General features: G+C 34.1%; 2 protein-coding genes across 4 annotated transcripts; one reads left to right on the top strand and one right to left on the bottom strand.

The window, feature by feature from the left end:
• Window positions 1–18,979: 18,979 nt before the first annotated feature.
• On the top strand, window positions 18,980–20,475 carry LOC129316432 (phosphopantothenoylcysteine decarboxylase subunit VHS3-like). The gene is made up of 4 exons (XM_054960862.1): window positions 18,980–19,046; window positions 19,332–19,498; window positions 19,822–19,986; window positions 20,080–20,475. The coding sequence occupies exons 1-4, from the start codon at window positions 18,980–18,982 to the stop codon at window positions 20,473–20,475; spliced, it is 795 nt and encodes a 264-aa protein (XP_054816837.1).
• An 11,762-nt stretch (window positions 20,476–32,237) lies between these two features.
• On the bottom strand, window positions 32,238–62,710 carry LOC129315485 (O-fucosyltransferase 1-like). Of its 3 annotated transcripts, none has more exons than XM_054959199.1 (10): window positions 62,249–62,710; window positions 61,970–62,178; window positions 61,714–61,876; window positions 60,468–60,546; window positions 59,882–59,952; window positions 59,368–59,456; window positions 45,111–45,234; window positions 44,740–45,023; window positions 33,949–34,078; window positions 32,238–33,528 (listed from the first exon to the last, which is right to left on the bottom strand). In XM_054959199.1, exons 2-10 carry the CDS (start codon window positions 61,975–61,977, stop codon window positions 32,926–32,928), a joined length of 1,551 nt encoding a protein of 516 aa, XP_054815174.1. In that variant the 5' UTR covers window positions 61,978–62,178; window positions 62,249–62,710; the 3' UTR covers window positions 32,238–32,925. The 3 variants fall into 3 exon arrangements, with proteins under 3 accessions (XP_054815174.1, XP_054815173.1, XP_054815175.1); XM_054959198.1 differs by having other exon boundaries at window positions 61,970–62,086; XM_054959200.1 differs by having other exon boundaries at window positions 62,267–62,710.
• Window positions 62,711–72,089: the final 9,379 nt, after the last annotated feature.

Here is a 72,089-nt window from a genome sequence, read left to right as displayed (position 1 = left end):
ATATCCATTTTAGTCAATAGGTTCGGACCCATAGCTCATATGGACTAAAAATCAATCTTCCAACTCAAACTCTAACTCAAATCATCATAAATATGGGAGTAGAAGGAAGAAACGAAGTTCATTATACTTACCTTAAGCATTTAGAGGCCTCTAAATGTTTTCAATGGAATCCAATGTTGTGCCTTAGTAGAACCTTAGATGTGCCTTTCATTTTCTCCCTTCCTCTTCTTTTAATTTCACATATAGATTTGAACCAGTTAAATCATATTTTTCACTACGGCACAGGCATAGAGAGGCCCAACAAACAATGATTTTGCCTTTATGTTACACGGTGGATCATGCACACACTGTTGCATGCAACACAGAGAACAATTCATCACTTTTTCCTCTTCTTTCCTTTCTCAAATGGCCCAACTTCACTCCGGACCCAAATCTAAGGATGAAATCACAATTAAATGCACAATTTATACCCTTTTGGCCGCACATCTCAATTCATCAATCATACTCCTTAAGATAATTAATCATGCTTAATTTTCTCAGAAGTTATAGTATGAGTCATAAACCAAAGAATTCAGCCAAGAGTAAGACAAACAACACAACACGAGACTCAAAAGAAGGACAAAATGCACCTTAAGTAGGCTCTAGACACAAGAAACAAAAATCAACTAAACTAAACCACAAAAGCAAAGGAATTTTTTTTTTAAACTCAACAAACAATCGAATAATCAGACATAAAAATCACTGGAAAGAAAATAGGTAGAGTTAGACATGCTCATTTGAAGAAACTTGGTTTATTCTAGAAACTTTGCAGCTTGCTCTCTAGAGACAGTGACCTTTTGGATTTTGTAGTAGAAAATCCACAAGAGAAATTACCCTGAAAATTTTATGAGGGACAAAAGAGATGCACAGGATAATTATATAAAAATTTCATACTAAAATTCCTTCCCAATTGTTCCCTTAATTTTTCACAAGTTGGTCTATAGTTTTGGAGAAACAGGGTTTCATTTAGAAGACCTTGTGAGCTTCCAACAACTTTTCCAACAAGATAAAGGAAGAATTAAGAAAAATGGTAAACACAAGAAATAAATCCAAGATAATAAGGAGAAATTAAAGACTATAATAAAACAATTTGGACACACAGAGTGAGAGATATGCTAACTCAATTTTGCTATAGGGTTTTAGGAATCCTCTGTAAAGGCTCCCTGAACCTTGTTAGCTTGTAAAAATTGCATAGAACAATCCTCATGTCAAAATTGACCAAATCACTTTTAAATTGAAGCTAAGAAATGAAGATTTCAAATGAAATAAACTTCAAGTCAAAACTCATCTAGACTGATTCCTAATTAATTTTTGAATTTAATAGAGATACAAAAAATAGAGTATTGTCAAGCTTTAAACTAGACTCATGAAAATTGCACTAATTTTTTTTTCCAAACTAAACAAAAAACATAAAAAACACACAAACACACTTAGAAAAACAAAAATTACAAATTTTTATAATTTTTGAAAAATTTTCTAAAAAATATGCAAATTAAGCACTAATAAAACTCTCTTAAAAGTTAAACCTAGCCTCCCCAGCAATGATGCCAAATTTTGATGTTGTGTGTCACTCTACCCTTAAAATTGACTAAAACTAACCTAAATGTAATACTTAGGTCAACCCTAGGTCTTCTCTTAAGGAAGAGATTCTAACTCTAAGTCAAGAAAACAAAGTGAATAGATTAACCATTGATTGAAATTTATTAACTAATCACCTAATGAAATTAAGTACAAACTAAATCTAAGAGTGTGTTATTAGCTTCCCTTATCAAGTAGGAACCCTAGGATATTGCTAATGAAAGAATCCTAGCCACTAATTGATGATGGCAGCTCACTCAACTTCTTTCCCTTGGCTAAAAAAGTATTTACTCAAGACAACTATCTCAAGCAACCTAGCTTTACTAATTCAATTCCCTAAGTTCTCATTACAAGCTCTTAAGTTGTCTTCTAGCTTAGCTTAGAAATTAACCAAGTGTTTAATTGAATTTCACTCCCTAAATAGCCATGGTTCATAAGTAACTAAAGCATAAAACTATGCAACTCAAGCATTTAATCAAACATTTACCAAATGTAACAAATGTAAGGTGAATGCAAGACCAAAATCATTTGAAAAATCACATTAACATGTAAATTAATCAAAGTGGCCAAAAATTCCATAGACTAAAGGAGAGGAAAATTAATTCAAGAATCATGTTCTAATATAACCATTCATCACAAACTATGAAACTAGAGTCAAGATGAACTACAAATCAATCATAGTCATAGTTTACAAGTTAAATGTAACAAGATGAGAATTAAGTTGAGCTTAGCTAAATGAAGACTTTAAAGCTCCTCTTCCATCAGCTCCTCCCTAGGATTCCATGGAGAATTTGGCTAGAAAACATCAAGAACACCTTGCTTATCCAAGAACCCAACAAGATCAAATTGTGCTCCACGAATCTTGATAAATTGAGCTTCAAATCTCCTTCTAAATGCATGGGGTAGGGTTGGCCATGAGAGGAGAAGAGAATGGTGAAAGAAATGGGAGAATTTTTTGGTGGAAAGTGGAAAAAACTGAGGCTGGATGTGAGTTTTGTGTAGAGAGAAGGGGGAAAAAATGAAGAATAAGATGAATTAGAGAGAGAAAATAGAGGAGATGAGTGAATTGTTAGATCTGAAATGAGAGGTGTGTGGTGTGAATAATTTGGTTTGGCATCAGCTGAACCTAATTAAAATAAAAGAAAGCAAAATAAAAAGAAATTTTGGGCCTTTATCATACTTGCAAGGTGGCACCCTCTTACTGGCTTGTAGATGATTTCAATTTGTCAAATTAATCCCATGTATCATCTACATTTTAAGCTGATGTAAGACACCAAATAGCAGCCCAAGCACGTCCCAAACATCAGAATATGACCCCATGGACTTTTGAGTTCATTTTCTCAATTGATGCACAAACCACATGTCACCTATGTAACAAAAATCACATGATTCAATTAAATAACATGTGACATCATAAAATTTAATTTAAGTCTAGAATTAAATTAAATTAATATTTAGAAGGGATAATTTATTAAAATAACCAAGTTCTTGGGTGTACAAAATTATATAAAAATTTTGACATAAAAGTAAATCCAAAACTAGATCAAACTAGCACACTTGAGAAAGTTTTGAATTTTTATTTAACTACTTCCAAACTAAAAGGAATTTATAGAATATAACTTAACCACTCTTCTTCTAGGCTTAAAATAAATTTTGTTAATTTTTCTTGTACATTTTTTCAAAAGTTTAGTTTTTGAACCAAAATTTTCCTAGTGTACAAAACCGAGACACTTAGACAAATTTTCAATTTTAATGGAATGTATGTGCACTTTGGCTAATAATACCTTAATAAATGGTCCCAATTGATATAAAAAAGTGTATAAAAAATATGTTCTATCACATTTCTTCTACTAATTTCCTAAACTTGATGGTCAGATTCAAAATACAAATTTTGAAAACCACCACGAAATAAGGCAAAGTCGAATCTGGACAATGATGAACTTGTGTTTAAATCTCAGATTAATTAGGGTTTGAATCTCATACATGCTCTTAGACAATTATATCCTTAAATACACACATGCAAGCTTGGAAACTAAGAGGAAATGGAAAAGAAATTGAAGAAATCATGTAGTTTACCTTAGAGTTTTGGCTTGGAACTTCAAGATCTCCCCCTTTCTCCTCTCCTTCTCTTTGAAATTCCCTCTTCCCTCTCTCTAAAGGAGTTGGATGAAATTATAAATGGATGGGGAAGGAGTTGTCTTCACTTTAAGACAAAGAGGCTTCCTTCATAAGACTCATTAATGGCATGCTTGAAATTAGGGGCTTTTAAGGTGTCTTCTTTTAATCTTTTTTCCCACTTGCTTTTATTTAATTCAAATATAAATTTTGAATCATATTTACTCATTTAATGACAAGTGATTTGATTTTATTCAAAGTATGGGGCCTATTTTAACTTCTTGTACACTTAGAGCCAGTAATTTGAGCAGGCTGGGTTTATTCGATTCAGGCTTAATTCGGGCTGGGCTTATTTGGATTGGGTTTGAGGTATCCTTTACCAACTCTATGGACATATAGAGCTAAAAATTCTAGAGGTTAGGCATAATTCCAACCAAGTTTATTCAAATCAGGCTTAAAGTATCTTACCCTTTTAAAAAAACCTATACAAACAAGCCAACCCCAACTTTTTTTGGGAGAGTTTGGGTTGGCCCAAATTACCAGCACTATGCACACTTCTCAAGTATGGTTGATTCATTAGGAATCATGCTTACTAGATATGTGCTTTTGCATATGCACTCATAAATTTTAATTTGGATAATTTTTCCTGAACCTTCTACTCAAGCTGGACATTGCCTCGTTTTGCATGCTAAAACACTATACTCATGTAAGTCCTCATTAAAATATTTGGCCGCCTTGTAAAATGTGTCCTTAACTTATGTGAAATAAAATAATATTTATTTCTCCTTATCCACATTAATTATATATTTACACCATAAAATGTGTATTAAATTTTCTTTTCTCATTCCTTGTTAATTTCTTGCCTCATAAAGCATGTACTACTAATTCTATTCATCTTTATGTGCAATAGAGGCTTCTCATGAAAAGTGCAATCACCTATAACTTATTTTATGGTATACATTACTATACTTAGGCACCTTTATGCCTTACTCTAATGTATGAAATGTAAGATGTTACACTATAGAAGAGGCATCAAGATTTTTGTTGAGAAGGATATTTGTAAGCCTCTTGCTTTGTTGTTGCATATCTTGACTAGAGGTGATTTGGTGTGAAAATAAAAAAACACATAACAAAAGACATGTTGTTCTTCCTTAAAGAACAAGTAATGTTGATTGGTAATCTTTCAGGTATTTTTTTTTAAATTTTTTTACCCTAAAACACATTCTAAATCTCATCACATCAAAAAAAAGCTTTCTTTTTAATATATTAAACAATAATTAATTATTTAATCTCACATCATCTTTTATTCAGTCAATTAAGATATAGGAAATAACTGATGGTTACAGGGTTGTAGATTGGGCCTTCACCTATTGGGTTTACTTATGTGGTTCAGCTATTATGTTTCACACAAGATCATAAAAATCAAGCTGTTTAGGCTTAATTAACCAATGCAAATCCATAATATATATATATATATATATTTGATAAATATTCCAAAAATCTCTTAGATTGCATTAATTAAGTAAGTTGTATAAACAAAGCCACAAACAAAATTTAAAAAATGAAACTTCACAAAATCAGTGGATCCTATGAGGAAACAAGTGATATAATGTCTCATAATCTGAATTTAAGAAAATATAAAATTTTTATTCCAAACATAGTTTAGTAAAATAATAACATAGGATCACTAATTCCTATAGAGAAACAAGTGACATGTGTAGCGTACCACAATAAAATCATTAAATCCTATGGGGATACAAATGATATTAACATATCTAACTGAACTAAACATATAATGGGTCTTCTGACCACAACTCGGTAAAGAGACGATATAAAGTCACTTAATTATACAGGAAAACAAATGACATAAGGTGCTCTAACACCAATCATTAATTCCTATGGGGAGACAAATGATACAAAACACCATAACATCTCTAAACCTAAATTGAAGCTCACTAGAGAAACAATACAAGATCAGTAGTCCAAGGAGGAAATAAGTGATGAAAAATGCATAAACACAAATCATTGAATCCTATTGGAAAACAAATGATATAAAGCATCTTATTGTTTCTGAAACAAGAATTGAGCATGATAGAAAATATCTTAAACCATCAAATGTCCTTAAAAGGACACAACTCAAACTCCCATTGAACCAAGGCTATCTCAAAAGATCAATAAATCTCACATGGATAAACCTTTGGTCATACAAATGCATAAGCATGTATTCATCATGGATATGGACCAAATAAGTCTAAGTGTTTATAATCTTCTCTAACAAAATCTAAGAAAAGTTCAAGGTAGACAAAATATTGCATTGATAGTTAGAGGAAATAATAAAATATATGTCCAATAATACTATCCTCAACTATATAACCTAATGAAAGGCTTTACAACAAGTGATATATATATATATATATATTCCGCATCCTCAATTGAGGTAACTATGAGTGTCTATTAACACACTCAATTTCTACAAGATAACTCTTCTCTGTATTATGGAATTCATAGGATGTACATTCTAAATTATATAATCTAACTTTAGCAATATTGGATCTTAGATGATGTAATCTGTCTTGTCATGTGTGTTGAGAAGCAGGCTGTCACGGCTGAGAGTCTGGTGCAGCATACAGCGCCCGTGCGGCGTCTCGAGGACCCCATAATCCCCGAGAGAAGCCTTACCACATACGAATCACACTGGTTTTGCCCTGCCATGGGCTCATCAGGGAGGTAGTACTAGCCCCCGACCAGTTGTGCACTCAGTCCAAAGACTGAGGCAGAATGCACCCAATGCTAATTTCCCCCCTTTACCCATATTGTGCGAGGCTAACCAGCGGATCGTTCATTATATTGGTCTTTACACGATCACGGAGATATCATCCGTGACATTCTCCCACACCCAATCTAGCACGCCCTCGTGCTAAGGGAGAAAGACTCTGCCTAAGGATCGCACGTACAATACTGCCATAAACACATCAGCTTACCGCTAAATGGCCACCCAAGTCCTGCATTCTTTGGACCCACTTGCACCTGCGAGCCAATAGGAGTGGAGTCGACCACGGCTAACCTTCCTGCCCGAGTCACTATTTTGGACCCACCTACTCGGAGGCCTTTCTAGAGCGGTGCCGAGATCGACTAGTCCCAACGTGGGACTCCACAGGCACACGGCAATAAAGTACGTCCCGCTCTAATACTACTCTGTCACGAGCTGAGAGTCTGGTGCAGCACACGGCGCCCGTGCGGCGTCCTGGAGGATCCCATAATCCTCAAGACAAGCCTTACCAAATACGAATCACACTAGTTTTGCCCTGCCATGGGCTCATCAGGGAGGCGGCACTAGCCCCCAACCAGTTGTGCACTTAGCCCAAAGACTAAGATAGAACGCACCCAATGCCAATGTCGCCCCCTTTACCCATATTGTGTGAGGCTAACTAGCGGATTGCTTATTATATTGGTCTTTACACGATCATGAAGATATCATCCGTGACATTCTCCCATACCCAATCTAGCATGCCCTCATGCTAGGGGAGAAAGACTCTGCCCAAGAATCGTACGTACAGTACTGCCACAAACACATCAGCTTACTACTGAATGGCCACCCGAGCCTGCACTCTCCGGACCCACTCGCACCCGCGAGCCAACAAGAGTGGAGTCGACAATGGCCAACCTTCCCGCCCGAGTCACTATTTTTTAAACCCACCTACTTGGAGGCCTTTTTGGAGCGTTACCGAGATTGACTAGTCCCAACGTGGGACCCCACAGGTACACGGCAGTAAAGTACGTCCGGCTCTGATACCACTCTGTTACGGGCTGAGAGTCTAGCACAGCACATGGTGCCTGTGCGGCATCCCGAGAACCCCATACTCCCCGTGACAAGCCTTACCACATACGAATCTTACTGGTTTCGCCCTGCTATGGGCTCATCAGGGAGGCGGTACTAGCCCTTGACTAGTTGTGCACTTAGCCTGAAGACTAAGGCAGAACGCATCCAATGCCAATGTCGCCCCCTTTACCTATATTGTGCGAGGCTAACCTGCAGATTGTTCATTATATTGGTCTTTACACGGTCACGGAGATATCATCCGTGACATTCTCCCACACCCAATCTAGCATGCCCTTGTGCTAGGGGAGAAAGACTCTGCCCAAGGATCGCACGTACAGTACTGCCACAAACACATCAACATACTGCTGAATGGCCACCCGAGTCCTACACTTTTTAGACCCACTCACATCGACGAGCCAATAGGAGTGGAGTCGACCACGGCCAACCTTCCCACTCGAGTCACTATTTTGGACCCACCTACTCGGAGGCCTTTCTAGAGCAGTATCAAGATTGACCAGTCCCAACGTGGGACCCTATAGGCACACGGCAGTAAAGTACGTCTTGCTCTAATACCACTCTATCACGGGCTGAGAGTCTGGGCAGCACGCAGCGCCCGTGCGGCGTCCCGAGGACCCCATAATCCCCGAGACAAGCCTTACCACATACGAATCACACTGGTTTTGCCCTGCCATGGGCTCATCAAGGAGGCGGCCCTAGCCCCCGACCAGTTGTGCACTCAGTCCGAAGACTAGGCAGAATGCACCCAATGTTAATGTCCCCCCTTTACCCAAATTGTGTGAGGCTAACCAGCAGATCGTTCATTATATTGGTCTTTACACGGTCACGGAGATATCATCCATAACAAGGCACTCAAGAGATCATCTTCCTAGCCCTCTTCCTCTAAGGGTTATTTAGATGCCTGCAAGGTAGAGTTTCAGCAGACCAACCCCTCAAGCAAGCCACAATCTAGCTATGTGCAAACCACCACCAAATATCACTAAGGAATCTATCTCTAAAGCAATTAAATGTTTTAAATGCCAAGGATTTGGCCATATTACTATGGATTGTCCTACTTAAAGGGTTGTCACCATTAGGGAAGGGTAAGTGTATAAAGCACCGAAAGAAGATTAAGATGAGATTGAGTCTTATAAAATAGATCTAGTATATGATGAGGAGGTTACACCTGCAGATCATGGTGAAGCATTGGTGATTAGATGAAGTTTACATACAACTGTAGTTAAGGAAGAACCTTGGCTATGACGTAACATTTTTCATACTCGTTGCATGGCCTAAGGAAAATTTGTAATATCATCATTGATAATAGAATCTATGAAAATATAGTGTCTAGCTATATGGCACAGAAATTAAAGTTGCCAACACAAGACCATTTACATCCTTACAAGCTTTACTAGCTTAATAAGGGGAATGAGGTAAGAGTTTCTAAACAATACTTTCTACTTTTTCTATTAGGAACAAGTGTTGTGATGAAGTTTTATGTGATGTTATTCCCATAGATGTATGCCACCTTCTTTTGGGAAGACCATACCAATATGATCAACATACTATGCATAACAAGCGTGCAAACACCTATTATTTCATGAAGGATGGTGTCAAGTTCATATTAGGGCCTCTACCACCCAATAAAATTAGCCAATGTTTAAGGAAATCTAAGTCATTGCTATCTTTAATGACTAAGGAGGAATTCAAGGTAATGAAGTTTGAAGTCTAAATGATGAGCTTCATTCTCATGCTTGAGGTGAATGATGAGTCTACCAACCTACCAAGAGTCATTCCCTTATTATATGAATTTCCAGATGTAATATTTGATGAGATACCACTAGGGTTGCTACCCATATGAGACATACAGCATGCCATTGACTTCATTATAGGAGTAGTCATTCCTAACAAGGTTACTTACAGGATAAGTCCCAAGGAACATGTCGAAGACCAACGACAAGTTAAAGAGTTATTGAAGAAAGAGTTGGTTTGAGAATGTGTTAGCTCTTATGCTATACCTGTTCTTCTAGTACTTAAAAAGGATGGGAGTTAAAGAATGTGCATTACTGCTAAGCTGCCAACAAGATTACTATCAAGTATTGATTTTCAATACCCCAGCTTGATCATATGTTAGACCAGTTGCATTATGCCACTACCTTTTTCCAAAATTGACCTTTGTGGTAGATACCACTAAATTAGAATTCAATCAGGAGATGAGTGGAAGACAGCTTTCAAGACCAGAGATGGCTTGTATGAGTGTAATGATTTCTTTTGGGTGAAAAAAATCCCCTAGCATTTTATGCACTTGATGGATCAAGTATTGAGACCCTTCATTGGCAAATTTGTTGTTGTGTACTTTAACAATATTTTTATTCATAGCAAGAGTCAAAAAGAACACTTAGATTACTTATGACAAGTTTTGCAAGCCTTAAGAGACCATAAGCTTTATGCTAACCTTAAGAAATGCACCTTCATCACTAATGAAGTTGTGTTCTTGGGTTACATCATTACCGCATAGGGTGTTTGAGTTGATCTAGGAAAAGTTGTAGCCATTAATAGCTAGCCAATTCCAACATCTATTTAAGAATTTTGAAAATTCTATGGATTAGCTTCTTTCTATAGGAGGTTCATCACTTTAGCTTTATTGCCGCTCCACTTACAGATTGCACTAAAGGAGAAAAATTTAGTAGATAGAGCAAGCTTAGAAAAGCCTTGAGGAGCTTAAAATGAAGTTAACTGAAGCTCCCATTTTAGCTCTTTTTGATTTGACCAAGTATTTAAAGTGAATTTTGATGCTTCCAACACTAGCATTGGTACTATCCTAAGCCAAAAGGGCCATCCCATCACCTTTTTCAATGAAAAGCTCAATGATGCTAAGCTTAGGTATTCTACCTATGACAAAGAATTCTATGTCATTATTCAAGCTCTCTAACATTAGATTCACTATCTCCTAAATAAAGAGTTCATAATCTTTTCTGATTATAAGGCCCTCAAGTATTTGAATTCTTAATAGAAGATCAGCCATAAGCCTGCTTGTTGAAGTGAACTCTTACAATCTCATTCATTCCTTATTAGGCATAAGGTTGGGACTTTGAACTCAGTAGTTGATGCGCTTAGCCATCGACATGTGTTGCTCACAACAATGCAGGCTAAAGTTGTTGGGTTTGAACTTATCAAAGAATTGTACTAGGATGATCCTGATTTTTTAGGAGTGTGATAAGCAACTACAAATAAATCTTTCCACCAATTTTACAGACATGATAGGTTTCTATTTCAAGGAAAAATCCTATGCATTCCAAAAGGTTCCTTGAGAGAGGTTATAATTTGGGAAGCACATGATGGTGGATCAGCCGCACATTTTAGTAAAGACAAAATAGTTGATCTAGTCAAATAGAATTTCTATTAGCTAAGGCTTGAACAAGATGTCAATTACTATATATAGAGATGCAAGATATGTCATTTGGCTTAGGCTAAGAGTCAAAATAAGGGATTATACATACTGCTGCCAGTTCTAAAAGCACTGTAAGAAGATGTGAGCATGGATTTTGTTCTTGATTTACCATAGACTCAGAGACAAATATTCCATCATGGTAGTTGTGGATCATTTCTCGAAGATGACCCATTTCATTCCATGCCAAAAGACTAAGGATGTTGTTCAAGAAGTAGATTTGTACTTTAAAGAGATTATTTGTCTTCATGGCATTCCTAGAACTATCACTTCTGATCAAGATGTTAAGTTTCTCAATAATTTTTGGCAAACACTATAGAAGAAGATGGGAACTAAGCTCTAATTTAGCAATACTAGTCTTCCCCAAACAGATAGTCAAACTAAAGCTATAAACAAGGTTCTTGGAATCCTTCTTCGTAGTTTTATAAGAAAGAATTTAAAGCAATAGGACCTCATCCTTGCTCAAGTTGAGTTTGCCTATAATAACTCTGTCAACTAAGCAATTAGAAAGTGTTCATTTTAAGTTGTTTATGGTACTCATCCCATTAGTCCACTAGACTTGATCCCTTCACTTGATAAGCAAAAATATAGTTCTAAAGCTGACCAAAGGGCTATGGAAATTAAGAAGTTGCAGAACAAGTTTGTACATGAATATAGAAGCAAAACTTTAGATACAAGACTCAACATGACAAGCATCGAAAATATCAAAATTTTAACGTCGGACACTTGGTTTGGATATATCTACAAAAGGAACAATTTCCTAAACAATCAAACACCAAGCTATCCTTAAAAGCTTATGGTCCATTCAAGATTGTGCAAAAGATCAATAACAATGCTCATAAGGTAGAATTACCTAGTTCTTATGGAGTGTCTGCCACCTTTAATGTTGTTGATCAATCCCCCTACATTGACAATGATGTCAAATTTGACTCGAGGGTGAGTTTCATCAAACTCTAGGAGGATGAAATGAAAATAAGAGTTGTAGAAACGGAAGCATGAATGCTATGCCACATTCATATCTTAGAAATATTCTAAGTTAATAACATTCAAAATCCATTTGTAATATGTGTAATCTTTATTTTAATCCTTCTGTTTGCATTTCTATTTTTGTTTGCCCTTGCAATATAAATAGGGCCCAGGTTTTAGTGTGCTAGCAGCTAATTTTCAATGAATAAATAAGAGTCCTTTTTTTCCATTTAGTTTCTAAACCATATACTTTTCATTTATTGTATTAATCCATATTTGAGAATTAGTATCTAGCATGGCTTGATGAATGTTAATTGAATCATCATCTACCAAACATCATGTTCATGAAGAAACATAATGTAGTAAGGTGGAATTGCTTTTCTCCTTTCTCTTGCAGATCTACACAATGGAGTTGGAAGTTGAGGTTATTGAGTTTGTTCTATGGGAATGTTTACTTGATTTTTCATAGGAACAATTACTTCATCTCGAATGGGGCTTTGTTCAACATTATCCTATTGAGGTTCTTGAAGTACTTCTTGAACAACAATAGGTATAGGAACCCGTATATTGTCAAAAGCAACTATAGGAATTGGTTCAGGGATTGAAACCAATTCTTCCTTAAAGGTAATGTTTCTTTCTTTACTTCTCCCCCCAAACTCATTATCCTTAAAAAAATGCCATTCTCGTCTCAAAGATAGTCTTAAGTGTGGGATTGTAAGACTTGTAACCCCTAGAATGTTCAAGGTATCTAATAAAGTAACTACTAATTGTTTTAGAGTTCATCTTCTTTTCTTGAGGCTTATAAGGCCATACTTTAGTCAGGCATCCCCAAATATGAAGATGCTTAAGACTAGGTTAGGGGCCTATCCAAAGCTCATAAGGTGTTTTAGCAATTCCTTTAGTTGGCACTATTTAAAATATAGGATGCTGTCATAATTGCTTTTTCCTAGAGCAATTCTAGAAAGGTAAAATGACTAATCATACTCCTTATCATGTCCTAAAGTGTTCAGTTTTGCCTCTCAGCTACACCATTCATGCTAGGTGACCCTGGCATTGTATACTAAGGTACTATTCCTTATTCCTCTAAGAATGTAGCAAATTGTCCTAGACATTGCTCACTTGAACCATCATATCTACTATAGTATTCACCATTATGATCAAATATAATGCTTTTAATTCTTTTGTTAAGTTGATTCTCAACTTCAACCTTTAAAATTTTAAACATGTCCAAGACTTGTGACTTTTCATGAATTAAATATAGATACCCATACCTGAAGTAGTCATCTATGAATGATATAAAGTATTGTTGACCATTCCATGAAGGTTTAGGAAATGGTCTACAAACATCCATATGTATCAAATCTAAAACACTTGAACACCTTTAGGCACCTGGTCCCTTAGTTTTAGTTTGTTTTTCTTTGATATAGTTAATGCAAACATTTTTAAGTCTATTAAAGTCTATATCCTTTAAAATTCTAGTATGCACAAGTCGTTCAATTCTTGGTTGAGAAATGTGACCTAATTGCTTAGGCCGTAATAACTAAGAATTTTCATGGTTAATTTTATGCTTAGTACCATATGATGACATGTGTAAGGTTTCTTAATAAGATGCAACTGTGTCAAGTAAATATAAATCATCATAATATATTAGTGAAGCAGAACCAATAATATTTGAATTAATAAATATTGCTACCTTACTATTTCCAAATGAACAAAAGTATTTGAATTTGTCCAAAATAGAAACAGAAACTAAATTTTGTCTAAAAGACGATACAACAAATGCATCAATTAATTCCAAACAGTGACTAGTTCCTAATAATAATAATAATAATAATAAATGACCGACAGTTTTCATGTCCACTAACTTGCCATCTCCCACATAAATGCATTTTTCAGCATCAGTTGGCTTTCGGGAGCTCAGGAAACCTTGCATAGAAACACTTATGTGAATAGTTGTACTAGAATCTAGCCACCAAGTGTTTCTAGGTATTAAAACTAAATTAACCTCAAAACAAACCAAAGTAAGAGATGTACCTTTCTTTGCATGCCAAGTGTGATACTTGGTACAATCTTTCTTCTGATGTCTAATTTTCTTACAGAAGAAATACTTATTCTTTTCTTGAGTTGGTTTCTTCTTATTTGGACCCTTGGCAACCTCAGATCTCTTTCTCCTTTTGCCTTTCCCTTAGAGGTGGATGCAAAATTAGAATTTTCATTGCTATTATGTTTTAGTCTCTCCTCCTCTTGAACAAGGTAGGAAATGAGCTCATTTAGAGTCCATTTTTCGTTCTAACATTTATAACTAACTTTGAAATGACTATAATGCATAAGAAGAGAGATTAAAACTAGATGCACCAATAGGTCTTCAGATAGTGTAAGCTTGAGTTCCTTAAGCTTAATAGCTATATGAGACATTTCATAATATATTCTCTAATGTTTCCTTTGTCTTAAATTAAGTGTTGCAAAAGCATTTTTGTTTCTACCTTATTGCTTTTTGCAAAGCATTTCTAAATTTTAGCAAGGAAATCTTTAGCATTGGTGATCCCTTCGGACACCGCAGCTCTACAAGGCTCTGAAATGGTGTGCTTAATGATCATCAAACCCATGCAATTTGAGCAATCCCACTTCTCAAAGTACCTCCTTTCACTAGAGGAACTTTTGTCTATAAGATGGGGTTCCTCAACTCTTAATGCAAGTCTAGATCCATGCATCCCAACACAATTTGTATGTTGTCTTTCCATTCCTTAAAATTTGTTCTACTCAATACAAGAACAAAATTCAAATTAGCAGATATTGATGAAACAGTAGTTAAAAGAAAAGAATACAATATAGTAAATCATACTAATGACAAAAAAATATTAAACTAATAGAAAATAAATTCAAATAATTAACACCCATGACAAGATAATACAGCATTAATATTAAGTCTTTGGACAATAATATTAATTGTAAGTAGTAATCTTGTTGCAATAATCAAATATTGAGAATAATTATAGCCAAATTATAAATAATCTTTGGATTAAAATATTATTCACATGTAAGACTTTATAATTGTCACACATTTATCATTGTATAAGTGCATGCATACTCACAAGATATTATGCACACACAACAATAATCTATTATTAAAAAAAATTCACAAGAGAGGTCACTTTGGTGACATTAATGTGTCAATATAATCATAAAAATAATAGATAAACTTTAAGAAATTAAATTAAATTAAATGCCTTACATAATTAATTGTTGGATCTTAAATTAACATTATAAATATAAAAGTTCCAATATAATAATCATAATGATATCCAACATAAATATTTTGGTTAAGGACCTCCAGATATCTATTTAAATCACAAATGTAAACCAAAATTTAAAAAAATTCCTTATTAATTTGACTGAAAGTTTGATTGAAAAGCAAACTTGCAAATCAACTCATATGCATAATTGTCAAGCAATTTTATCATGATTTTCAATCAAAAAACTATTTATTAATTTATTTAATATGCGAATCTCACAATAAATAAATCTATATAATAATATTATAATATACTGGAAAGGTCAAACTGAATTTCCCTCCCCTTAATCTGTCTGCACATTAAACTATTGTGGGCCTTTAATATTTTAATATATCATTATCATAACTAAATCATCTTCATCATTTTAGTTCTGGAAAAGGTACACCCAGACTTGTATTTTTCAAAGAGAATGAAAAAGAATACACTGATTTGGGGAAAAAAACTCATACCCATAACCATTAACACAGTAGTTTGAGTAAAAAATTATCAGTTGGTGGTTTCTTCAATCAATTAAGATCCCCACATAGCAGTAAAAATGAAAAAAATATTATTATTTTCTTTTTAAAAATGCCCCACCCCAATATGCTTCCTCCATGGGAACCAAGCCTTAAGGGTGGTCGACCGGAGCAATTGCCGGCAGTTATCGAAAGTTACTATTGGTAACCATCATTGGCGATAGTTAACTACCTTCGTAACCGCTGACTAAAATACCCATGACTGACTAAAGAATGTTCTTATTAATCGGCCAAACTAGTAACCACAATCACTATTTATAGAGTTAATAAGTTTGTGATATTTGTAATTTGGCCCCTAAACAAATCGTAAATATCACCTTAGTCTACACATTTATCACATGACAATTATACCCCTAAATCTTTAAACTTAAATCTAAATATATCACTTTATTTAGACTTTATTAAATAATGGTCACACATTTTTAATAGGAAAAATGACAATCAAGTCCCAAAGGATCAATTTTATACCACTTAAGTCCTAAGACATTCTGAAATACCAGTTAAGTCTCCAGGTCCTTAAGTGATATTTTAATATAATAAGAAATGACTTAAACACCCTTATTTGGCTGGTGAAATTTTGAAGTTGCTCATTCTTCCCTCTACCCTAGCTATTACAGTCATCTCTTCCCTACCCCATTGCAAGCAAGTAAAGGCATCTGCCCATCATCTCTTCCCTGCCCTGAGTAAAGGTTTTCATCTGTCTTATCTTCCCTAGCCCATTACAAGCGAGTAAAGGCATTCGTCTATCATCTCTTCCCTACCCCATTAGTGAGTAACGTTGTTTGTCCATCGTCTCTATTACAGTCCTACCTGTCATCTCTTATCTGCCCTAAGTAATCACTTGCAACCAAGTAGAGGAAAGCTATTCATCTCTTCCCTACGCTACCTTCCTTGCCTAAGTAGAGCTCAAGTTCATTATCTTTCTCTTGTCATTTACTTTTTGTGTTCTTGTCTTCGATTTACTAAATACTTAATTTTTAGGAAAATGACAATCAAATATCCAGATATTTGATTGTCTCTCTATGTGCATTTCAGAGGATTCCTAGCATTTTCCTCACTAAATACCACCTGAAGGTTGAGAAAGAAGAATTGGAATCATCACTCAATAAGGAGAAAATAAAACTATTCAGCTAAAGCAAGAATTAGCACAAGCTGAGGCTTGTAACTCTGAACTTTACAAGGATTTGGCTTGCAAAGTTGAAATCCCTTTTCATGTTGGAATCTGTTGAAGTAAAATACCATGGTTTGAGTATATATTGAGCAGATTGCGTAAGTGACGCTAGTAAAGTTAAAGAAATTTACCATACCATTCCAGTTTTCTTGTTTGATTTATTACTGAGAAATATAACAAGTCATATACTTCTATATAAAGTTATAGACTGATTTTTCTAAGGGTTTTGGAGGGGATATACTGCATAGATACTGCATATATGTATTAGTAGTACTTGTTATAAATCAAAAGAGTTTCGTGTACTGGTTGAGATCTGGATTATGTTGTTTGTTCTTTAACTCAATCAAAAGTCCTCATACTTTGCACTGATAATTTAGGAGCTCCAATCAGTGCGTAGTCAGCTTGCTGTTGAGCAGTCAAGGTGTTTCAAACTTGAGGTATACATAACTGCTTCCATCTATCTTTTTTTGTGGTTTTTATGCCTAGGTTTTGACACTGCATATAATTTTTAAGAACGAAAAATGAAATAAGAAGAAATAGAACTTGGAATTGCTTTAGCATATGTTTGATTATGACAGAAAAAAATGATTATGGAGAAAATTGATTTTTTTCCAAAATAAAAAAGATTGATTAATATGATTTTTTCTTAAAAATATCCAAGCATCACATAGGAGTGTTTAAAATTCATTTTGACATGGATAATAGGTATTTGGATATTTTGAAGAAAACCATGGTTTTGAGTTCATAGTTAATTTTGGCATATAATAGGAGTGTTTGGATATATTCACACAAATTCATGGTTTTGACCTTTAAAATTGATCATCTTTGTTATCCAAACATGTATTTAGTAGTTTTTTAAAATCATTTTTAATTTCTTATCCGAGTCCAGCTTTTCACCCCTTACATTGTCTACTCCTTTTCTTGTGAAAACATTTTTGAATATTAACATTGATTGAATAGTTGGATATTGATATGATGCATGTAGAGCTAGGGTTATGATAGAACCCTTTCTCCCTTTTGTCGTGTGATTAAGAATTTGAATTTCAATATTTTATGTTCTTTACAAAAATGGGTCTCAAGTGCTTATTGTACATGGACACTATTCAGCTTAGAGATTGGTTTGGGCATATACATGATGCCCCTAAGATCTCGCCTTTTATTGAAGTCCTAGGAAGATAATTTTGTTTTCAATATAGTTTGATCTCAGCATTTTATCAGCAACTCAAATTTAGATGAAGGAATTTTTACTAAAAGTTTGAGATTGTAGGTAGAGGTTGCTAAATTAGGACAAAATCTCTAAATAATTGGAACATTGCAGAAGGAACTTGAACTCCTCCAGCAATAACAGGTAGCATCTGAACAAGCCGCCTTAAGTACAAAACAGAGGCAGAGTTCAGGTAGAGTATGGGGTTGGCTTACAAGTGTATTTCCTTTCTTTTTCACTTTGTAATTTTAATATTCAAGTCCATTACTAGATATTAATACAATACTTGAGCCCTATCACTAAAACCCAAGTCCCTTTTGTTTTTTCTTTTGTTATATACAAGTATCTTTTTATTTATTAAAAGTGATTCTATATTTGAGTATTAAATGTGCACATGTCTTTTAACAAGGATTCAAATATTAATGCACCATATTGTGAGGATATAAGAGACTAACTCTTTTCATTAGATTTAACTCCTTAGTAGCAAAGGCTTTGTTATAATAATAAATGAATTTGTGCAACTTGCCTCCTAAATATCCCATTGTACAGACAACATTCCATAACAATGTATATGTATGTGGTGTATTTTTAGGTGTAACATTTAGCTGAATCTTTTTCATTAGCTTTTGTTGCAGACCAAAAAAAAGTAATTTACAACTAAGACACTAAGAAATTATGGACAACAAGAAAGCTACAACAAAAAAGAAGTCTGGATATGACAACTTCAAGAAAGAGTTTCTAAAAAAATGAAGGAAAACTCAGTAGTCTTATAGAAGCTAATGTAAGAAAGTTGGCAAAAATTATCAAATGTTGAACGAGAAAGATATAGAAACATGGCTTCATTAGATGGACGAGGCAAGGAATTAGCATCTTGTTCCACGGCAACAGTATCACTCACTTGTATTTATTTTAAATTAATGAGTCTTTTTTGAATATGATTGTTATGCATTGTACGGTGTTAAATTATTCCTCTTAGTTTGTAGGTTCCATTTAATACACGTTGTTCTCCTAGCCAGTTGAAGGAAGTTGTGGAATACATATTCAGACATAAAAGGTTATGTACCAACGTCAAGCAAATGGGGTTCCAATCTCTCTTGGATTTTAAATTTAATAAGCTACTGAGGGAGTTATGTGAACAAGTAATTACTACTTTTGACACACCAACCTCAATACTTGGAATTACAGGGAAGAAATTAAGTATTGATGGAAAGGATATGCACACTATCTTAGTTGAGCCTTATGGTGGGAAAGCTGTCTCTTTAGACGATGATAGCGAAGCATCTAAAGCATTGAAGAAGAATTATCTTGGCAAACTCTTCACTGAGCTGAAGAGTGTGATAATATCCGGCAAGGTTGAAAAAATTTTGAAATAGTGTTTTTGTTATTCACTCTTAGAACACTTCTTTATCCCATAAAAAGTACAACTGTTAGTATAAGGAGTATTAAAATTTTGATTGGCAAGAAAAATTTTCAAGAATATGAATGGTCATCTTTTGTGTTGTTGGAGCTTGTTAAAGAAATTTTAACTTACAAGACAGCATTAAGGAGTGGACGAAGGAAGAAGAATACAAAAGGATGCTTATTTTTCTTACTGGTATAGACTATTTGTAATCCTTCTATATTTTTTTCCAATTTATTTGTTATTGGTTAGATTATAATTATCTTTCTGGTGTAGATATTTTACATGCACTATTTTTCATTGGGCCTAACACCATCAGTAGATGGTGGAACGCCCGTGATGCATTTATGGAACCAACACATGGTGCAAAAACAGGTTAAGTTGGAAAAAGAAAGCATCCACGGCATTCTTTATGGTGGTCAGACTAATGAAGTGTCTGAAGTTTTACCTCCACTTGCATATATATGTCTACAATTTATTGTGTATGTTCTAGTTTTTATTTGGTTAATAAGCTTGGTATTGAAACTTGGTTAGGGTGTAAGGAAGATATATGAATACTTTTTACAATATGCCAATACCTTTGCAAGTAAAGTGCTAAAGTTGCAACAAAGTCTTGGCCAACTTCAAATATCTAATAGTAAAGCTATTGTGAGGGTCGATGAACCAAGTGAAGAAGAAGTGGAGGAAGCGAAATGTGGAGATGAAGATGAAGCCAATGATGATGATGAAGATGGAGACAAAGGCGAAGATGAAGCTGATACATATGATAATGGAGATGGGGATGAAGATGAGGATGACAGTAGACATAAAGCTACAGCTGGAGCTAGATCTAAAGAAGATGAAGATGAAGGCTCTGATAGTAAGGAAAAAAGTGATGAAAGGCAAGATGGCAAGAAGAGGAGGAGAACAGATAAAATCCTAATGATTTGAAGGTCTGAAAGGATAAGGGTTGAGGTAAATTGGTTACCTTTTCTGAAATAACCAATACAAGAAAGACTTACCAAAGAACAATAAATATATTAATATTACACTAGGCGAACCAATGAAGCAGAGGGTGAAGAGTAAGTAATATGATATTACTTTTTGATAATTATGGTGCATTATGTTTAATATAATAACACTTTTTTTAGTAGGTATGTCATTGAGATGTATGATTACTACCTAACTAGGGCCAAATGCTAAAGTCTTGGTCCTGAAAAATGGATAAGTACAACAATATGTCTGAAAGTTTTAATTAATTGATTGTTTAATTGGATAGTACATTGAGTATTGGATGTGGTCTTTGTATGTAAAGTGATGGTTAGTGAGCTACTTTGTAAAGGGAAGGTGCAAAGGTACATATTTGATTCAGAATTTATGGCCAACCTAAGGGATAAAAATTTAAGATGGTATGTTTTTGAGGATACAAAGATGCTCATGCCTGATAAACTTGGATATAACCTTAGAAATTATGATTACCTCTTCTTGCCCATGCTTGTGTTCAATTACTAGTTTTGTTATTATGCTGATCTAAAGAATGAAAAATTTTTCATTCTTGATTCATTGGCTGGGAAGTTATTTAAAGAGAAGAAGATGATGACTGGATTTATGGTATGCTTTATTAGTGCTTTTGCATAACTACTTTAGGTTACTTAAATTTTTCAATAAGAATGGTTATCTAACATTGGAACTATTTGTCAAGAACTCGCATAATTAAGTTGTTACAAGAATGTGACCCAAAGAAATATGAAGAGGATTTTCAGTTGGAGATGATATTTGAATAACTTCCTAAACAGAATAACGTGTAAGTAGCTATTTATGGAAACAACTACCTTTATCCTAATTCATTTCAAGTAGACATTTTGCCTTACCTTAATTGCTCATATTTGCAGAGATGATTGTGGGGTATATGTGATAAAGTACTATGCAAAATGGGATCGTAGAAGAAGAAAAGGAGGACTGACCATAGAGGACTTTTCTAATGTATGTATATGTGATCCATAATCTTTCTAATTTTTTTCCTTCCAATTATCAATGTCAAACTTAAACTTTCTTTATGTTTTTTTTTAGGAATAACTGAGACAATTTAGGGTAGATGTGGTATGGTGGCTGGTAAATCACACGAGAAATGAAGTGAGAAATGAAGTTTTTGCCTCCGTCTCAATAGCTAACTAACCAAAGAGGGTAGGAAAGAAGTCTAGATGAATTTTTAATATGTGACCTATTTTGATCATTAATCTTTGATGGATGTGATGCATTTGCCTCGTTGAAGATCCTGCTCCTCATCAACATTTACCATTTTAATTATGCAGAAATTGTCTCTTTTTCAATTTTTTTCCTTAAGTATCTTAGCTGAAGGTGGACTATGTAATTTGTACAAGTAAGGATATGCTCAATTAAATTTAAAGCTGTAACCAAATTTTAGGGCTTATTAGAATATTTTTACCAACAAATCACAGGGGGCTTATAAAATAGGATTTTTGACTGCAAAATTGAGCTAGCCTTTGTGAGATATGGTTGATTAATTTTGTATCCAAAACATGTGATTTGATCAAAACTTGGTCAGATGCATGCATTTTAGGTAACTAAATTATGATTTTGTGTGAGCAAGATTGCCAACACCTCCGTTCGGATTTTATATAGCAGATACTAATTAATACTTATTGTTTTCAACAAATTAAAATAACATGTATTTCCTGCCAATTGATATAGTTGAGCCACTACTTATATTACTTTAATCATATGGTGATCCAATTCAATGTAACAAATGAATCATGGAATTTTCTAATTTCATTATTATTTTAGGACAAGTGAAGTGATATAAAACACTCTTTGTGACTATCAAACAAGCTGAACAAGCAACCAAATCAATTATATATAACCAATGTCGCAACTGTTTGTCAAAATTTTAGGTGGGGTAACTATTGAATTCTTAAGAAAGTTATTGTTCTAGGATAAAGCACCAGTTATTTGTAACTGAGACACCAAATTTTACAACTTTCTTAGCAAGAATTTGCAACTAGTATTCGAAATTTTAGATCGAAGAACTTTTAAATTTGTAAAAGAGTTAAATTTTTTAGGACAACGTTTCAGTATTTTACAATTGAGACACTAAATTTTGCAACTTCTTTAGGAAAAATTTGCAACTGGCACTCGAAATTTTGGATTGAAGAACTATTAAATTTGTAGAAAAGTTAAATCTTTTTAGGACAACATTCCAATATTTTGCAACTGAGACACCAAATTTTGTAACTTCATTAGGAATAATTTGTAACTGGCACTTAAAATTTTAGATTGAAGAACTATTAAATTCCTATAAGAGTAAAATATTTTAGGACATGGCTCCAGTAATTTGCAGCTGAGACACCAAAAATTTGCAACTTCCTTAGGAATAATTTGCAACTCATACACGAAATTTTGGATCGAAGAACTATTAAATTCTTACAAGAGTTATTCTTTTAGGACAACATTCCAGTATTTTACAACTAAGACACCAAATTTTGCAACTTTTTTAAGAGAAATTTGCAAGTGGTACTCAAAATTTTGGATCAAAGAACTATTAAATTCATAGAAGAGTTAAATCTTTTAGGACAACGTTCTAGTATTTTGTAACTTCCTTAGTAATAATTTGCAACTGGTACTCAAAATTTTGGATCGAAGAACTATTAAATTCTTACAAGAGTTAAATCTTTTAGGACATATCTTCAGGAATATACAACTAAGATACTAAATTTTGTAATTTCCTTAAGAATAATTTGCAACTCATACACAAAATTTTGAATCAAAGAACTATTAAATTCTCACAAGAGTTATTCTTTTAGGACAACGTTCTAATATTTTGCAACTGAGACACCAAATTTTGCAACTTTCTTAGAAAAAATTTGCAACTAGAACTCAAAATTTTGGATCAAAGAACTATTAAATTCATAGAAGAGTTAAATCTTTTAGAGCAATGTTCCAGTATTGTGTAACTAAGACACCAAATTGTGTAACTTCCTTAGGAATAATTTGCAACTGATACTTGAAATTTTGAATCGAAGAACTATTAAATTCCTATAAGAGTTAAATATTTTAGGACATGGCTCCAGTAATTTGCATCTGAGACACCAAATTTTACAACTTCCTTAGGAATAATTTGCAACTTGTACATGAAATTTTGGATCGAAAAACTATTAAATTCTTACAAGAGTTATTCTTTTAGGACAACGTTCTAGTATTTTGCAACTGAGACACTAAATTTTTCAACTTCCTTAAGAAAAATTTGCAACTGGTACTCAAAATTTTGGATCGACGAACTATTTAATTCTTCAATTTGCAAACTTACCAAATTAATTTTTGACATGGCTCCAGTAATTTACAACTTACATACCAAATTTTGCAACTTCTTTATGAATAATTTTGTACCTCTATTCGAAATTTTAAGACAACACACTTTTAGTGATCACAGAAATATGAACTGTACATGTAAGAAATATGTATTAATTCATCTAATGCATCTGCACATATCAGCTGTCCACATACACAAAAGCATGAAGTTGGATTTACAAACGAAGGGTTGCTATGTACCAAAAAAATCCCCTAATACTACCAATATATATCTACATAAACCTATCTATGTCAACCAAATCCAAGTTGATCTAATCTCATGTTATAGAAACATCAACTTGGATTTACAAAAAAAAAAGGATTGCTATATGCCAAAAGAACCCCTAAAACAACCCATAAGTGTATGTCACCTAAATTCAAGTTCATGTGGTAACCTATTTACAATAACATCAACTTGGATTTGGATTTCTATACCTCTTTCGCATATGACTTGCTTCATGGCAATGAGAACAATGATAAACCTTCTTTTGTTGATGTTGAAACTCGATCCTCACACGACGAGGTCTGCCAGCTAGTCAAGTTGTTTTAGGAGGCAACAAAAAGGTTTGGTTCATGAGCTCAGACATTGTCAATGCATTTGGCTTTGACATGTTATGGGTCTCAACAGAATGCATAGTGCCACTATATATGTTTTCCTGTGAGCTAAGAAGATAACATTCCTTAAAATAGTTATACACATTACCATGTACTTCTTTAATGGCTCCACAAGTATATAGACAAAGAATGCCAGACATTTGCCAAACTTTGCATGTGTATTCCCTTAGTATCAAATTCACACATACATCTCCACATGGTGTCCAAACTAATGCAATATATGAGCCATGCAGCTGAACTATGATAACTTCTACCCTAAAAATATTTTCCTTCAACTTTGCTTTAACATTTAGACCAACTATGCTTTTTCACTTACCCATGGCTGCCTTACTTGCAAAAAATTTCTTGCTCAACTTGTCTCTATGCTTATTTATAAAAACACATATATTATGCCTCCTCTCCTCAAGAATCCATGCATTGAATGATTCAGCCAAGTTAGCTATTATCTTATCCCATCTTCAAAATGGGAACAATGATAGTGCCCGCCAATCAACATCACCTTGATTTTCAACCCATCTTACTAATTGTGGAGAGAACATCCTCAAATTTCCCATGGCCATATGAAATTCATGCTCATGCCTTGCATAGGCAATGTGATCAAGCAACTTTAGTGCCTCTTCTTATCCCTTCCCATTCCCCTACAAACTTTGTTAAACTTAAAGCTAAAATTCTCCTTGACATGTTGATAGCAAAATGCATGTCTATCGTCACTACGTATAGCTCTAACAGCACCAATAATAACATTATTTCTATCAGAAACAATAGTTACCTATAGTGAACTAAGGATATCTTTAATATTTTGCAGAAACCAGGTCCAATCATTATGAGTTTCACTATCAACTATTGTAAAAGCTACTGGAAACAACTCATTATCGACATCGTATATTGAAGTTGCCAGTAAGGTACCCCGATAAGGACCATTAAAGAAATATCCATCCACATATAAAATAGGCCTAGCCCCAAGCAAGAATTCTTTGATGAAACAACCATATGAAATAAATAATCGTTTAAATCTATTGTTCTCAAAAGCCACCCATTTTGCTAGAGTATCAGCATCAGTCTCTATTAATATATTACACAACCAAGGAACAAGCCTATATGATTGGTCAGGAAGCCCATTTATTTCCACCAATGCCCTATCTTTCACTCTTAAAGCTTGACGATAAGTTAGACTTATGTCATAGTCTCTATATATGTCAGCTTTGATTTTATTGGGTCTTTTCTCCACATTAGACCTTTTTACGTCATTAATTATGGACGAAGTCAATGTGCACTTTGTATTGTAAGAAACTTCAAGGTCTTCTTAGGTAGAATGTAAGTGCTCATTCTTGCAAGTTGTTACACGAAGCAAGGGCATTGACTTCCTTAATGAATATGCTGTTATCTTCCATTGACATCCTTTTGCCTTGCAAACTGTAATTATTTCATTTGTGTCATTCTTCATAAATTTATATTCAAACCTGTGTGCAATACTATACTTGTAGATTGCTTTTCTACAATCATCAACCCTCACAAAAATCTGCCCAGGTCCTACTAGCAAATCCTTTCACTTTGTTGCATTTAGCTCAGGCATTGGTATTGGGATACTTTGTATTGCATATGGTAGAACTTCAAGATTTTGTGTAGCATGTGGATTCCCAACTGAACATCTTGCTTTGCATTTCCATTCAAATCATATTTATTACTACCATTCATATTCATATTAGTATAATATTAATCATGCAACTATTAAAAAAACTTACCCATCAATTGAATCTCTTGTTGCCTCTGTACTTTGCTGTATCTTCCCAATGATGTACACATAAGCAAAATTATCATCCAATTTCATTAATTGATTTATCCTTCATCATCTTTAAGATCTAAAAGAGCATTACAATCAAACTTTACTGTCTACTTCCACTCTATTCCATTTAAATCACAATTCAAGCATGATGAAATCAATCTAACAAGTCCTTCAAGAGACATTCTTTCTCTAATCATTCTTCCATTACAACTCCCCCCATCATAATGCATTGTCCCATGCATATTTTTTACAATATCTCCACCAAAATGAAAATAACAAAAAATTTCCTTTAAACAACTACTTTCCATCATAGCCAATAATATCAAACTACAATAAACAAAATAAAATGTAATAATATATCACTTAAAAATAAGTTACTTTTGATATAAGTGATTTTTGCACCAGTGAGACAATGACAACGTTCCATTTTAAAATATGAGCACCCGATGATAAATTCTTACAATTTTAATCACAAAATGTTGAATCTTTATGCCAAATCTTTAGAAACGTGAATAAAAAAATCTTTCATGTTGAGTTGCAAAAAAGCATTCCATCTTTTTTCTTATGAGAGCCATTTTGCAAGAAATCAGACCTTAACAGAGTCCACTTTTTTGTTTAGATGCAGGGATGTGCAAAAAAAAAAACACCTGTCTAAACGCACCAACACAACTCCTTGAGCTTCCTTGAGTCAATAATTAAGGCAACTCCACCTCTTCCAATCACAACTCTATTTTAGGAATAGGTATTCTTTAACATGTAGCTCCACCACTTACATGCAGCTCTCATTAATGGCAAGAAAGAGATAGTTTGGGAGGGAAATGCTGAAGCTGGTGAGTATACATGTTATATTTAATCATAGGGGAATTTTTGTCATTTCCTTCATAATTTTTGATTTGTGAAAAACAACATGGGACTTTATTGACCTTTTACAATTACTTGAAATTTAACTAATATAAAATTAATCCTTTGAGACTTGATTGTCATTTTTCCTTTTTAATATATACATGTGTGACACCACATGTTGGATTTTATTATCACACTTTTAACTATTAATTTAATTCTATGAATACTACTATATTTTATCTGGAATTTTTAAATGAAGTAAAAATTTAAAAGTAAAAACTTCTTTTTAATTTAGTTTTAAACTAATTCAGTAATTAATAATTAGTATTTGGTGCTAATAAATTTTTCTTTATTTTCTTCTAAAATCAACATCTAAATAGATTGTGGGAAAAAAAAAGTAAGGGAAAATGCCAATAAAATTTCTAAGAACTTTTTTGTTATTAGTAAATTTATGCAAATGATCAATTGCCTTTGTAACAATATAAGAAATTTTACATGCAAACTTGTAATTTACTGTTGTATTATTGTAAATATAAGAAACAAAGTTGTTATTATTTAAATAAAACTTGTGATCATTACTTATTATTTCCAACACTTATAACAATATTAGGAATTTTATATGTGAAGTTGTGATTTATTGTTGCATTGTTGCAAACATAAGAAAAAAATTATTTAAACAAATCTTGTAATCATTACTTATTCTTTTCAATACTTGTAGCAATATGAAGAATTTGACAAGCAAAATTGTGATTTGCTGTTATATTATTGTAAATATAAGAAAAAATTATGATTATTTAAACAAAACTTGTGATCATCACTTATTATTTACAATACTTATAGCAATATTAGGATTTTTATTTTCAATAAGGACAATTTGATCATTTATATAAAATTCTTTAATGACAGAAAAGTCCCTAAAGACTTCAATGAAATTATGACATTTTGAAAGAACAAATTTTCATTTATATAATTAAAAAAATTTCATTTTTTCAAAAAGTAAAGCATATGGAAAGTTCAAAATCAATATTCATGCCCACTGATGTTTCCGGAAAATTAATCTTTTAAAGATAAAAAATAAGATGAATATCTAAAATCCATACTTTTCGAAATTGTATCCTAAATTAAGATTTAGGAAAAAAAATAATTATTATTTTCTTATAAGTAAATAAATATAATTAATATTCTTCCATCCTAATTTATAAAAAACTTTCAGACAAAATTATGCATACTAATAACTCATATACTTTACAACCTTATTTTTTCAAGATAAGAATATTAAATTTTAAAAATTTTCTTCATTTAATACTTTGTTTGTGAAAGAATATTGAAAAGAGAGAATATAATGAAAAAAATAATATTTAAAAAGTATCATTAATGAAATTTTATTTTTGTCAAAATGTTTTATATTTTAGGATGTTGAATCTTCAATAAAAGTGTCTTAAAAATTTGGACAAAGGGAATACTATAAAACTTCTATAAATTTAGAGGTAAAATTAGTGAATTTATATATTGAGAGGATGAATCATAGATTTTATATATTTTTATCCCACATTTTCTATACATTTTAATGATAATTTTGGGCTAATTTGGTTTTATTAGATATTATTGGAATTATAAGCTAATTTTTAAAAATAATATATTTTTGGATTAATTATAAGAATTTTGAGCTTAAATTGTTAATATTTTATTTTCCTATTTAGAAAATGGTTTAATTTTGTCAATCTTTAATTGAGCTTCATTTGAATTATCATACATTAATTGAGCTTTTGGCCATTTTGTAAAAAAAATTTACTTGTTGAAAAAATTAATTTGAAAATATTTAATGTGACATGAGGTTTATTTTGGACATAATCGACATTAATAGGTTTATGTTGATTTTTTAGGTTAGGAAAGCACAATTAATAAAATTCAATGGTAAAAGTTAATTCTTGAGTTTCAAAATACATCCAATGTTCAAGACTTTAAAAGACAATTACGGAACTAGCAAGGTTCATTAAGGGTACAAAGAACATTTTTAATAAAAAAACATTAAATAACTTTTATACTTTTTTTTTCTTATTGACATTTTTTAAATTTAATAGTTGAGAATTTTTTTTTTTTTCAAAGCTCTCTATCCTCTTTTTTATTTATGGGATGATTTGCTCCAAACCCTTTCTTCCTCTCATCAATATACACTCACCGCCGAAATGAATTGGGGAAAATCTCTCTAATTTTTAAATAACTTTTACACTTTTTACACTAGCAAGGTTCGTTAATGGTACAAAGAACATTTTCAATAAAAAAATTAAATAACTTTTATACTTTTTTTTCTTATTGACATTTTTTAAATTTAATAGTTGAGATATTTTTTTTTTTTAAAGCTCTCTATCCTCTTTTTTATTTATGGGATCATTTGCCCCAAACCCTCTCTTCCTCTCATCAATATACACTCAGCCGCCGAAATGAATTGAGGAAACTCTCTCGAGTTTTTATTTTTCTTCAGCGTGCATCATCATCATCAGCTCCAGCGTCTCTTTTCTTCCACTCCATTCATTCATGCCACCTCATCTCTTCTTCCTTTCTTCCACCAATCAATCACGCACCCACCATTCATTTCTCCATCCAATTCTTCTTCTTTTTTTCATTCATTCCAACACACAACCATCGAGAATACAACACACACACACACATCACGAGAATTGTCTCTTATTTCCATCTCCATTAATCATCTTCTCATGGCCGTGACTTGCTTGAAGCTTGGAGGAAGAAGGAAATCTATGGGAGCTTGAGCTAATTTGGAACTTGGGACAAGCATGAAAGAAGTTAGAACCTAGAATTTACACTTAAAAACTATTGGGTATTGATTTTTTTTATTTATCTTTTTAATTCAAGAGCTTAGAATTATTTAATTTTAAATAGTTATAAGTTGTAATATTGGGAGATAATTTAGTTTTAAATTGTAAATATTTTAAATTTTAGATTAGATTGATATTTGAATTGATTTTGTGTTTAATGAATTTATAAAATTTATGTTTATACACCCTTGCTTTGCCAATTAAATGGGTAAGTGACTTCTCATTGTTGATTTAATTGTTATTGTGGTGTTTATTGCAAATTTGGATTATTTCTTTTACCTCTTGATTGTTCAATTGAATTGGTAATTTATCTAATTGTTTATTTAGATAATTTAAATATATTTTTTAGATTTATTTTGAATTAATCATTATTGGTTTTAATAGATTTAATTTGCTTAATTCATAATTGTAGCATTTGGTTCATAATGAGTTCTCTAGTGAATTAAGTGTTAGATTTTGTGCTTGTGAGTTTTCTTTGCTTTAATTTGATAATTGAATTTATTAATTCTACCCTCCTATCATTTCTCTATGATCTAACTAATTGATTTGGGTTAGAAAAATTAACTCTATGTTAAGTCCTAAGTTGTCCCTTTTATCACATTTGAATCAAACTTTTCTTAATTTTTAGTTAGTTAATCCTTTTTGTCATTTAATTAATTTCTTTAGTTTACATTTCATTTTTTTCTTATCACAAAACCCCCCAATCATAATTTAAAACTTAGTGGCACAAATTGCATTTTCTAATTTGCATTTTTTAGAGTAGAAATCTAGCATTTTGTTTTGAATTTTTTTAGAAATTAAATACCTAGAATCAACTTAAAATAATCCCTAAATTGCTCCTTGAAAAAAATGATCTAGGGTTAACTTATATTATATTAAGTCAATCTTAATTTAATTGAATGCCGACACGATATAGGCATCCGCCAGAGAGTTTCCAAGAATCTCTTTTAGTTTGGGCAAATAATAATATCATGAAAATTTCATGAGAAATTAAGGAGAATAATAGAGTTGTCAATATCTATTGGCCCATCTTAAATTTATTTATTTTTTATTGCCCAAAGTATTTTTTTATTAAATGCAATTCTGTTCAAAATGCCGTCAAGCACTACCCTAAATTTTGTTGTTTCGAAGCTTAGCTTTTATCAACATGGCTACGGTTGCCTCAAAAAGCCTGCGTAGTTTCATTTTTAAATTTAAATTTCTCATTATGCTAATACTTATATAAACTCTTAACAGACCTGAAATCAAATATACAATTTTTTTAAAAGAAAATTAGTCATGTTAATAAACAATTTAACAAACTATATCATTTTCATATATTAATTTAAAAAATAAAATAAACCAAATAATTTTGAAATATTAATAATTTCAACCAAACAAGTTTTAACAATTTCAATTATCATCACATGTTGACTTGAAGAAAAAGAGAGGATGATACAGGGTACAAATGCTAGCACAATCCTATTTTCGACGGGCTTATAAGCCCTAAGCTCAAAAGTTATTTTATAAAAAAAAAAAAAACACTAATTCTTCGAGCTTGATCCTAAAAAAATATACCGCCTATTTAATTAGCTCAAAAGCCCAGCTCTTATTTATAGTTCAAAGCATAGCCACATAAGTTAAGTGATAAATTAGATTGTTTCTCTTTTAGTCATCAATTCTTAGTTATTAACCCCATACAACCTTACCAATTTTAGCAAGCTAAATTCAGAAATTCCAAACTCCTTTAAAAGACTTCCTTAAAAATAAAAAGAAGTATAAATAATAATGATTTAATAATTATATCTCATTACAACTATTTATATTTATATAAACGTGAAGAGAAGTACATAACTTTGGTAAATAATTTTAAACAAATATTCATTAAAACTGTCCCAACTGGAGTTCTCTTCCTTAAATTTAGATAATAACCATCAGATTCTTGATATAATGGTGGTCTGCAAATTTTCTTCTTTTAATAATAAATAGATACCTTTACCTTAACACCATTGCATCACAATCTCAAGGTTAATATCTCTCAATTGAATGGGATTTAAATCCCTTTTAGCTCCTCTTGATAGTTCACAAAAACACAAGAACATTATTAAAATAGGAAAAAAGATAGCCTGACTCTATAAGATGTGTCCACAGTTAGTATCTAACTCTAACTAATGGAATTTAAATCCCTTTTAGCTCCTCTTGATAGTTCACAAAACCACAAGAACATTATTGAAATAGGAAAAAAGATAGCCTGACTCTACAAGATGTGTCCACACCTAGTATCCAACTCCAACTTAGGATAAAAGGCTTGTGCAATTAATACTTGAGTCAAACACTTTCCTTTCATCCAATGCGAGTCCAGGTATAATTTAGTTTTTCAAATTGAAGCTCTAGGAAGGTTATTAGGATTGCTCCAAGAACCCTATTGAAAATTTAGTTGCATATACAAACCAACAGCTTCTCAAACTTTAGTGGTTGAAATGGAACAAGGTCCCACAATAATGTTGAAGCTCTTATGCAGGCAGTGAATGAGAAATCAATACCTAAAGAAAAAGTGATAAATATTACAGAATCAGAGATATCCCCACCTTAAAGTAAAAATGAAATTCATAAATCAGCAAATTTTTTTCTTTCAGAATACCAAATTTCCAACATAAATAAATCTGACATTTTCCATCTTTTATCCTCATGTATCTAATACTTCCCTCATGCACGCAGATTACAAAGCTTCCTTTGTAAGCGTTTCCATGATTTGATTCTCCAGTCCAAACCAGTTATCCTCCTACTGTGGTCCAAACGAAACTAAAAGCTAATACACAAATCAGTACTTTCATGTATAACAAAATCACTCCTCCGATGTACAACACGGCTTCTTAAACAAATAGATCACCAAAAAATCTGAATCTAATAAATAGGAAATCAATTCTTTACATTTTGGGAGTAAAAAAAAAAAAAAATCATCAGCACAAAGCTAGCAACAACTCATATATCTGCCGAAGATAGTGTTGAATTCAAGCGGTCTGTTGCTTCTCGTTGCAACTGGCCGTTCAGAACTTCTAAAATATCATTTGGTGGGCATTTGTCCGCAGGGTTCTTTGCAGATGTTTGGCAGAAGCATTCAGGCCAAGAATTTGTGTAGAAAGACTCTGGCGGAACACGGTTGTGAGGTTCGCCGAAACTAGTTTTGAGCATGACTCTCCTTACAGCTTCCTCAAAACCTGCCGTGCGCCCAGCCTCCCTATTGATGAATATTGGAGCAAGAACTTTTCTATCAGGTCTTATCGTAGTCCGGAAGCCGTAGTAAAGGCGATGTCCAAGGAGGTTGTTTGCAAAGTTGCTAGGGCCATCATACGTTGGCATGAAAATGTCAGACAGAAGACAGACCATGTAGTCCACTGCAGAACCAGCCAATCCTCTAGTGTTCTCAGCAAGCTCGTCAGAGGGTTCCATAGAACTATGATTCTCAAGTCGCGGAAACAAACTTCGGAATGGTTTCATGAATTGATCCCCACCAAATAGTTCCCCAGCTGCTAGATATATCCTGGTAGAATTGTCAAAACCCAGAGCATGCAAAATAAGACCGACCTGCAATACAAAGTCCAATTAACAACAATATCTTCAAGTTTGATAAAAAGTACTCCATCAAGTCCTTGTTATAAGGACCACCTACATGTTTCTTAATATAACACCTTTTGTCCAAAGCATTAGTTTTTCCACCTCATATCCCTAATTAATGATAAACTTCCTAACTAATTAAACAAACTCCTCCAACTAATGATTTTCATTGACGATAATTTTGAAACTTTACAAGGAATACCTAATTTTAATTAACTTTCTTAATCTATGGAAAGTTGTTAATAGATGTTTATAAAAAGGACTGGAGGGAGTAATCACTAGCCTGTATTCAAAGGTTAATAACTTTTACCCACAGAAACAAATTATTTTTTCCTTGGCCAAACAATGACAAACAAGTTGAGAAAACAATAAGCAAAAATACATGTTTACCTCCTCAGGAGTCAATGGGCATTTCCCAATTGCCCTTCTTTCACTGTAGACAAGCTTTTTAGGAGCAAAATTTTCTTCTCGATACTTTCTCAGAATCTTTTGGTCCTCAGGAGCAAATATGTCAAAGCATCTAAAAATGAAATAAGAACACCACATGAGAATCTGAAAAAGAAGAATTCTTATCTTGTTTGCAAAACGAGTTCATTTGTCTACTCTTGGATCTGTATCACTTGCATGCATACGAGAAAATTTCACTCACCATAACAACAACAACAACAACAAGCCTTTATCCCACTAGGTGGGGTCGGCTACATGGATTGCAAGACGCCATTGTGCTCTATCATTTATTAAGCTTTTAGAAATATTATTAATTAAGAAATCACGTTCAACAACTTCCAAGAGTGTTCTCTTAGGCCTTCCTCTACCTCTCTTAGTCGGACTCAAAGTTATATGTTCCACTCTTCTCACTGGTGCCTCCCTTGGTCTTCTTTGTACATGCCCAAACCATCTCAACAGAAAATTTCACTCACCATACAAGAGGAAAATATTCTATTCACAAAACAGAGAATTCAATTATTCAATGATTCAACAAATTATTCAAATGTAACCTAGCTAGTGATAGCCGAAAGAACACTCAACTTCATGATTACATTAACTCTCCGTGCATATTCAAGTATAGCAAACACTAAACGCCTCAATGAGAAGCAATTTCATTTTACTACTTCTTACCAATATTTGCTTAGCTCATAACCTCTTAGACAACCCCTTCATCTCTTCCTCATAGAAGATGCCCCATATAATACACCAAAACAATAAAAAAGTAGAACAAATGAGGCAAAAATACTCACAAAGTAATCAATTGGGAGCATTTAGTATCCTAAAATGAGAAAAGGTGCACAAATACTCATAACATTATTTAAATTGGTGCAAAAGTCACCAAACCATGAAATTGGCCAGATGTCCATTATTTTGCACCATTAATGCTGATTCTGCTTGCCAGCGTGGAGTGTCTTGGTGCAAGAGTCACCTTGATGATATAATTATGTAGGCTTACGGCTCTAGAGGTGGCTATGGAGGCTCACCACCTTCTCATGGAATCTTATCACATGGTGGAGGTGGAAGTTATGACCCAAGTCCTTCACCACCCTCTAGGGGAAACTGTAACAGTGGATCACCCTTGTATGAACCTTCCCCGATGACTCCAACACCACCATCAACCCTGTCAACACCGTCAAACCCATCATTCAAAGGTGGTGGTTACTATAGCTCACCATCACCAATACCAACTTATGATGGTAATACCCTACTGACACCTTCATATGGGGTGCTATTACAGCAAAAATTATAGGCCCCCAACACCATCTTATGGCGGAAACATCCCTCCAACACTGCACTCTTTGAGCCCACCAACCACCCCAATCAATCTAGGAACACCACAATACTCTTGCTTTCACTCATTTTGTTTGTTGCCATGCAAGCTATTGTCACCACCACCAAACTACTCCCACCCTTGATTCTAGTTTCTAACTCCCTCTAACTCAATTCGATCAATGTCTGTGGTGGTTTCCATCTAGTTAATTAATTGATGATGGCAATGCCTAGATGTTTAGCCAGGGTTACGTTGGTGGAAGCAGACTGTGAGAGATAGAGGAGGAGAGGTCATTGAAGTTGCAGGAGAGCCACTGCGGGTTTAGGGCGACTATAGTGATGGCCGGGATTGATGAGGACTCTGTGTATGTGGGAGTGGGGAAGAGAGAGACAAGCATATAGGGATAGAAAGAGAGGAGAGAGAAGGGGAAGTGATAGGTGATTATGGAGGGAGAAAATGAGAGAAGAGACAAGGGGAAGAGAGAGACTAGCATGCGTGGAGGAAGAGAATGAGATGAGCCATGTTATCTTTTTTGTTTCCATGTCAACAAAAATAAGTCAACCATCTACTGAGGTGTCACTAAATGGTCAATGTCAGAGCTAATTTCATGGTTTAGTGACTTTGCACCAACTTAAATAACCTTATAGATTTTCACACACCTTTTCTCACTTCAGGATATTGGATGCTCCTAGCTGACAATTTTGTGGGAATTTCTACCCCTGTGCCTAAAAAAAATGCCATATTTAGGCACATCTGGAATCTACAACAAACAACAAAATAAGGAAGGCCATAATTCAAGTTTTTGAGAAGTGATCACAATTTATGAGCCATGTAGAAAAGCAATGAAATGGGAAAAGAGTAAGGATGTTGGGAGAGAAAATCTATCTATCTATATATGGTATAAGGAAGCTCTATTATTCATAAGCCATTAGCAGTGCGATTAGCCAGACTCCATGGAAACACAAGACACACATACTAGTTCTAGCTGATATAAAAGTTGATATAAGTGGCCTGAAATTCAAGTCTGTTGTGTTTAATTAGGTCCGTTTATAGGGAGCCCAATAATAACTTCAATATAGAAAGACAATAATGAGACCCAAACCAGTATCACAACAAAACAGAAACCAAAAGACGGAAACAACAATAAATGAGGGGAAAATGCTGAGCTTTTTGATATCAATAGAATGAGAGAAACCGAATCAGAGTTACAAGACTTCTTTTGATTCTAGCCAAAAACTTATCTCCCCTAAAAGATCACAAAAGTAACAGCATTACAAGTTATAAACCTCACAAAAGAGGGTTCACTCCTCCTGGCGTTCGAGAGGCTAGTCTCCTCACAAATCCCTCACAAAAGACATCTCCCCCCTCCCTCATACCAGCAAAAGACTTCTAATAGTTACAGCATGGCTTCCCCACAGCCCATACCGCCCAAAAAGATACTAATCATAACACAAGATCATAAGTCACTGTTCCTTATGACTAGGATCCAAAGGATAAACCTTTGGACTAGTCAAAGTGTTTCCACTTGAGTCATTCGCCTTCTTTGTCTTCCTCATACAAGTCTTAGGAAAATAACGGGTTCTATCATTACCCTCCCCTAAAAGTTTCACCTTATCCTCAAGGGGAAAAACTGAGAATTGTTTGCTGATCATGTCAGCACACTCCCAAGAATTTTCAAACTCAGGTAAATCATGCCATTTAACCAACACTTCGCATTGTCCACGCAAAAGCTTTCAAACCTTTCTAATATCTTCAGGTTGCACTTGCAATTCAAGCTCATTAGAAAGGCTTAGAGGGATGGTAAGATTCACAACAACCAAATGTACAGATTTTTTACGCTAGGAAACATGAAAGACAGGGTAAATGCGAGCTGTGGGAGGCAATTTGAGTTTGTATGCTACCATCCCGACCTTCTCAAAAACCTTGAAAGGGCCACAAAAATAGGGGCTTAGCTTTTCATTGACCCTCTTAGCTAAAGTTTTTAGCCTACAAGGCTTGATTTTCACATAAACCAGATCCCCAATAGCAGACTTCACATCCCTTCGGTGCTTATTGGCTTGCTCTTTCATCTTGCTTTAAGCCTTAGCCAAATTGTCTTGTAAAAGAGAAATGATCTGATTTCACCCTTGAATCTGCTCATTTACATCTTCAATAGCTTAAGGTTCGCCACTTAATTTCAAGAATGTAGGAGGATGTCGACCATAGACTACCCTAAAGGGTGTCATACCAACTGCACCATGGTAAGAAGTGTTATACCAATATTCAGCCTATGATAACTATTTAGCCCATTGAGCAGATTTTTCATTTGCAAAGCAATGCCAGTAAGTCTCTAAGCTCCTATTTAGCACTTCAGTTTGTCCGTCAGACTCCAGGTGGTAAGCTGAACTGAGGCAAAGTTGAGTATCGGCCTGTTTGAACAATTCTTGCCAAAACTGGCTTATAAAAATTCTATCTCGATCTGAGACTATGATTTTAGGAAAACCATGCAGCTTTACCATTTTTGTTGTGAACTTTTCAGCAATGTCTTTTGCGGTAAAAGGATGGGAAAGAGAGAGGAAATGAGCATACTTTGTGAGTCTGTCCACAACTACCAAGTAGGGAGCCCGATAATAAAATCCATGCTAATATCCTCTCAAACACTTGATGGAACAGGTAGGGGTTGCAACAGGCCAGTGGGAGACAAAGCTTCGTATTTATTCTTCTGACACACCTCACAATTTGCTACATATTGCTAGACATCTCTTTTCATCCCTTCCCAATACACAACACTAGACAGCCTCTTGTAAGTGCATAAATACACCGAATGCCCGCCAATTGGTGAGTCATGAAATTCCTTTAGTAACATAGGAATTCTAGTTGAGTCCTTGGGCAGAACAAGCCTTGCTTTGTAGTGTAAACAACCATGCACCAAGCTGTATCCTTCCACTCCTTTCTTTTCAATAATAATTTGCTGCAAAATCTGACTCAATTTAGGATTGGCTTGCACCTCCTTCTCCCATTCTTCAGCATCATTAAACTGCCATGCAGAAAATCCCATTAATTCCAGCGATTCTTCTTGCCTCGATAGTGCATCAGCTGCTCTATTTTCTTTGCCCGGCTTGTATACAATCTCAAACTTGAATCCCATTAATTTAGAGACCCATTTTTGCTTATTTTCATTTATCACTCATTGTTCCAGCAAGTATTTCAGGGCCTTCTAATCAGTACGGATAATGAATTTATGTCCCTAAAGGTAGTGTCTCCACTTTTTGACGGCCATAACAATGGCCATGAGCTCTCTTTTATAAATAGAACATTGTTGGGCTCTATTTGAAAGTTTTTGGCTAAAATAGGCTAGTGATCTGCCTTGTTGCATCAGAACTGCCCCTACACCTGCACCGGATGCATCTGTCTCAATCTTAAAAGGAATGGTGAAATCGAGCATAGCAAGCACCGGAAGTGTGGTCATGGCTGTTTTAAGTTGTTCAAAAGCCTCTTCTGCCTCAGGTGCCCACTTGAATGCATCTTTTTTGAGTAAATCAGTAAGCGAACTAGCAATCTTCCCATAATTCTGGACAAACTGACGATAGTATCCTGTCAGCCCAAGGAAACCCCTTAAGGACTTCACATTCTTAGGCTTAGGCCACTTCATCATGCTCTCTATCTTGGCTGGATCTGCCTGAACCCCATCCTTTGATATAAGATGTCCTAAATATTCAATCTTGGACTGTACAAAGCTGCATTTTTTTTAAATTTATTACAAGCTGATTTTCTTTCAAAGTAGCAAATACAGTCTCCAAATGTTCCAAAAGTAAGGTTAGGTCATTGCTATATATAAGAATATCATCAAAGAATACTAACACAAATTTGCATAAATATTCCCTAAATACCTCATTCATCAAGGATAGGAAAGTTCAGGGTGCGTTAGTTAAACTGAAAGGCATCACCTTGAACTCATAGTGTCCTTCATGCATTCTGAATGTTGTTTTATGCTCATCTCCAACTTTAATTCAGATTTGGTGATATCCAGATTTCAGGTCCATCTTTGAAAATATTGTCGCTCCCTTCAATTTGTCAAGCAACTCATCGATAGCTAGAATTGGGAATTTATCGGAGACTGTGATTTTATTTAAGGCTCTGTAGTCAACGCAAAATCGCTAACTTCCATCTTTCTTCTTCACCAATAATATCAGACTTAAATAGGGACTATTGCTTGGCTGAATGATCCCAGCTTTCAACATATCTTTCACCATGTTCTCTATTTCATTCTTCTATAAGTGAGGGTACCGGTAAGGCCTTATGTTGGGGGGTTGTTCTCCAAGTTTGATGACAATGGGATGATCCTTGGATCTAGGTAGAGGAAGGCCCTCACACTCTTGACAAATCATAGGAAACTTTTTTAGCAAATTCTGAATTTTAGTACTCAGAGTTGTTGTGTTCTCCTCATTACTCCATATATCATTATATTCAACTAAGAATCCTTCCCCTTTCTTTCCCATGGATCTCATCAAGGATTTGAAAGTGGCTTGTGTTTTGGAGAGTCGGATCTCCTTGTAAACATATTCTTCTCTTTTTTGCCAATCTTCATTGTTAATTGACTCCAATTTACTTCCACATCGCCAAGTGATTTCAGCCACTCCATGCCTAATACTGCATCAACCCCGCTCATAGGAAAAGGGTAGAAGGTTTGTGTGATATTGAGACCCTGTAAGCTTATATTTAAATCCTTACAACGTTTGTTCCCCTTCATAGCAAATCCATCCCTAACCGTGATGGTATAATCAAAAATTTCATCAGTTACTAACCTCAATCTATTCTGCAAATCTTTGGCTATGAAGTTATGAGTGGCACCACTATCAATCAAGATGATTAATCCCGTGTCCCCAGTGGCCCCTTTCACCTTCATTATATGATTATCACCAAACCCAGCCATAGAGTTGAGTGATAATTCCATTTGTACCCCTTCCTCCAAATTCTGGTTTTGGCCATCTTCTTCAAGTGCTACATCTGTTTCGTCTACTTCAACTCTGACCGACACCATCTCCATGAGTAACACTTGGAGATTCTTGTTTTTGAATTGATAGGTTGGGCTATATTTATCACCACACTTGAAACACAGTCCAAGTTCACATCGTCTTGTGATTCCTGCATTTGGAAGGCGTCAAGAATTTCTCCCTTCTTCACTACGTAACCCAGATTCGAAGAATTCCCCATTTTTGAATGCTCTGTTTTAGTCTCGGTCCTCTTTGTGTTACTCGTGAATGCAGGTGCTAGTGTGCTTGTGTTTCTCTTCCCTTTAGAAACGTGCGTAACATTATGGAGTAAGTTGGTGCTACAATTTGGGTTTTGGCCCAAAATAGGAACATTGGGCTCAGTTTACCCTAACTTCCTTGCACTCATTCAGCATCTGATTCCTCTGATCTATACACACAGCCATCTCCATTAATTCTCGCAATGTGGGGGTCTTTGTCAATTTTGACTTAGCTCTAATCTCTGCTTTTAACCTAGAACAAAAAGCACCGATCAAGCACTCTTTCGAAGCCTCCTTTAATGGCATAGATAAGAGCTCAAATTCTTCAACAAATTCCAGCATTGACTTTTCTTGGTTAGCTATGAAAAGCCTCTTGTATTCTCCCCCTGGTTGAGAAGAGTGAAATTTGCATAGCAGCTCTCTTTGGAACTCTACCTAGCAACTTAAGGTGGTTCTCGTGTCAAGCCATTGGTACCAATTCAACGCTTTACCCTCCAAACATACCACAGCAACTTTAAGTTTATTCTGCTTTGTTATGGAGTTTACTAGAAAATATCGTTCCACTTGAAAAAGCCATCCGAGAGGGTCCTCACTTGAGAAAACAGGTAATTCCAATTTTTGATACTTGCTCCCCTCTGTCTCGCCTCCTAGGTTACTCACAGAGGTCTCCTCATGATGATCTCCTTCTTGTTCATTTTCTCATGACCCTGTCATCTTCTATATTTGCACTAGAGCTCCATTAATAGTCTTCAAGGTTTCTTTGATGCCACTTACATCATTGGTTAGTCCCCCAACCATCTCCTTCAACTCTTGTACCTCTCGGTGAGAGTATTGTACCCTTTCTGCCATAACTCCTTATACAAATCACCCAGTAATTGTACTTCTCTGATGCCAAATAATAAGACCCAAACCAGTATCACAACAAAACAGAAACCAAAAGACAGAAACAGCAATAAATGAGGGAAAAATGCTGAGGCTTTTGATATTAATAGAATGAGAGAAACCGAATCAGAATTACAGCATTACAAGTTATAAACCTCACAAAAGAGGGTTCACTCCTCTTGGAGTTTGAGAGGCCAGTCTCTCCTCACAAATCCCTCACAAAAGACATCTCCCCCCCATACCAGCAAAAGACTTCTAATAGTTACAGCATGGCTTCCCCGCAGCCCATATCGCCCAAAAAGATACTAATCATAACACAAGATCATAAGTCACTGTTCCTTACGACTAGAATCCAAAGGATAAACATCTGGACCAATCAAAGTGTTTCCACTTGAGTCATTCACCTTCTTTGTCTTCCTTATATAAGTCTTAGGAAAATAACGGGTTCTATCAAACAATAACTTTAAAATGTGGAACATGACTTGTTGTTTTTCAAATGGGACTTCTTGTCGATCTTTGTCCATGGTTAGTTTCCTTAAGATAAAACAAAATACATTACTACTGAATACTTATCCTAATTTATTATTAAATAAAATAGGGCAAATTAATCATTTGGCCTTTCCAGTTTTGACTCAGTTGTAATTCAATTCCTAAACTTTGACTCATTGTAACTCAATTTTTATAATTTTGACTCAGTTGTAACTTAACCTTTCAAGACTCTCACAACTCAGTCCTCATAGTTTAACTATTTAATTGGTCCCCATATTTAAAAAAAAAATTATAAAGATTAAAATTGGGAGAATTACAACCATCCCCTTCTCAAGAGAATTTATCACAAACAAGGACTAATTCAGAATGGATTTTTGTTAAAATGCGGAACATGACTTGTTATTTCTTAAATGGGACTTCTTGTTGATCTTTATCCATGATTAGTTTCCTTGAGAAGGCGCTGGCTGTAATTCTCCCATTAAAATTATATTAAAATTTAGCACTAATATTTTAAATTACTAAACCCTTTTAATCTTTTTAAAAATTATAAAGATTAAAATTTTAAAATAGTGTTAATTTTTATAATTTTATTTTTTAAAATATAGGGACCAATATTTAAATGGCTAAAACTATAAGAGCTGAGTTGCAAGAGTTAAAGTAGAACGATTGAGTTATAACCAAGTTAAAATTATACGGACCAATTTAAGAGTCAAAGTTGAGAGACTGAGTTACAACTAAATTAAAACTACAAGGATCACATGATTAATTTTGCCAATAAAATACTTATAATATTACTTAAACTTTAAAGCCTTACACCCCCTATAAATATATCTTTAATTCCTAATTTTACAAACAATTAAATGTATCTTTCTTGATGCTTTGCTTTTCCTTTCTCCATAATATGTTGCGGTGTAACAGAGAGGAAAGGAGAGGGGTAGTTGGTGAGAAAACTGATAGAAAAGTTCATCTAATTAGTCCGAAATTCATGACTAAGGTCTCACACTACATTGTGCTTATAAAGGGAAAATATAATTTAAATAAAATACCAGGTATTGAAATGCTAAATTCTAATTCTAATTTATTAATTAAAATACATATCTAATTTAAAATATTTCCTATATTTATTTAAATTCCTAATCTAAAAATAATTAATTATCTTTCCTAATTTCTTTCGAATGAAGTCATACACAATGGGACAAAAACTCATCGTTTGGAGTATTTTGGGGGCCCTGCATTTCATCATGCTCCTGTTCATTTCTTGTGCCTTCTTTTGAGGAAATTGATGCACGCATGGATCACCAAATTGTTCTTTCTCATCATGCGACCCTCCAACTCTATCTTGCTCATTGGAAAAGTCACCCATATTTGGAGGTGTGGGATCAATTGGAAAAATTCATTGATACAATCAACATGTAAAGAAAGATTTGATGCATATACATTTTGAGCAAAAACAGGTAATGGAAAATTTTAAGCTACACCACTAAGGGTCCATTTGGAAGAATGTATTTTGATGGAAATGTAAAGAAAAGTGAAAGGAAAAATTCCAACCACTAACAAAGACAATAATTTAATAGTTAAATTTGTATTTGGTAGGATGAAAATAGTGATATGATAAGAAAAAATGAAGAGTTAATGACTATACTGCCCTTAATGTTAAAAATTAATTTTAGTTATTATTAATAATAAAATATTAAAAATAAGTATTTTTAATTTTAATTATTAGTTAAATATAGCAAATAATATAGATAACCAATTGTTACTAGTAAAAACAAACATGGTCTCCATTATTCATAACATTAATATATTAATAACATAGATAATTGTAGTTATCATCGGTAGTAATAAATAACAAAAAAGTTTTAATTAAACTTCTGGATTTGAATTTTTTTCGAATTGCTTATGGATTACATTTTTCTTAAATAAATGATATTTTTATTAGTTGAATGTCATTTACTATTATTTTGATTTATGATATAATTACCATTATTATATCTAAAAAAGGTGGTGCAACGCCAAAGAACCATGAGAGAGCAGTAAAGTTGTCATTTTGTGTGTGGGTCCCCCTAAAGAATTTGGCTTACCACCCATAGTGGAGGGGGGCAGGCTTCCATTGTATAGATGAAAATTTATCACCGCAAGAAAAGGCATCCCCCACAAAGATAGAATCAAGTGTCCTTGTCGATGGAAAGCAGTTATTTTCTTTTTCCATCCCAATATTTTTACTCTACCAAACAGGCTCTAAATCAGCCACTAATCAAATACCAATCACATTTTGACTATTTAATACAAACATTACAGTAATCATGCCACAGGAGGCTAAATGGATCACTGAGGAGGGTTTCCTCCATCCAGATCCTGCCTTGTTGAGTCCTATCAACAATCTTCCACTCTACAGTAGAGTTCTTTTAAGCGGGCGGGAAGCATTGATGGAAAATTTGGAAAAATTTAGTATAGGTGTATGAGACTTTAGTTTGATTTATTTAATGTTTTTAGTAATTTATTTTCTGACTTCATTTTGTTTTCTTTATCATACATTCTCTTAAATATGTTTGGGCATCCTAGAAATAGCCGTAGGTTATTCCTCCCTTGCCTTTTTCTCTCTTCCCCCCTCCCTCAGACTTCCCTTTCTTCCTTTAACTCATTGTTCTTCCATTTCTTCATTCATCTCTATTTCTCCCTCTTTCTCCTTCCCCTTACCCCTTTTCCTTGGTCCTCTACGTCAGCCTTAAACCCCATAAAATCAGCAACCAACAAACTTAAATAGAATGGAGATAACAGGACCAGTAAAAATAAGGTATTAAATAGGGATTCTAGCACTTACCCAGCAAATGCCAACATATCCATCTCAAACCTAAGATGTATGGACATGAAGTGACCTTGTGTGCGTAGCTTATCAACTATTGATTGACTCAGTTTCATAATATGTGGCTTGAATCTTAACGCATGATAGTTAACTCTACATCTCAATCGCTGATACTCAGGATTGTCGATTTCCTCAGCTAAGCGATGTGAAAAGGGAGTAAGATAGATGGCGCCATGTTCCTTCATTTTTGCTAAAGCAACACCAGCATACCAACTTTTAGGAGCATCTCTTGGGGGCCGAAGCTGAAGTAAAATAATAATTGAAAGTGTTATAGATGAAATCGAAATAATTTCCACCAACTGATCTACAATCGAATCATTATATTCTACCTGAAATGCTTTTATTTTCTTCTTCCTGCCATTTTTGTGAATTTCTGGAATTCTTTCAACAATTCTAACATCAAACCTCAATGTCTTGATGAAGTGCTCAACATCATAGATACCATAAAAACCACTGCATGCAATAAGGAAATCAATTCTATGATTAAAGCTACATAACAACAATCAGCATATCAAAATAAAACAAAAACCTTTGGTTAAATTAAAATTACATGCTCACAGAGAAATATAAATAATCTGGTGATGTGGTAGAATAATTCTGAATAAGAGATTTTAGGAGAGTTAAGCGGATAGAGAGAAGAACAGAGGAGAGAGAGAGAGAGATTGAGGGAATTAGAGACAGGAAACAAAACTGAATAACACTCGCTTCATTCATAATCCATAACAAGTAGAATTGCCAAAAGCTATTTATATGAGTACAGGCACGGATCCCCAAGGGCTATATATATAACTAACTAATGTCACTATTATAAAAATATAACAATATCCTCCCCTCAAAGAGATCCTTGCCCTCAAGGATCAGTTACAACAAAAAAGGGAAACTTTTGCTGAAATTGGTACAAAGGCATCCAGGATGCTTCCTCATCCGACAATTGCTTCCACTTAACTTAATTTCAGTGATGATTCTACCCTTCTTGCATCCCACTCTTTTCTCCAAAATTTGTTCTGGTTCTATTGTGGCTGAAGTTTCTGGCCAGTCAAGTGGTGGGTATCTCTGCTTTATTTTAGGATCACAACTTCAACAAAGACACATGGAAGGTAGGATGTATTTTAGACTAAGGTGGTAAATCAAGCTTCTAAGCAATTGTCCCTATCTTTTCCACCACCTTATATGGCACAAAAAACTGAGGAGCTAATTTTTGAGAGCTCCTAGCAGCAACTAATAACTGTCTACAGGGTTGTAATTTAAGAAAAAACCATTGACACACCACAAACTCGCAGTCAGATCTATGAGCATCAACCTTTTGCTTCATCATATTGGCAACACAATGCAAATGATGCTTTATAATCTTTATCATCTCTTTCCTAGCTGTGAAGGACTTGAATAACACATCTAGAATAGAATTATGAGGTAAATAAGGACAATGCAAGGGACGAGCCTGACCATAAAGAAGCTCAAAACGAGTGGCCTTAGTTGCTGTATGAAAAGTAGTGTTGTATCACCATTCAGCCTGTGATAACCATTTACTCCATTCCTTGAGTTGCTCCCAACACATGTACCTTAAATAGGTTTCCAAACACCTATTAAGAACTTCGAATTGCCTATCCATTTGAGGATGATAGACTGTAGAAAGATGTTGTTGGATACCTAAAACTTTCAAAAATTCTTTCCAAAAGCCACTTACAAAAATTGGATCACAGTCAGATATAATTTTAAAAGGAACACCATGTAATTTATAAACACAATCATAAAAATTTGAGCTAAAGAAGATGCTGAATAAGGATGTGTCAAGGGAATAAAATGTGCATACTTACTCATTCTATCTATCAATCTCCAAATTGTGTCCTTACTGTTGGAACTAGGAAGTCCTTCAATAAAATCCATAGTAACACTTTCCCAAATTCTGCTAGGTATTGGAAGAGTAACAGCCTTGGTGATGCAATAGCTTCATATTTACAATGTGCACAAGTATCACACTGTTTGATGAAATTTGTGACATCATTAATAAGGTTCTTCCACCAAAATAATGCTTTAATCTTGTGATATGTAGCTTGAATCCCTGAATGTCCCCCTTGAGGACTAGAATGTAGCCATTCAAGAATTTCTTGTTTCAAAATAGGATCCTGTCCCACCACCAACTTCCCCTTCCTCCTTAATAAATCACCATCCCAAGGAAAATGGCCCTATATCCCATTACTCGCCTGAACCTTCTTCTGAATTTCCATGATTACAACATCATTCTTCCAACTCCCTTTGACCTTATCAAGCATTTCAGGCAAAGAAGTGTCTAACACAATCTGCATTAATTGCTGTTTAGGAATTCCGGAAAGAGCATCAGCTACAGAATTTTCATGCCCCTTTTTATACTAAATTTCATAGTCAAACCTAGCTAATTTGGCAATCCAAAAGATGTTTTCAGCTTCTGTCCAAGCAAATATTTCAGACTTTTCCAGTCTGATTGAATAATAAACTTCTACCTTTCCAAATATTGGTGCCGATGGAGTACTGCCAGCACCACCGCCATCAGTTCCTTCTCATAAATGGAGAGTTTTTTATGTCTTTCAGCCAAACCCTTGCTCAAATAAGCAATCGGCTGTCTCTCTTGCATTAAAACAGCTCCCAATCCGACTCCACAAGCATCTGCCTGAACTATAAACTGTATTGAAAAATCTGGAAGTGTGAGAACAGGTGCTAAAATCAGAACATCTTTAAGTTTATTAAATGCTTCAATAGCTGCCTGTGACCATTCAAACCCATTTTTCTTGAGGAAAAGGTTTAAGGGCTTGGTTAAAATCCCATATCCTTTAATAAAGCACCTGTAGTACCCTGTCAAACCCAAGAATGCTCTTAATTGCTTAACATTCTATGGTTCAGGCCAATCAGCTACTGCTTGTAACTTGGGATCATTCTTGACTAGGCCATTTCCAATCAAATGCCCCAAGTACTCCACCTCTTTGGCAGCGAACGAACACTTACTTTTCTTGACGAAATAATGGTTTTCTCTTAAAATAGAGAATACTTGCTTCAAATGCTGTACATGGTCATTAATATTAGCACTGTAAACCAAAATATCATCAAAGAATACCAGAACAAACGTCCTTAAAAACGATCTGAAAATGTTGTTCATTGCTCCTTGAAATGTTGCCGAAGCATTAATTAAGCCAAAAGGCATAAATAACCACTCATAATGTCCACTATAAGTTTTAAATGTAGTTTTATACACATCTCCTAGCACCATACGGATTTGATGATACCCAGCCCTTAAATCCAGCTTTGTGAACAACCTTGTTGTGCTCAATTCATCAAATAAATCCTCTACTAAAGGAATAGGATACTGGCTTTTAATAGTTTTCTTATTCAGCTCCCTATAATCTATGCACATCCTCCATGCACCATCCTTCTTTTTAACCAAAAAAATAGGAGCTGAAAAGGGGAAGAACTCTCTTGAATAACCCCTGTTTGAAGAAGATTCTCAACTAATTTCTCAATTACATCCTGTTGTGCAGCGGGGTATCTCTAAGGCTTCAAATTAATTGGATTGGTACCCTTCTGTAAAACAATTAGATGGTTATGGCCTTCTCGAAAAGGTGGTAATCCTTTAGGCTCTTCAAATAGGTCAGAAAAATCTGTCAAAGTGGCTACAATTTCGGCTGGAATTTTTTTGGAGCTTGAAGAGAAAAATTTTGCAGACTCGTTGGATGCTTTGTAACAGGTTGTATTAGATAAACCTGACTTTCCCGAGAGTCTTTCCTCCCTAAATGCTTTGACTGAACTACCCTCAACTGATTAGGAATGTTAGCTTGGAGTTTACTCAGCTTTCCTTCATACCAAAAAAACATAGTGAAGGTCTCATAATTCCAAAAAGCATTTTCAATGCTTTTCAGCCAATGTAACCCTAGAACCATATCATATGAATGCAGTTCCAAAATTCTGAAGTCAAAGGTAAAATCCAAGCTCTGCATACACCATCTGAAACCCTTCCACATCCCATGTATTTTTAATTTCTAACGACCAGCAACTTCAACCCATGTCTCATGAGTATCACCAAGCTGCCATCCTAACTTTCTTGCTAACTCCAGATCTAAAAAATCATGCATGCTTCCACTATCAATGAGAATTTGGAGCTGTTTCCTACCACAGTACCCGACAAACCTCATTGATGAAGTGCCTTCAAGTCCTTCCATTGCATATAATGAAATTAAGGGTGATTCTTCTTCTAGACTGTCATCTTTTTTTTCTGAGCCCTCAATTGACTTTTCTTCATCTATGTTTTCTTGAATCTCAATGAAGTGGAGCTGCATCCTTTGTCTTTGGGGGCATTTATGGTCTTTAAAAAATTTTCCATGGCAATAGAAGCACAAATTCTTGCTTCTATGTTCAGCTTCTTCCTCAGTAGCTAAAGATTTAAAAGTGTTACTGCCACTTTTTAAAAAAGAATTATTATTTTTAGGAAGAGAAGAGGGTTTTTCCTTTTGCTGGGCCCTACTACTTAGAAGAGCATTTTTATAAGAAGACCAAGTGGTTCAGTTCAATAATGATGAAGTATTCCCCAAAGCAGATGCGTGTGTGGGAGTCTTGCTGCCACTCTTTTTTTCTGCCATGCGTTGAATTGATATCTCTTGCATGCGAGCCAATAATCAAGCCTCCTGAATTGTTCTGGGTTTAAAAAGACGCTCAAATCCCGCATACTCCTCCATGAACCCTTCAAGATAAGCATCAATGATATATTCTTGGGACAAGTGTAGCTAGGAGACGATGGAGTCAAACTCGTCATCGTAATCTGCCAACGACACTTTCTGGCAAAGTTGCATCAAATCACCCATAGGTCTCTCGTGCACAAGCCCAAACCGTTCCTGTTGCCACTCGACATATTGATCCCAAGTAGGTTCAAAACCAGCCTATGTTTTCTCTATCGCAGCATGCCAAGACCATGCCTTCTCATCCAATTATGTACTTGCTGTTCACACCTTCTCATCTTCAGGGATGTTGTCCAGTTTGAAGAAACGCTCACATCACATAAGCCATCCCACAACGTCAGGCCGAGAAAACTTAAGGAACTCCATTTTTGTAAACTGAGTCTTGCGTCGATGCTCATCTCTAGTACGTATATCATCACCTCAACCTTGATAACCTTCTATTCGACAGTCACGTCGTCCTCTTCTTTTGATTGGGAGGGTTTTCTTCTCTTTCTTGCATAAGTAATTGTAACTTATTAGAGATGCCTTCAACCATCTCTGTTAAAGAGTCAACCATTTCAAATCTTTCTTCGAATCTTGTGACACGATCATCCATCTCTTGTTTTTTTTGGGTTCTGGTTTGTACCATAAACTATTGGGGTGATGGGAAAGAGATCACGAAGAGCCAACAGCCAAGGATTGGCTAGCTTTGATACCACTAATGTGGTAGAATAATTCTGAATAAGAGATTTTTTGAGAGTTAAAGGGATAGAGAGAAGAACAAAGGAGAAAGAGAGATTAAGGGAATTAGAGACAAAGGAAATAAAACTGAATAACACTCACTTCATTCATAATCCATAATAAGTACAATAGTCTAAAGCTATTTATATGAGTACAAACACGGGTCCCCAAACGGCTATATATATAACTAACTAATGTCACTATTATAAAAATGTAACATCTGGCACCTAATGATAATGGAGTATGGACCAATGGCTGCCTGCTGTAAAGGTGCCCCATTTCATGATAATATAAGAAACAGCACAGGTAGAATAAAATTCTAAATAACAAAAAACAACAACAAATTAATGTAAGAATACAAACAGAAAGATAAGAGAGCCAGTTAATCTGCATTTAAAAATTAAAATGTTTTAAAACCAACAGGATACAACAATTGCAATAACCATCAAGATATTGAAAAAAAAAAAAATATTGGTAAAGCATACATGTTATTCAGCACTTTGACATACTTTATTCATGAACCAAATTACCTCTCAGTCAACCTTAAGAGTCATAGGATACATATCCCAATCTGACCAGACCATTCAATGCTTAATTTTCCCCCTAATTTTACACAAGAAGCCATTTGGTTATTGCAAGGGCTACACAGAAGCTAGTTGCCTTATTTAGAGAACCAACTCTCCTCCATTTACAGCCTCCTATGTTTTCTGCTTATCCCAATTGATTCCCAGCCATTTTATTACTATACCTTTCCTACATTAAATTGTCTCCAAGTTATCAAAGTTTTTCAGCAAGTATTTCTAACAAGCGGATTCCTAATAGTGTATTGGTAATGTAATGAAGAAACCTGAATGATGTAAAGCCATTGAAGATGAGATGAATGCTCTCAAGGAAAATTGAACATAAAAGCTCACAAATTTACCAAAGGGGAAGAAGCTTCCTAAAGAATGACTAGAACCTAAATGGTGGAAAGCCATTGAAGTATTAGTGGTCATAAAGAATGATTGGGAGTTAAAGGGTTTAATCGGGCCCAATTAGTTGATTATGATATTCATAAGACTTTGCACTTGATTTCGATATGTGAGAAAAAGTGGCACGATATTTATAGAGAACATGGTAGAAAATCATTTGAAATTATTTGAATTTAGATATGTACAAAGAAGGCCATGAGAGGCTTGATTGAAGAATTGAAGTGTGGGCTTCTATGGTGCCATGGTTGATCTTGCCTAAGAGCAAGTAATTTGGGTCCCGTTTTTGGCTCTTGGGATGGATCATACCAACCCCAATGCATGGAGTCATAATATACCTGGGAGGAAAAATGACAGTTACACACTGGTCTTTTTGATTTTAAATTATTTGTGAGCATTTTAACAATAGATCAAAGCCTAGTATCAATGTATTCATAACTCTTTTCAGTATGACAACTTTAGTGGCAAGTTTTGTCAGTGGCACCGACGGCAGACATGAACAGCGAACTTCAAACTACTTGAGTTGTGCCCGGAAGGACATTGTCCTTAAGAACTATTCAGGCACACCGAGATGACGGACCGGCAGTTCCCCAGGATTAACCAAGCACTTCCTGCGGCAGTGCAAGGGAACAGAACAACAGAGACTAAAAGTAAACACAGACGAACAAACGAACAGAAGGCAAAGGGAGGAGAGAATTGCCCCGAAAACTCAAGAGGCTGGTCCCCTGTTCTGTCCGCACCCATGACTATATATAGCCTGAGGAAGGAGACATGAACGTTAGCCCATAATCACCTGATTAAAGCTTCGGTTACACTTTCATAAATCACGTTAAGCACTTGTTTGGGGGTTACACAAACATAAATCTCAGTTAAGCCTCTGTCTAGAAACGTTGGAAGACAAAACGTTTAAAATATTAACTTCACAAAACCAGTTTATCTGAACACGTTGGCAGACAAAACATTAACTCACAAAATCAGTTTTCAAAAGAGGTTTAATGCTGAAAAACTACCAAGGCTTCAAGTTCAAATTCGAAACAGTAAAATCAGAGGTTTTCGGGTAAGCTAAAAATAATTATTTATTTAAATATTTTTGTAAAAATAACCAGGTAAAAGGAACCCATTGTCTCTTGAACTCATGCGCAGGGGGGCGAATCGGCTGATTTCAACTGTGATTGCCCTGAGTTGGCCTGTCTCATGTGCGCGAGGCCACTTCACCTCCAAGCCCATTTTATTAGCCCACTTCATTCTTTAGTATATATACAATAGGAGATTCCTTCTTTTAGTCAATGTGGGACTTTGACACACACACACTTTTGACACATACAACAATCCCCCACATGTGTCAAAAGGATCTATGTTCGTCTGTGTTATTCACACAAAGAATAATCACTTTGAATTTGGTGTCTGTCGACTTGAACCAAACCCAAACTAATAAAATTTAGCACACAGAAAAGTCGATGTAACTTCGTTATTGAACCAACAGATCTTGAGCGTGTGCTAGAGGTCTTATTAATCGGATTATATCCTCATAGTCTCTGCTGTTAATGACGGTTTTGTTCGTTATCGGCCATGCGCACGCCTGGTTTCAACAAATGTTCTAGAGATTTTGCCATAATCTCATAGGAGCAGCCCCACTCCACATTTGTATAGGTGTTTTCATCAAGTATATCTGCAATAAATACACCATCCATAAAGACTATGAAAATATTAAGAGCTTTCACTCAGCCTCCGTTCAATGCATTCCAGCACTTTCTCAGCCATAAGAAGGGACAAAATTCAGTGCTAGCAGAAGTGACTTGTTCTTACCCATTGAACCTTCTTCATGGGATCTCCAATCACAAAGGTTGGGTTGCCATCACCGCTAATTTCAAACAGGCTTAAGTCACATTCCTCTCGACGTTTCAATAATAAATTTCTTCCCCAGGGGTTTAGTTAACGGATCCGCCAGATTTAACTCTGATCTCACATAATCGATTGAGATAACCCCATCTTTGAGCAGCTGCCTTATAATATTATGTCTCAATCAAATATGTCTACTTTTGCCATTAAAGGTCTTATTTTTAGCCATTGCTATTGCAGACTGGCTATCACAATGTAAAGACACTGATGGTGTAGGCTTTTCACCTATTGGAATACTCGCTAAGAAGTTTTTCAACCACTCAGCCTCGGTCCCAGCCAGCTCCATAGCAATAAACTCAGAATCCCTTGAGGATTTTGTGTTGATTGTCTGTTTTGCAGACTTCTAGATTATTGCACCACCACCAAGAGTGAATATATAACTACTAATGGATTTTGTCTCTTCTGAATTCGAAATCCAGTTAGCATCACTGTATCCTTCCAATACAACGGAAAATCCACTATACAATATACTATAATACCTCTCAAATATCTCAAGACTCTCACCAGCGCCTCCCAATATTTACTACCTGGACAGTGGGTATATCTGCTCAATCTGCCTACAGTATAAGCTATATCAAGCCTAGTAAAGTTTATCAAATGCAATAGACTCCCAATAATCTGTGCATACTCAGATTGAGCAACTAGGTCACCCTTATGTTTTTTTTAATTACACACTCGAATCATAAGGAATACTCAGAGAAGCATCTTCAAGATATCCAAACTTTCTGAGAATTTTCTCTAACATAATGTTTTTGAAAAAGCAAGATTCCATTTTCATTCATTATGATTTTTACACCCAAGATTACCTTGGCTTCACCCATATCTTTCATGTCAAAATTTGAATAAAGAAAATTTTTTGTTTCATTTACAATACACAAACTAGAGCCAAAAATTAGCATGTCATCCACATACAAGCATATAATCACAAAATCATTATTCACTAGTTTTCTATAAACACATCTTTCTACTTCAACAGCAGAAAATCCACCAGTTGTCAAAACTTGTTCAAGTTTCTCATGCCATTGCTTAGGCGCTTGTTTTAAGCCATACAAAGGCTTGACAAGTTTACAAACTTTATTTTCTTGCCCAGGAATCACACATCCCTCAGGCTATACCATGTAAATTTCTTCTTCCAAATCACCATTTAAAAAAGCAGTTTTAACATCCATTTGGTGAACAAAAAGTTTGTAAATTGAAGCCAAAGCAATAAGAACTCTTATAGAAGAGATTCTAGTTACAAGAGAAAATGCGTCAAAATAATCTATATTTTCTTTTTGAATAAAACCCTTGGCCATAAGCTTTGCTTTATATTTATCAATTGAATCGTTTGAAAAATATTTTTTCTTAAAAATCCATTTACACCCAATAGCCTTAGCTCCTTGAGGCAAATCTGCTAAAACTCAAGTTTTATTTTTTCTTAAAGAATCAATTTCTATTTCTATTGCTTCTTTCCAAATTTTGGCATCAGGAGAAAAAATAGCTTCATAAAAATTTAACGGTTTATCTTGTACTAAATAAGTGTAAAAATCATTTCCAAAACTTGTTTCTTTCCTTTGCCTTTTACCTCTCCTTAAAATCAAATCTTCATTTAAATTTTGTTCAAACTCTGAATTCTCAACAGGTTTAAAAACATGCTTAATTTTCAATGGAAAAATATGTTCAAAAAATTCAGCATCCTTAGTCTCTACAATTGTGTTTTTGTCTAAAATATCACTTTTTAAAACTAAAAAATGATATGCTGTACTTTGTTCAGCATACACAATAAATATACAATCGGATGTTTAAGAACCAATTTTTCTCGTTTTAGGGTCAGGTAATAAAACTTTTACAAAACACCCCCACACTTTCAAATATTTTAAATTTGGGGTAAACCCTTTCCATAACTGATAAGGTGTTTTCTTTGTTTTCTTATGAGGTATCCTATTTTGTAAAAAACATGCAAATAAAATAGCTTCACCCCATAAGTTATCAGGTGCAGAAGAACTCACGAACAAAGCATTCATCGTTTCTTTTAATGTTTTATTTTTTCTTTCTGCAACATCATTAGACTCAGGAGAATAAGGAGGTGTTATTTCATATATAATTCCTTCTTTTTCACAAAAATCATTTAACAAAACACATTCTCCACCTCTATCAGATCTAACCCTTTTAATTCTTTTGTTTAAATGATTCTTAAACTCTGCTTTATATAAAAGAAATTTTTCAAAAGCCTCATCTTTGTTTCTTAACAAGTATACCTTAGTATATCTTGAAAAATTATCAATAAAAGTGATATAATATTTTTTACCACCTCTAGTCATGGTTTGTTTTAAATCACTTAAATCTGTGTGAATTAAAGACAGTAATTCAGATTCTCTTTGACTAGAAAAATAAAGTTTTTTACTTTGTTTAGTTTCTGCACATACTTCACATTTTCCAAAATCATTGTTTTTAATTTAAGAAAATAGTCCAAGTTGTCGCATCCTATTTATATAACCTTTACTAGCATGACCTAGTCTAGTATGCCACAGATCAAAGGAATCAACCATATAAACAGGCATATACTCAGAAGATTCAGTCTTATTCATTTTATCAATATTCAAAAAAAAGTCCCTGATTACAATACCCTTTGCCCACAAACACATTATTTTTTGTCATTACAATCTTGTCAGATTCAAATGACACTTTAACCCCAGTTTTTCCTAAAAGAGCAACTGACACTAAATTTGTTCTAACTTCAGGCACATGCAAAACGTCGTTCAGAGCCAAACTCTTTCCTGATGTGAGCTTTAAGACCATTTTTTTTGAACTTTGGCAGTTCATGAATCAGCAAGGTAAACATGATCTTCCCCTTCCTTTACAAGATTATAGGAGGTAAACTTCTCTTTGCTAGCACATATGTGCCTAGTAACCCCAGAGTCTGCCACCCATTTCTTCATATCAAAAATCAAGAGAGCTTGTGACACCACTGTAGCAATGATATCATCATCACTGTCACCATCTCGTTGTACCAAATTTACATTTGACTTCCGAGACTTATCACGGTTTGCTCTCTTCCTAGACTATGCTGCATAGTGTCCTGGTTTACCACAGACAAAACAGTCTCCTTTCTTCTTAAAAGAGGGGTTAGAAGCATTGGGTTTGTAATCAAATTTCCTATTCTTCTTGTCTTTAGGTTTAGTATCATACCTCTTGTTGTGAGACTTTGTCTTCACCAGGTTGGCTTTGGATGTCATTTCTTTGGTTCGGGCTCCACATATTGCCTTGCGATTGGTGTCTTCGATAATGATGTGAGTGATCAGGTCAGTCAAGGACAGCTGCTTCCGTTTGTGTTTCAGCTACTGTTTGTGATCAGACCAAGATTCTGGCAACTTCTCAATTAGGATCCCAACAACAAACTCGTCTGGAAGGTTGATGTTTTCAGCACAAAGCTCCTCCAGCAGCTCATAATATTCGTTGATTTGCTCCTTCACATCCTTGTTCTCAGTCATCTCCCATTTGTAGTAGTTTCCCACAATGAACTTTTGTTTGCCGGCATCCTCAGCAGTGTACTTTGTCCCCAAGGACTCCCATATCTTACAAGCTTCCTTGTAGACACAGTAGACATCGAACAAATCATTAGATAAAATGCTAATGATAGTGTGTCGGCATACCTTGTTTGCATGAGTCCATGCAACTCTCTGAGCTGATCAATACCCGCAGGAGGCTCGGATTGAGCAAGAGCAGCAGCCACACCATACATGTCAAGAACGGTGAAGACCTGTTCCTGCCACCGTTTGAAGTTCCTGCCATCAAAGACTTCTATCTTTGATATGTCTGGGAATGTCCTCGGTAGGGGGATGGCAACGGCAGAAGGGACGTACTGACCTCCAGCCGAACCATTGGGCAAACCTTCGAGAGTGACATTCTCAGCACTGTTGGTCGCCATTGGGTTGCATAGTTCTTAAGATTGTTGGTGGCACCGACGGCAAACGTGAACAGCAAACTTCAAACTGCTTGAGTCGTGCCTAGAAGGACACTGTCCTTAAGAACTATTCCGACACACCAGGACGACAGACCTGTAGTTCCCCAGGATTAAACAAGCACTTCGTGCGGCGGAGCAAGGGAACAGAATAACAGAGACTAAAAGTAAACACAGACAAACAGAAGGCAGAGGGAGGAGAGAATTGCCTCAAAAACTCAAGAGGCTAGTCCCCTGTTCTGTCTGCACCCATGACTATATATAGCCCAAGGGAGGAGACATGAACATTGGCTCATGATCACTGGATTAAAGCTTCGGTTACACTCTCATAAATCATGTTTAAGCACTTGTCTGGCAGTTACACAGACGTAAAGCTAAAAATAATTATTTATTTAATTATTTTTTGTAAAAATAACCGGGTAAAAAGAACCCATTGCCTCTTGAACTCGCACGCAGGGGGGCAAATCGGTTGATTTCAACTGCGATTGCCCTAAGTTGGCCTGTCTCATATGCGCGCGGCCACTTCTCCTCCAAGCCCATTTTACTAGCCCACTTCATACACTAGGAGATTCCTTCTTTTAGTCAATGTGGGACTTTGACACACACACTTTTGACACATACAACAAGTTTTGTCTTGGAAATGACTATTATGGCATAAGATAAAATGACTAAATGCTATATTGATGTGTGAACTCGGTTGTTGTGACAACTTTTATTTATAAAATGGCTATTATTGCATAGAAAATGACTAGAACCATATATTAGTGTTTGAACTTCGTTGCTATGACAAGTTTTGTCTTGGAATGACTATTTTGGTGTAAGAAATGACAAGTCTGTTGTTGTTATGTTATTATGATTCCCTTCTACTTGTGTCATAACATGACAAGTGCCATTGTCTTTCATGTAGGAACAAGTGACCCACTTTAGGCATGAGTTGTTATGGTGGCTTGTTTATCATCCAAAGACAAAAAATTAAAGGTGGCTTTGCAATTACTTGATGCCAAAAAGCCTAGACAGAGAAGAGGGGGTCACCACTTGAAGATGTAGGATGTCTATTTCTAAATGTAAATGCTGGTAGCATTTCAACCTGTGATTACTATCTCAACATACCTGTAATGACTATTTCTAAATGTAAATGTTGAGAATACCCAAATTGTAAAGAAGATCCTTTATTTTACCTCGTTTGCGATAATCTTATTTTTATTATTATTTTTTTGGTTTTTGGTAATCTGCAATAAGCTAATTTTATTTGCATTGGGATTGTCACTTTAGGACATAAGATCTCCATATGGAAATCATGTGTTTGAATGTAACTATCATGGACCATATCATTATTTTGGCTGTAGTTGCCTTGTACAGCCTGTTCTGCTCACGTGTATTTAAGTAACTATGGGCATTGTTCATATACTTGTCCCTTGAGGGCAAGGGGTATTGTTATATAATTTTAATTATGAAAATAAATGACAGAAATGTTAGTTATTTAGTTAAATAAATTAGCCATTAGAGGGAGTCTATAAATAGGAGGGAATGCCTATTGTAATCTCTCTGTTTTTGCCTTAAGTAATACAGTCTCATCTTTCTGAATTCCTCTCTGTTCTTCTCTCCTCTCCCCTGAACTCTATCTCTCTTCTTCCTCTTTATCTCCTCTCTTCTATCTCTCTTCCTCTTTTCCTATCTCTGTCACAACTACAGAGATGCATCATATTCACCATGAACTTTAGCGCAACACATTTCTAAATGCCTTCAGCAAAAGTGAAAATGTGGAGTTGTGAACCCAATGAGAAAGTGGGCCAAGTTTATAAGAGATGAGGGCATAGGGCTCAGCAGGAGGGAATGGACCAAGAGAATAAGAAGACCAATGTGAGCCCACAGACCACTACTTCCAAGAGGGTAGACTGGAGTTAGTTTTCTAGAGTTGTGTGCCCTTGCGTGACACAGGAAGCTAGTATGTTGATGACCTAGGAGAGCATCTGACCTCTCTAACGTTAGGGAAGATATCATCTTTCTCTTTTATCACTACAGTTTTCTTATTTTCTGTGCTGTAATTAGGATTTGCTAGTCAATTTTGCCATTTTCCCTCTTCCATACTTCATTGAAGGGCACTGTACTAGCTAATCCTTGGTTAACGGAAATAATACTACTGAGTTCCATGAGAAAAATATTATCTATCCTCTCTCAATGTGTGGATACTAATAACGATTTTGGCACTGCCAGGTTGTTCATCTTATCTACATCACAAAACAAATGTATATCTTCAGCAAAAATATAAATGATTCTATTTTCTCTGTAATGAACAATCTAAATCCAGAACTTTATAAATGGATGCTGCTCAAGGATGAAAAATTCAAATATTATGAGTCACCCGTCATCATGCCAATAGGAGTTTGTATCCAACTCAGGTAGTACTAATGTAGCATTCATGATCCGTGCAGCAAGAACAGCATTAGAGATCTACAGGATTGAATACAACAAATTAATAATAATACATAATGCAGAATAATACAAGCATCCTAACAAGATCATTAGATTCACCTTGGTTCAAAATAAGTATTTATTATAACTTTCTTGCCACAGATATAAGAACTTACTGTTTAGCAGTAAAAATACATTTTTTTTTGGGACAATTACATTGAAGTCCCACACAAGGGAATTAATTACTACAAGATCCATTGACAACTAAACTAAGCTGTCAATGCAGTTTAGTTCAATTGTCAATGGACCTTGCAGTAATTAATTTCCCTGTGTAAGACCTAGCTGTAATTCTCCCTTTTGTTTTGCTTCACTTTAAGCATTAAATTAATAAATGAATGAATTAGTGAATACTCACAGAAACAAAATGTAATGCAGATTCATAGTGTGGGGAAAAAGTTACCAACCGCGCTACGCTGCTGATTTAGGCCACCATTACACCGAACACGCAAATAACCATTGCTCTCGCTGGGAGGAGCTGCCATAACATAAAGTCAAGACGTATACAGCATCAGAAAGTTCCAAGACTTCTACATTCAAACAAAAATCCTATCAAAAGGAAGTAATAAAAAATAAGAGTAAATTACATTTTTCATCCTTAAAGATAACAAAATGTTCATTCTAGTACTCTAAAGAGTGAGCCTCTCAATTTCATCCTTCAATAACTTCCCCCAATCAACTTAGTCCTTCTTTTTGTTTAATTGACATGAACTTGAGCTGCTTCCTTGACCTAACAAATTGATTTACTGATTATAAAGAAGGGAATGCCAACTTCAGGAAAATTGCAGTAATTTTATGAATGCTGTATAGTTTGAAAGCCACATAGGCATTAACTCAGTCATGTTTAACAAATGAATGGAATAAATTAACTGGCAGAAAATTATTCAGGGGGAAAAAAATTGAGAGGCTTACTATTTGGAGGACCAAATTGAAATTTTTTTAATCTTTCAAGAACAGAAAATATAATTCACCCTTGAAAGGAAAGGGAAATACGAGGCCAATGAGAACGTGGAGCTGATGATGGCCGCCAGCCACCAGAATCAGCATTACTCCAAAGTTCTTCTATACGGATCTGTTCAAACATAAAAGAAAATGAATCTACGGAACATGCATTCTCAAAAAACATTCTCAGAAAAACATATCATTTTTTAAACCCGAATTTTATATCATAAAATAAATTTGTTCACAGTTGTGTGCTCAGTTAAAGATCACAGTTAAACCATGATGACACATGATCCTTTTGTTTCTCTTTTTATGATACAAAACCAACTTTCTCCCTGACCCATCATTTAAAACATGGATATTAAAAAAATTTACCTCATTACTATAATCCAATGACTCTTTGAAATTTCAATCATTGTACAAAATTCATAAGTTTTTAAATTTTTAATGAAACAGTAAATTAGATTGGCCAAAGAAATGAAACAGTCTATCAGACATGCAAATCACAGTACTGAATAAACTAAAACAAAAGTTATCATAGCACGACTTACTCAAAGAATAGGAAATTATATGTAACAATCATAACATAAATAATTAGAATTTTGTCAATAATAATCCTTAGTTTTGTAATAAGTCGTTATAATATTCTTACTCCAAGTTGCTGAACCTAATTTGGTGATGCTGCAAAGCATTGTTGCTCATATGATAGTCTTTTGAAAAGGATATCCAATCATTTGAAACAACCAGCTCTAATTTTTAGAGACTCGGCCTGCTCATTTGCCATCCTTTTGAAAGATAAATTCTCAGTACCATCATAGCCACAATTAGAGGCACCACATCTTCTTCTATGACAGTACCTAGTGGCACTCAATCCTTTTTACAACTTTTGCAAAGTCTTATCTCTCAGACTTCAGAGGTTCAAACATATCACATAATTTACCCAGAAATGTAGACTGCAAAGCCTCTGACAAAACTTCCGCATCACCAACATGAAGCTAATTCTTTATATAACACTAGGAGTCTAGCAAATAAAGCCAAAGTGCTTCATCCCGGCAGAAAATTATAGTACCCATATCCTAACTAAGATCCAAAATGCAAGATTCTCAAAAGTTGTAACTTGTTGCATGAAATGTCAAACTGTGAGAGATTCATAACTGAAATCTCATTGTTTACCTTAACTAATGATGCAATAAAACAATCCGAAACTTTCATTACTCAGAACATCTTTTTTATTTGCTTTCTTTTTTCCTTTAAGGCAATGATAAGAAACATGGGATCACAACACAGTTCCACTAACCTCCGAGCGGTACTTGGATTGACCACTATTAGTGCTTGTAGAGGAAAACAAGAATGAAATTGTACAGATCAAAGCTACAAAAACAGCAATTGATAGTTTCACAACCATCCCCTTCAACCCTCCCCCAGCTCCTTGCCTCACATGCTGCCTGTGAAACCCAGCTCTGGAAAAAATAACAAAGCAGCATTGCTCAAAGAACAATAACCCATAAAAATATAAGCAATCAAATCAAACGTCAAGCCCTGTCTCCCCCTACCTTCTCATTGTTAAAATTCAGCGGCGCGGTTTTGAGAATTAGCTCCCTCCTTCAACCACGACAATTCTCCAGCATTACCCGTCAGTGACCGAGGCACCAAGTAAACACCAACAATTGCTACAATATAAGGCATAACCAATCATCCGTCAAAGAGCGTAAAACACCGATGTACTATGTCATGCTAAGCATTGGCATACACGACGAAGAAGCTGAAAAACGAATAGGCTACAATTAATATACTAATTATGAAGCTGAGATCGGAAATGAGAAGACAAGCACCATGAGGAGGAAGAGCACTTGGCTTTGAAAGACGAAGGCTGATGCAGATCACAAACAAGTTCTTAGGCGGGCTTTAAGATTACGAAGACGGAAGCAAGAGTCTGACTGTGAGAAAGTAGTCAGATTCCATTACAACAGGATGCGTTGCTGGTTAGTCATGTATTTACTACTCAGATCTTGCCGCGTGGGTCGGTTTCTCGGATGGATATGATCCAATTAGCTTCCCAACAAATAACAATCTCCAGGCGAGGGCGGATCAGGATGGAACTTGTGCATTTTCTTAATGAGGAAGTCATCAATTAGGCCCACATTTTACATCCAATTTTATATTAGTCCCCAATAAGATTTGACCGTAGACGAGAGTGGGAGTTATGGCGAAGGAGAGATTGATTGATGGAGGAAGCGATCAAGATGGTAACCATCGAATGTCGAATGCCTTCAGGCTTTTGTTTTGTGAATGGCAGGGCTGTTGTAATAAATCTAAAAGGCCTTCAGGCTTTTATTTTATGAATGATAGGAAATGTTGGGGCTTTTATTTTTAAAGCATTAGTTTCGAAACAGAGGAAAATATATTGAAAAATTCTTTTAATGTAAAACAAAAAGAATTGTAACTTAGAATAAATTTTAAAGGTGAATCAAGAATTCTAGAAGTCAAAAGAAATAGTTTTGATATTTGTGAGAATATAGAAAGTTCAAAAGACATCATTATGAAAGTTTAATGTAATCAAGTTTAACAAGAAATGGATTCTAGTATAAAAAGGTACATGAATTTCGAAATTTAGATGCTGGTTTTGAAGCTTGATTTTTTGAAGATATAAATTCTTGAAGTAGCTTATATTAATTCTTGAATTTATGTCAGCGGTGAGTTTTGGAGGAAGAACATATACATGTTATGTTGCATTGTATGAAAGAACGAATGCGAGAATAGAGTTATATTATCAATCTCAATTCATGTTGCATGACAAATACACAGATGAATGAATGAGAGAAAATAGATGGAAGTTAGTTGTCTGAGATGGATTGCCCAACAATACGTAATAAATCTTCTTCGATTCAAAATAGATTGTAACTATTGAGTGTTAGTTAATGAATTATTTTATACCACCAATAATATAAGATGTCAAATGCTCCTTAAAAGAAAATTTAAGAGTAAAATTGGTATAAAGCCTAAAATAATTTCAAAGAATTAAATTTCTTTCAATTAATATTATATGTTTTTCTTTTTTGAAGAAAAAGACCTACGTATATTAACATAAAAAAAAATAAGACAAAGTCAATAAGTCAAAGTAATAACAAGAGAACTAAAAGAGGGAAATAGAGAAGTGTTGTGACGTGTGTGATTGTGGTTGGTCTTCACAAAAGAGCAGCTAACAAAATGATTCGAAAGAGAATTTATATCTTGCATCACAATGTTGCGGTTTGCTCTATTCTAATTCTCAATTCCAAGCATGAGCCCTTTGTTAGAGCAAATTTTAAGAGAGCATTGTTGGATCCCATATCTTGCAAATGCTTGCTCAAAGTTTTTGATCCAGACTAACAAGCTTCTAATACATGACTCCATGAATAGAACTAGCAGCCAAAAAAGCAAATTTTCAAAACATCATACCTAGATTTCTTCTTCATTAAGGATGATACGATTGTGATAGTAAGGTACACTTCTCCTTTTGAATTTCCATATTTTAATCTCCCACACTAGCATTGAGTTTTAAACCCTTGAGTCAACTGAAGACCTATTAAAATCAAAGATTTTCTTACTAAGTTCATAGGAAGGTCTACTTGAATGATAAGATTCCCAACTACATGTTATCTTGAGAAAAATGAAATGTTCATTAAACTCCTAATGACCGTTTGAACTAAACATTTGGCTCAATCGTGAATGAGAATATTCCTCTTGAGCTAAATAAGATGAAACAAAGTAAAGATTCTCTCCAATGTGATTAAATCTTGCTTATGATACTAAGACCCATTAGAATCTAGTTATCAAACCATACTCTGATATATCCATGAAGCGGATGGATAAAGCTTTAAACCAAATAGCCTTGGAAAAGTGATAGAACACATTTGTTACACACTTATCTATGTCAATTAAGACCATTTTATTAATTTTGTACCATTCAAAGTACATATATTATATTAGAATTGAAAATTTTCCTAAATGTCTAGGTTTAATGCACTAGAAGTATTTTGATCAAAAAATAAAATTTTGAAAAAATGTACAAGAAAAATTTAAAAAAATGTATTTTAAGTCCAAAAGAAGAGTGATCAAATTATATTTTTGAAATTCATTTTAGTTTGAGAGTAATTAAATAAAAAGTCAATACTTTCTCAAGTGTGCTAATTTGACCTAGTTTTCAGGTTACATTTATGTGAAAATTTTTATATGATTTTGTGCAGCCAAGAACTTAGTTATTTTAATAAATTCTTCCTTCTAAACATGAATTAATTTTGTACTTAAGTTAGATTTTATGATATCACATGTTATTTAATTGAATTATATGATTTTTGTTACATAAGTGATATGTGACTTGTGCATCAATTAGGCAAATGAAGTCAAAAGTCCATGGGATCAAAGCTGAAACATTTGGACATGTTTTGCTTCATATCGGGTAGTCTAGATTAGTTTAAAATATGGATGATACATGGGATTAATTTAACACACATTGGAATCATCTACAAATTAAGAGGAATGTGCCACCTTGCAAGTGTGACAAGGCCCTAAAAATCCTTTGTATTTTATTTTCTTTTATTTTAATTAGTGTTTAGTTGATGCCAACAATCTAAGCATGTCCCATACTTCTCAATTTCAGATTCAACACTCCATTTCATCATCTCTTCCATTCTCTCTCTTTAGTTCATCTTATTCTTCATTTTTCAAGCACCCTAACCTTCATTTTCAGCTACCAAACCTCCACAAAACCTACATCATTTTCATATCTCTCTTTGCTCATCCCATCCCTTCCATTCTCATACGAATTTAAGCTCAATTTTTTTTTATCCAAACTTCTATGAATTTTGGCCAAGATGTACTTCTCTTAGGGTTCTTGAAGATGAAGATAGTTGGCTAAGTTTCTTAGTGGATTCCTCAAGAGATAAAGATAGAGGATGAATCTAGAGCTTCAATTAGCTAAGTTTCTTTTGTTTCCTATTCTCTTCTCTTTTTACTAGATGATTAGATGTCTTAGTCTAGAGTTTGATCATCTTGACTTGTAAATTCTAATTTGAATTTGATCTTGATGTAAAGAGAAGAGGACTTTATTGGTTAATTTCTTCCTTTTGTTGTCTTAGTGATTTTTGGCCACTTGGTGATTAGCACATACTCTTGTGTTTTTTATTTAGTGAATTACATGTGTTGATGTTGCATAATCTTATATTGTTAATAATTATATTGTTGAGTAGCTTGACATAATCTTGTGATTGCTCACTTCATTGTTTAGCCATGGCATTTGAGGGGAGAATTTGAGTAATTCACTTGGCTAATCTTTGCACCAATTAGTTAATTGAACCAAGAACTTTAATCTAAGACCTAGGGAATTTAGTTGATTAGGTTAATTGGCTTAGGATAGTCTTCTTAAGTCAAGATAGCTTTGTTCAAGAGGAAAGTGAACCTTAATTTAGCCTAATCACATGAGAATAATAATTTCAAAATCAACTAATCTCTAGAGTTCCACGGTCTTGAAAAAGAAAAGTCTATTACATTCACTTTAGCTAGCATTTTAATTACTTATGAACTAGGTAATTAGATAATCAATTTCTACAACTTTAGATGATTTATTCCAATAGATAGCCTTATATTAAGCTAAAACCATTCCTTAGGAGATGACCCAGGTTAGGTCTATAGTACATTAGGGTTAATTTAGTTTTTTTTTTTTTAGGATTGAGCAATAAACCATATCAAAAGGGGACAGTCACAATATATATGACTTAAGGTTTCAAGACAGTCATAACCAAAAGCACAAAGAATAGAAGTCTATAAATGGTGATTATAAATAATGTCACTAGTAAGGATTTCCTTGTTGATTAGCTTCCAAATGAACAAAAGAGTTTTATAAGGTACATTGAGTTTCAAATAAAACTCCATATCTCTTTATTAGCAAGTAGACTTTCCTTCATATCTTGAGTAAGATAAGAGTAGCCTAAATGAATAAAATAAAAACCTTTGCTCTACATAATTATGTCAAAGGTCTCAGAGAAAGATATTGGAGTCTCTAAAATTGCTTTGACAAAGTTAAAATCATGTAAATACTTAATTAGGGGCATGTTCCATTTAGCTACTACCTAAGGGTTTGGACTTGGATAATTAGACCAAAAGTTATAAAGATAACCCGTCGTTGTTAAGCATTTGAGTTTGACATTTTCCACTACAACTTATGTGAGATAAAGATGGATTCTCCATTTGCAACCTGTCAATGTAGATTTTTCTTGAAGAGATCAACAGACTTTGATATCCCTTTCTAAAACCAGAAGTATTATAAGGAATTTTAATAGAATAACCATCCCTTTGGTCTAGATATTGGAGTTTGACAGTGTTTCCTAAGAGAGAATGTTATTTAATTAAGATTATCCTCTATATTTGTTAGCTAAAAGAGACAAATTCATATTTTTGATGCTTCTCTAACCCAATTCTTCATCTTTGAATAAGATAAATAGTAAATTTTTTTTGGCAAGATGTATGCACTTCTTTTTCTTCATCTAAGCCTAAAAAAAAATTGACCAGTTTAGAATTAATAGTATTGCAAATGTGCTACAACAACTTGACACAAGAAAGAATATAAATATTAGAAGTAGAATGCATTGATTTTATTGAGGTGAATCTAGAGGCCTGAGAAAGTAATTTAGCCTTTCAAGAGGAGATTCTTCTATCAATAGAATCTAGGATGGGTTCATAAATTTTGGATTTATCCTTTTTGGCATCAATACAAGTACTAAGGCACTTCTCGAAGGATTTAGAAAGCTGAATTCCAAGTTCATTTGAAATTTCCATCTAGAACTAAGATGGAACATTCAAACTTAATAAAAGAGAAGATTTCTACAAGTTAACTTGATGCCCAGACCAGGAGCTATATTTTTTAATAGCTTCTTTAATAAAAGTCAAACCACCTCTTATATAATGAAAGAAAATAGATGAATCATCAACAAACCATAAGTGAGAGACATAATAAGAATTTTGACTTATTTTAGGTCCTTTGAAGTCACCTTGTTGCTCTTCATGGATCAAGAGGCAAGAAAGCACATTAGCTGCAACTATAAAAAGGTAAGGAGATAAAGAATCTCTGTACCTTATTCCATTTGTGGGGTAGATAGGTTATAAAATCTTACCATTAAAAATGGTGATATATTTAATAGTAGAAATACATTCCATGATCATATTGATCCACTTACTAGGAAAGTGCATTCTACGTAGGACAGTCTTGATACAAGACTAGGAAACCCAATCAAAGGCTATTGAAAAATCAAGCTTAAGGGCATCAACTTTCTTTTGTTTTCCTTAGTAGAATGAATTTGATTCAAAAGATTAGTAGCTTCCAAAACATAGTTAGAAATCTGTTAAGCAGATACATAGGTTGAAAAGGAGAAACTACCCTAGGTAGTACTAATTTAAACCTGTTACTTAAAACCTTCAAGATAATTTTGTAGCTCCCATTGTGTAACATCCTACATTTAATGCATTACAGAAGGCACAAAAATGCCTAAGCATGGTATTCTATGCCATAAAGTAAGCTACAAGCAACTATACACCTTATGAGAAGCCTCCAATGCATATAAAGATGAGTAAAGTTAGAGTGCATGCTTTATGAAGCAAGAAATTAATGAGAAATAAGGAAAGAGAATTTAACGCACATTTTACGATGCAAAGAGAAAAGTGTTTATATGCAAGAGTAAGGAGAAATAAATAATATTTTAATGCTCATAACAATAGTACACCTTTTACAATGCAGCCAAATGTTTTGATAGAGGCTTACATAAGTGCAATATTTTGGCATGCAAAACAAGGCAAGGTCTAGCTTGAGTTAAATGTTTGAAAAAATTATCTGGATCAAAATTCATGAAAATATGTGCCTAAACATGCATCAAACAATATAATTCTTGAGGAAGAAGAAAACAAACTATAGAGCCATTACTAAAGAAAGTGTTTAGAAGTTATAGTAGGACCATACCCTTCCACATGCAACATGTAATATCATAGGTAAACAAGTAAGGTTGCCCTTACTAATCTACCCTTAACTCCAAAATCAATGCAATCATTAGACTAATCCAATTAGATTATCAATTTGTAATTTGTAGAAACGAGATCTTGTGTTTTAACAAAATTCAACATTTTTAAATAACATTTAATAAATCTTAAATTTGAGTAGAATATTTTTTCGGAAGCATGTGATACCTCATGGGAGTGAAAGGACTTAAAATCAATTAAAAATACTGAGAAGTGAAAAACAGGGTGACACATTGCAACATGTGCACATTTTGCTATCAAATGATAGCCACCTAAGGCAACTTCTGACTCTCCCCATTTCTTCGTCCAATGTCTGATTGAGGTGATTTAGATGTCTATGGAAAGCTCTTTTCATAAACTAGCTAGTGGCATGGATTTTATTTTCAAATTATGTCATATAAGGAAGATGGATACCCAAACAAATTTTCAAGCCTTTCACAATTTTCACAACTTAAGGGTGTCTAAAACTCCACATGTGTGCCAAAAGCTACAACTAACACCTATAATACACTCAATAGACTTAAGATTACCTTGTTGGATAGGGAGGCATAGTGGAAGATTAAAATTTTAAAGTCTCTATCCTAATATGGACAGAAGAAACTCGTTTAAGTCAAGGTGGATAGAATAGTTACCTTTTTAATTCTTTGAAGTTGGTGTACATTTGGATCTCAGGAGCTAATAACGTAGATCTGCTCCCTCTACCGGTATCCACATGAATAGCTCTCTAACTCAAACAGCGTGCTAGCGCTCTCAACATCTGTTCTTCTTTAAACGTTAATTTTCCTTTCTATAGGGTGTTTTTGTGGCTCTCACAGTGTTTTTGCTGTTAGAACTTTTTTAACTCTCTCAAGGACCTCCCTATCTATATAAAGTATATAGATAAGTGTTTTTGTCTTCCACTTAAAAGCTCATGAAAATTTAATTAAATTTATCTCATAAATTTAATCCATAATGTCATATCTAATTCAAATTTATCTTATAAATTCAAATTATAAAACTGACATGATATTCTCTCTTATCATGTTAGTTATTAAATTTAATCTATCATATAAAATTAAATTTAAAACTAACATAATATAATATAATATAATATAATATATATCACATATACATATTATATTATATATCTACAAATATATATATACACATATATATTTCAAATATATATATATATATTATATTATCTATATTTAATTTTATATATCATATACATATATCATATATATATATATATATAATATATACACACACACACCAATATGGATATGTGTATATATATTTAAGTATTGCAATTATAAGAGCATTAGAAAATTTTCCATAATGAATATCATAAAAACAATTGAACCTAAAATGTATGAAGTAGAGCAAAATAAAATCCCAGAAGGATCTTATATACCAATAAAAAATTTATCATGTATTTTAGTACTTTTTTTATTAGGAGGAAAAGGAGATAGCATAAGTAATCAAGATAATTGGACAAATATGTTTTTGATGAAACAATTAGGTTGTTATATAAATGAAAATATAAAAGATTTAGAATATCTTTTTAGTAAAAACCAGATAATAAATATGTTACCAGAAGAAGTACAAATTATCTTAGAAAAAGAAAATCCTAAAGAAAAAATGAAAAGACTTAAAGAATATGCAAAACTTTAGAACAAAAAGTATATGAAATAAAGAAAGAACGTAATGAAAAATTAGATGAGATAAAATATGATACAGAAAAACTAAGAACTGAACAAAGTATGATAAGTCATAATATTTATAGAAAATAAAATATTTAGGAATAAACCCTCATAATAAATTAGAAGATGAATGGTCACAAATAAATATGATGAGAATAGTTGAAGATGAAGAAAATATAAATGAAGAAAAATAAGAAAACAAGATATGCAAGAAAATATAAGACAAACAAGAATAGAAACAGAAAGAATAAAGAAAGGACAAGAGATAATGAATAATAATTTATGGTTTATACATGCACAAATAGAAAAAATAGAATTACAAATATTTGATAAAGAAAATGGAACAAATTATGCAAAGAAAAATGATAAAAAAATAAAACAAAGACTAGAAGAGGAAATAGAAAGAGAATTAAGAGGAGAAAATGAAATAGATGAAGAAGAATTTGAGAGTGCAAATAGAGCTGCAAAAATAATGTTAGGAAATTATAATTATAAACCTAGAAAGAAAAATAAACCAAAACCTCAAAATAATGCAAAAATAAATATGGCACAAACAATAAATGATATAGAAACTGAATTAGATAGCCAATCTGAAGAATTAGAAATAGAATTTCAAAAATTATTACAAAATGAAGAAAGAGAAGAAACAGAAGAATTATAAAAAATAAAACAAGAATATAAACATCTGATAAATAATAATTTTGACAAGGATTTGTAAATATGCAAAATTCACAACTAGTAATTCATGATCAACAATTATATAGAATACCTCAAAATTTTGTAGCACCAAATTTAGATAATCCATCTTATAATAATAGAAATGTAGAATCAAGCAGAATATCTGAAAAAAATAGAGATGAAAGAATGATGGAACCACTTTTTGACAAAATGAAAGGCTAAAGTAATTATTACAAGAGACATAATAGGCTTAGGCTTTTCTTTTTAGCTTTTAGTCTTTTTGACTTTCTCTTCTTCCATCTTCTTCAGTCTTCTTTTTACTTGTTGGCAGGTTAATCCAGAATATTCATGTTGATAGAAGGGTCTTCATAGTCTTTGTCTGCTTCTCTTTTTTCATCACAATATTTGCATTTATGGATAGCATATTCTGACAATACTTGACATATTTTCTTCTTTGTCCCTTCATGATTATCCATTGAATTATTTCTTAGTCTTTGGTACCAATTATTGAAACTTCTTGAATTTCTGCTATTCTTCCCTACTAAGAAAACACATGTTGTTGGGCCAGTGAAATATGTCCACTGTTCTTCTTCTGCTGTAGTTGTCCTATTGAGCTCCTGAAAAATTATATGTACTTCTTGGGCTCTGATAGTAGATATCTTATATCTGAGATCTCCATCATTCATAATATCTTCTTTTTCTTCTTGTTCATATTCAAATGGTCTTCTTGTTGTCCCAAATTTAATTAGAGTAATTGGAGGATAGAACTTGTCAGGAGTTATTTCTGGTATAGTAGAATAACACCTGATAAAGACTTGATATTGAGTTACTATTCCAAAATAATGTTTGGCAACTTCCTTAATGGATTCAGGAAGTTTAGATATTTCAGACATATCATTAGATGCATATATAGAATGGATAAGGCCATAACTATACAAGGTTTTACAAGATCAGGGTTAGTATTTGGATAAACAATGACTTTATTGAAAGAATAATGAGAAATATATTTAATATTACTAGTATTAGGAAGGGCAAAATGGTTGGTCTTATTAATGAGAAGTTTCAAATAATTATACTGGTCTAAGGTCTTAAAAGATGGTGAAGTTACTGGGCTTGGACTTCTTCTCCTAGAAGAGGTAGAAGTGGATGCACTATTTTGAGGTGTTCTTGTCACTATTTAGGCTTTAGATTTTTAGGCTTCTTTCACTATTTTAGTAAAAGGAATTATTGGACCGGCTTTTTCTGGACTATGAGGCTGAAATAATGA

Source organism: Prosopis cineraria, unplaced genomic scaffold (assembly GCF_029017545.1).
Source record: "Prosopis cineraria cultivar Desert tree isolate PC_DT_omini unplaced genomic scaffold, ASM2901754v1 PC7, whole genome shotgun sequence".
In the NCBI taxonomy this organism is placed as follows: Eukaryota; Viridiplantae; Streptophyta; class Magnoliopsida; order Fabales; family Fabaceae; genus Prosopis; species Prosopis cineraria.
Note: the sequence above shows the minus strand (reverse complement) of the source record. Positions and strands in the feature narration are given on the sequence as shown.

Coding starts and splice junctions, on each gene's coding strand:
- LOC129316432 (XM_054960862.1), top strand. CDS start 18,980: ATGGCTTCATTAGATGGACGAGGCAAGGAATTAGCATCTTGTTCCACG. Junction 19,499..19,821: donor GTGTGATAATATCCGGCAAG/GTTGAAAAAATT, acceptor TTTCTGGTGTAG/ATATTTTACATGCACTATTT. Junction 19,987..20,079: donor AGACTAATGAAGTGTCTGAA/GTTTTACCTCCA, acceptor AAACTTGGTTAG/GGTGTAAGGAAGATATATGA.
- LOC129315485 (XM_054959199.1), bottom strand. Junction 45,235..59,367: donor TCCTATTGGCATGATGACGG/GTGACTCATAAT, acceptor TATTGCATGCAG/TGGTTTTTATGGTATCTATG. Junction 34,079..44,739: donor GATATGTTGGCATTTGCTGG/GTAAGTGCTAGA, acceptor TTTCATTTTTAG/ATGCTTTGACATATTTGCTC.